The sequence below is a fragment of the Aquarana catesbeiana genome, linkage group LG01, assembly GCF_042186555.1.
Source record: "Aquarana catesbeiana isolate 2022-GZ linkage group LG01, ASM4218655v1, whole genome shotgun sequence".
In the NCBI taxonomy this organism is placed as follows: domain Eukaryota; kingdom Metazoa; phylum Chordata; class Amphibia; order Anura; family Ranidae; genus Aquarana; species Aquarana catesbeiana.
In genome coordinates, this window is record NC_133324.1 from 347,951,705 (window position 1) to 348,023,793 (window position 72,089).

Sequence of the window (72,089 nt, forward strand, 5' to 3'; positions counted from 1 at the left end):
AAGCCTGTACAGAGGTATGGGCAGAAAGCTGGAGGGAGCGTGCAGGAGCCTGAAATTGCACCTGCCATCCACTGATCGTGGGTGCAATGCTTTGTAGGATCCTAGATCAAAAAATAATATATTCACTTCATTTGTTCTGTAAATATATTTGCATTTATTATTTTTTCCTAAAAGGTGAACGTCCCCTTTAACCCTTTCTGTGTTCCAATTTTAAACTTAGGTGGCCAGCCCATTTTTGTAATTTTTCCATTGCTTTGTTATTTTTCCATTACAGCTTTCAGAGTTTGTAAAACACCCCTCACCCCATACATTTCCTGAAAGCACTCGACCTGTAGAATAAAAAGGTGCTACTGATTTTTAAGGCCCCGCAATATTTGCGCAAATGTTTATCAAAACAATATTTTCGCTAAAAGTACACTAAAATCATTATTAGCAGATACAAACACAGCAAATTTTACAAAATCCCTGCTAAATTCCTACTAAGTATATAGGCTTAACCTGTATTGAGTTAATAAATAACAAATATTTGTAAATTGTAAATTTCGCCTTTATTATGAAATGGTGAAAATTGAAGGTACGCAAAAATGTAAATAACCAGATTTCTCTAAACACCTGGAGGTTTTAATTTTTCACTTACAGCTTTCAGAGTTTGTAAAAGACCCCCCCCCCCCCCCCAACCATATATTTTCTGAAAGCACATGACCAGTAGAATAAAAAGAAGTTGCTACTGAGTTGCGCAAATGTTTATTAAATTGCTATTTTCACTGAAAAAACACTAAAATCCTTATTGGCAAACAAAACCACAACATAACTTACAAAATTTCTGCTAAATTCCTACTAAGGCCTCATTTAATGGGTATGTTAAATCGTATGCCCTTGTAGGGCTGTGTTTACCCCCACAGGGATGTACAGGTGTCTGTGCATCCCTGTCCAGGATGACCTATTCATGTCAGTTGGGATGCAGCAGCTGCAAGGACAGATCTGACATCTGTGAGGGTGTAGGTGCATGGCCCCTAACACAGTCACAGTGTGTGTTTAGGGACATACAACCACAAGGATGTTAAGCTGGGAGCAGTGGCTTTGTCCATGCAGCCGCTGTATCCCAATTGATATGGATAGGACTGCCTGCACATGAATGCATGAACACCTGTGCCTTCTCGTGCAGCCACTGTGTCCCAAATGACATCAATGGAACTGCCTCCATGGGGGTGCACGTAGGGTTGCCACCTCATCCCTTTAAACCCAAACACATATTACCCACACAGGTTCTGAGGCTAATTGAATGCAGGTAAGGCACCAAGTGATTTTAAGGAACACCTGTGCATCCCTGTGCAGCTAAACAATGCCCCATGTGAATGAGGCCTCAGGCTTTGACCTGCATTTCTGCCATCCACCAACCCCCCCCCCCCCCTTAAGCTGTAATAGGCAGCGGACATGGGGGGGGGGGGTTACATGCTGGGGCCGCGAATCTTCGCGCCCATGGCAAAGTTGACCTGACTTGCCATCTTCCAAATGCTACACATTTAATGGGAGAGCCCCACAAATGCTCCACAATTGCGTGTAATGCATGCGACTGAGGCGCATTTGTCACCAAAAATGGGGTTAAAACAGGGTGTGAGGAGGCATCGCATCTCTTCTACACTGCCTGTCAGTAGCCTCTGGTGCGTAACCTCAGGCTTCAGAGGTAAGGTATTTTTTTTATTTGTATTTTTTTTTTAACCAGGTAAAATGTATTGTTAATATTTTTTACATTTTTTTTGGGGGGGGGGGGGCTTTGGAGAGACATCAGACCTTTAATGTCCTTTTTTTTTAGACAGAAAGCAGTCCCTTCCCTTTTTCTGCAACCTGAGCTGCACTGTATTGAATCCCAAATGATAGACTCCTTTTCATTCACAAACTGAAGAATAGTAAACACGGCTTACTTTTCTTCAGTGATAAATTAATACAGAAGTAATCAGTACTGATTGCTGTTTGTATTCATTCAGGAAAGGAAGGGGACTGGTGAACACAAGGACTAGTACAGGGAAAATAAATAAATAAACACATTTGTTTAACTTGTAAATTTGTAGGCAGATTTTCGACAAATGTACTTAATGAATGTGGAGAATAATATTTGGTAAATGTGTCAGCAAATCATTTGTTTCTGTGCTCATGTCTCCAACACTTCACATATATTTTTTACAAATACAGTAATGCTACCAAATTGAAAAAGTTTTCTAACAGGTGATGCAGTTTATATTTGGTCCACAAGGTGGCATCACTATACATATCAAAAGAATGATAACTTCATAACAGATTTTAATGACATCCAGTGCAAATCAATTGAAGGCAGCAAGATGCTCAACAAGCAAAATCCTATTCATTTCAATGGCCCCTGTTCGCATCTGTGTGTTCTGTCACCTGTAGCAAAATGCCTGTTGCTCATAAAAGCACTTGAGCTACTTTTATGTACCATTCACACCTGCCGTTTCTGGAACGTATGACACAGCGAAAAAAAATGTGTGTTTTGGAAACCCGCTGCAAACGTGCATTGGGCTTGCGGAGCCAATCATTTTTAATGGCATCCCAAGCGCGGGTAGCAGATGTGTGGAAAAAATGGTGAAAGAGCAAGCCACACTTCACCCCAAAAAAGTTCTGGACCTCCACTTGCTCATTTTTTGCACATAGGGCAGCCCATTCAAGTGAAAGGGCTGCCCTAAGCGTGACAAGTGGAAACACGTGCAAATGTGCAAAAAGAAAAAAAAACGGGAGCGGGAACATGAGTTTTTGCTACTCAAACATGTGAATGCAGCCTTATGCCGTGTACAAACGACCGGTCTTTCCGTCGGACTGAACTCCGAAGGACTTTTTCTACGGAGTTTTGACGGAGTTCCAACGAAATGGACTTGCCTACAAATGATCCCACCAAAGTCCGATCGTTTTGAACGTGATGACATATGAAGGGACTAGAATAAGGAAGTTAATAGCCAGTAGCCAATAGCTGCCCTTGCGTCCTTTTTTGTCCATCGGACTAGCATACAGATGAACTGATTTTTTGATCGGACTCGAGTCTGTCGGAAAGATTTGAAACATGTTCTATTTCTAAAGTCTGACAGATTTTTCGACAGAAAAGGTCCGATGAAGCCCCCACACGATCGAATTGTCCGACGGATTCGTTCCGTTGGACTAGTTCGGTCGAAAAGTCCGGTCATGTGTACACGGCATTAGGCAGATTGGAGACAGCATGGAGCTTTTTTTGGCCCCATAGACTTTGATGGGAATGTCTGAAAACACGCAACATGAGCGTTTTGTGAGCATTTTGTTGTGCGTTATCAGGCCTAGCAGCATCTGAACGTTCACATTAAGCATTTACAGACTGGAAGATTTTCCCCCTTAATGACCAGGCTATTTTTTGAGATACGGCACTGCGTCGCTTTAACTGACAATTGCGCTGTCATGCGATGCTGTACCCAAACAAAATTGATGTCCTTTTTTTCCCACAAATAGAGCTTGTGGTTTTTATTTTTTGCGCAACAAACAAAAAAAGAGTGTCAATTTTGAAAAAAAAACAGTATTTTTTACTTTTTACTATAATAAATATCCAAAAAAATGTAAATAAACTAATTTCTTAATTAGTTTAGGTCAATATGTATTCTTCTTTATATTTTTGGTAAAAAAAAAAATCACATTAAGCGAATATTGATTGGTTTGCGCAAAAGTTATGACGGCTACAAAATAGGGGATAGATTTATGGCATTTTTTTTATTTTTTTTTACTAGTAATGGTGGCGATCTGCGATTTTTAGCAGATCGCCGCCATCACGGCGGACAGATCAGACACTATTTTGGGACCATTGACATTTATAAAGCGATCGGTGCTATAAAAATGCACTGATTACTGCGTAAATTTCACTAGCAAGGAAGGGGCTAACACTAGGGGGAGATCAAGGGGTTAAATGTGTTCCCTGGGAGGTGTTTCTAACTGTGGGGGGGATGGGACTGACTGGAGGAGGAGAGCGATCGCTGTTCCTAATCACTAGGAACAGCAGATCTCTTTCTCCTCCCCTGTCAGAAAGGGGATCTGTCTGTTTACATTGACGGATCCCCGTTCTGGCTCTCTTTTCCGCGATCGTGGGTGGCCGGCAGACATTGTGGCCACGCGCATCGCATCCCCACGCCTGCTATGGCTCTTAAAGGAGCTGACGTACCAGTACGGCGATTCACGGGAACGAGCCGACCTGCCGCAGTATAATGACGGCGGCTGGTCGGCAAGTGGTTAATGTTGCACTTTAAAGGACACTTGGTTTAGCATAACACAGTTTATTTTGATGTTTGTTTGTTTATTATATTTTGAATATTTTGATGCGCTGTAATTTGAAACAAAATTTGATTTTAACACAATAGCTGTTACATCCAGCAGCTGCCATTTTGGTCACAGAGCACAGGTATTTAATAGGTTAAAATATAACTGATTAAAGGGTCACTCCACCTAAAATGAGTATTTGATTTTTCATCTGGAGGCGAGGATCACAGGACAAATCACCCAGCTGCTTGGGGATTTCAGTGATGCTCCTGTGTCCCAAGCTGCTTTGTCTTGTGGCTTTCATAATAGGATTTTGTTCTCTGTTTTTTATAACTATATTATGGGAAGCTTGGGGGGACAAGTGATAAAGAGAGAAGCTGTGATCCTCTTGCCCCAGTGTTTGTCAAAAGATATAAAGTTTGGTATGTCAATCAATACACCAGTATCTAGTGGAAATTACAGTTTTTACTGGCCTTTATCTTCACTGACTTATTCTTAGTTTACTTGTCTCAAGTGAATTTTATGCTTTCATTTGAAGCAAACATTTACATTCACTAACTGTAAAGGTTGTGTCTTATTTGATTGATAAAGGTCTTCACCCAAAGTGCAATGTTATGATTGCCTGTGTATAGAATGGGCAATATTAGTGAACTGTTGACAGAAGGCTTGTGTGAACATTAAAAAAGTCTTTAGAAAAATGTCCCATAGAAAGTAGGGGTATAATCAGGGTGTTAGAAAGGTTTGGGGGCTTTTTTTTTCTTCCACTCCAGAAAAAAAATCTGCAATTGAAAGGTTGTTACTGGAGACGTATATTGGTGAGTGCTTTGAATTTCAAGACTTCAGTCCTAGAAGGTCATAGGATTATAAGCATAATTTGTGCTGTTCTGCAGTGTCTTATCCCTCATATCCGTGGAAAAAGACTTACAGGAAAAGGCTAACAAGGACCAAGGAGGATTGGTCCACCTGGCTCTATCCTCCCCCCACCTGGCTGCGCCCCCTCTCCTGTCCACCTGGCTCCATCCTCTCCCCATCTGACTGCACCTCCCTGTCACGAATTTGCACGCCCACAGCTACTAACTAACCACGATGTGCGTTTCGTGACCGGGGTATATGAGGAACTAAGGGAATAAGGGGGAACTTATACCGAGCATGTAAGACTGGCTGTGGTACTTTCACAGCCTGCACTACATTTGGCCACCACTAGAGGGAGACTCCACTCTAATCCAGCTAGCTGACCACACACACAGGCAGATACAAATCTTACATACAATCTGGTGCACTCTAAGGGTTGAGGAACAGTCTAGCAATTACTACACACTTCTAGGATTCCTCCAGCTATCCTACAAGCTTGAACCCCGGTGTTAATCACTCCTCCCACTGTCCCCCACACCCACACACCAGACACACAATAAACGATAGTCTGCCACCACCCAACAGTTTGTCCGCAGACTGGTCTGCTGAGCCACCACACACACAGATCTCTGTCTGGAAGATCTGTTAGCTTACAATCTGCATGCAATCTGCCAACGCACAGTGCAATTGCATACCGATTGGCACATAACTTAAACCGAGTACTTAGGCACTAAAATACAACAACTTCTCCAGAGATATGAGTCCTAGCTTAGTACACAAAAGTCACTTATTAATTTTATCATTTAATATCCCGAAAGTGGGCAGTGCATAAAAGATATACAAAGAAAAAGGAGTTACGAAAAAAGATACAAAAAATGCAGAAAGACACACAATTTGGCAATTTGCTATGAAAATAAAAAGGGATAAAAAGAGAAATAAACTTTACCCAAGTCTATCTTGTAGAAGCATACTGGAACATATGGGAACTCCCCAGTTCCACTTCACTTCATCCTCTCCCCATCTGACTGCACCTCCCTCTCCTGTCCACCTGGCTTCATCCTCTCCCCATCTGACTGCACCTCCCTCTCCTGTCCACCTGGCTTCATCCTCTCCCCATCTGACTGCACCTCCCTCTCCTGTCCACCTGGCTTCATCCTCTCCCCATCTGACTGCACCTCCCTCTCCTGTCCACCTGGCTTCATCCTCTCCCCATCTGACAGCACCCCCTCTCCTGTCAACCTGGCTCCTTCCCTCCACCTGGCTGCACCCCCTCTCCAGTCCACCTGGCTCCATCCTACCACCACCTGGCTGCACCCCCTCTCCTGCCAACCTGGCTCCTTTCCTCCACCTGGTTGCACCTCCCTCTCCTGTCCACCTGGCTCTATCCTCCCCCCACCTGGCTGCACCTCCCTCTCCTGTCCACCTGGCTCTATCCTCCCCCCATCTGGCTGCACCTCCCTCTCCTGTCCACCTGGCTCCTTCCCTCTACCTGGCTGCACCTTCCTCTCCTGTCCACCTGGCTCCATCCTCTCCCCACCTGGCTGCATCTCCCTCTCCTGTCCACCTGGTTCCATCCTCCCCCTACCTGGCTGCACCTCCCTCTCCTGTCCACCTGGTTCCAACCTCCCCCCACCTGGCTGCACACCCCTCTCCTGTCCACCTGGCTCCATCCTCTGTCCACCTGGCTTCACTCTTCTCTCCTGTCCACCTGGCACCATTCCTCCACCTGGCTGCACCTCCCTCTCCTGTCCACCTGGCTCCATCCTCTCCCCACCTGGCTGTACCTCCCTCTCCTGTCTACCTGGCTCCATCCTCCCCCCACCTGGCTACACCCCCCTCGCCTGTCAACCTGGATCCTTCCCTCTACCTGGCTGCACCTCCCCCTTCTGTCCACTATGCTCCATCCTCCCCCCACCTGGCTGCACCCCCTCTCCTGTCCACCTGGCTCCATCCTCCCCCACCTGGCTGCAGCCCCCTCTTGTCCACCTGGCTGTACCTCCCTCTCCTGTCCACCTGGCTCCATCCTACCCCTACCTGGCTGCACCCCCCTCTCCTGTCAACCTGGCTCCTTCCCTCCACCTGGTTGCACCTCCCTCTCCTGTCCACCTGGCTCTATCCTCCCCCCACCTTGCTGCACCTCCCTCTCCTGTCCACCTTGCTCCATCCTCTCCCCACCTGGCTGCACCTCCCCCTTCTGTCCACCTGGCTCCATCCTCTCCCCACCTGGCTGCACCCCCTCTCCTGTCCACCTGGCTCCTTCCCTCCACCTGGCTGCACCTCCCTCTCCTGTCCACCTGGCTGCACCTACCTCTCCTTTCCACCTGGCTCCATCCTCTCCCCATCTGGCTGCACCCCCCTCTCCTGCCCACCTGGCCTCCACCTGACTGCACCTCCCTCTCCTGTCCACCTGGCTTCATCCTCCCCCCACTTGGCTGCACCTTCCTCTCCTGTCCACCTTGCTCCATCCTCCCCCCACCTGGCTGCACACCCCTCTCCTGTTCACCTGGCTCCATCCTCCTTCCACCTGGCTGCACTCTTCTCTCCTGTTCACCTGGCTCCATTCCTCCACCTGGCTGCACCTCCCTCTCCTGTCCACCTGGCTCCATCCTCTCCCCACCTGGCTGTACCTCCCTCTCCTATCCACCTGGCTCCATCCTACCCCCACCTGGCTGTACCCCCCTCTCCTGTCAACCTGGATCCTTCCCTCCACCTGGCTGCACCTCCCTCTCCTGTCCACCTGGCTCCATCTTCCCCCCACCTGGCTGCACCCTCCTTTTCTGTCCACCTGGCTCCTTCCCTCCACCTGGCTGCACCTCCCTCTCCTGTCCACCTTGCTTCATCCTCTCCCCACCTGGCTGTACCTACCTCTCCTGTCCACCTGGCTCCATCCTACCCCCACCTGGCTGCACCCCCCTCTCCTGTCAACCTGGCTCCTTCCCTCCACCTGGTTGCACCTCCCTCTCCTGTCCACCTGGCTCTATCCTCCCCCCACCTTGCTGCACCTCCCTCTCCTGTCCACCTTGCTCCATCCTCTCCCCACCTGGCTGCACCTCCCTCTCCTGTCCACCTGGCTCCATCCTCCCCCCACCTGGCTGCACATTCCCCTCCTGTCCACCTGGCTCCTTCCCTCCACCTGGCTGCACCTCCCTCTCCTGTCCACCTGGCTCCATCCTCTCCCCACCTGGCTGTACCTCCCTCTCCTATCCACCTGGCTCCATCCTACCCCCACCTGGCTGTACCCCCCTCTCCTGTCAACCTGGATCCTTCCCTCCACCTGGCTGCACCTCCCTCTCCTGTCCACCTGGCTCCATCCTTCCCCCACCTGGCTGCACCCCCCTCTCCTGTCCACCTGGCTCCATCCTTCCCCCACCTGGCTCCATCCTCTGTCCACCTGGCTGCACTCTTCTCTCCTGTCCACCTGACTCCATTCCTCCACCTGGCTGCACCTCCCTCTCCTGTCCACCTGGCTCCTTCCCTCTACCTGGCTGCACCTCCCTCTCCTGTTCACTTTGCTCCATCCTCTCCCCACCTGGCTGCACCTCCCTCTCCTGTCCACCTGGTTCCTTCCCTCCATCTGGCTGCACCTCCCACTCCTGTCCACCTGGCTCCATCCTCTCCCCACCTGACTGCACTTCCCTCTCCTGTCCACCTGGCGCTATCCTCTCCCCACCTGGCTGCACCCCCCTCTCCTGTCCACCTGGCTCCTTACCTCCACCAGGCTGCACCTCCCTCTCCTGTCCACCTTGCTCTATCCTCTCCCCATCTGGCTGCACCCCCTCTCCTGTCCACCTGGCTCCTTACCTCCACCTCCTGTCCACCTGGCTCCATCCTCCCCCCACCTGGCTGCACCCCCTCTCCTGTCCACCTGGCTCCATCCTCCCCCCACCTGGCTGCAGCCCCCTCTTGTCCACCTGGCTGTACCTCCCTCTCCTGTCCACCTGGCTCCATCCTACCCCTACCTGGCTGCACCCCCCTCTCGTGTCAACCTGGCTCCTTCCCTCCACCTGGTTGCACCTCCCTCTCCTGTCCACCTGGCTCTATCCTCCCCCCACCTTGCTGCACCTCCCTCTCCTGTCCACCTTGCTCCATCCTCTCCCCACCTGGGTGCACCTCCCTCTCCTGTCCACCTGGCTCCATCCTCCCCCCACCTGGCTGCACCCTCCTCTCCTGTCCACCTGGCTCCTTCCCTCCACCTGGCTGCACCTCCCTCTCCTGTCCACCTGGCTCCATCCTCTCCCCACCTGGCTGCACCTCCCTCTCCTGTCCACCTGGCTCCATCCTTCCCCCACCTGGCTGCACCCCCCTCTCCTGTCCACCTGGCTCCATTCTTCCCCCACCTGGCTGCACATCACTCTCCTGTCCACCTGGCTCCATCCTCTGTCCACCTGGCTGCACTCTTCTCTCCTGTCCACCTGGCTCTATTCCTTCACCTGGCTGCACCTCCCTCTCCTGTCCACCTGGCTCCTTCCCTCTACCTGGCTGCACCTCCCTCTCCTGTCCACCTGGCTCCTTCCCTCTACCTGGCTGCACCTCCCTCTCCTGTTCACTTTGCTCCATCCTCTCCCCACCTGGCTGCACCTCCCTCTCCTGTCCACCTGGCTCCTTCCCTCCATCTGGCTGCACCTCCCTCTCCTGTCCACCTGGCTCCATCCTCTCCCCACCTGGCTGCACTTCCCTCTCCTGTCCACCTGGCTCTATCCTCTCCCCACCTGGCTGCACCCCCCTCTCCTGTCCACCTGGCTCCTTACCTCCACCTGGCTGCACCTCCCTCTCCTGTCCACCTTGCTCTATCCTCTCCCCATCTGGCTGCACCTCCCTCTCCTGTCCACCTGGCTCCTTACCTCCACCTGGCTGCACCACCCTCTCCTGTCCACCTGGCTGCACCTCCTCTCCTGTCCACCTGGCTCCATCCTCCCCCCACCTGGCTGCACCCCCCTCTTGTCCACCTGGCTGTACCTCCCTCTCCTGTCCACCTGGCTCCATCCTCTCCCCACCTGGCTGCATCCTCTCCCCACCTGGCCGCACCCCCTCTCCTGTCCACCTGGCTCCTTCCCTCCACCTGGCTGCACCTCCCTCTCCTGTCCATCTGGCTGCACCTCCCTCTCCTGTCCACCTTGCTCCATCCTCCCCCCACCTGGCTGCACCCCCCTCTTGTCCACCTGGCTCCTTCCCTCCACATGGCTGTACCCCCCTCTCCTGTCCACCTGGCTCCATCCTCCCCCATTTGGCTGCACCCCCCTCTCCAGTCCACCTGGCTCCATCCCCCCCCCCCACCTGGCTGCACCCCCTCTCCTGTCCACCTGGCTCCATCCTCCACCCAAATGGGTGAACCCCCCCCCCCCTGTCCACCTGGCTCCTTCCCTCCACCTGGCTGTACCCCCCTCTACTGTCCACTCGACTCCATCCCTCCACCAGGAGTTCTGGTGCTAAAATTATTAAATTCATTTTGATTTTTTTTTTTTTTGGGGGGGGGGGGTGCAAGTAGCTGGTCTCGCCTAGGGCGCACAATAGTCTAGCACCGGCCCTGCCTACAAGGCTGGGAGGGAGGTGGTTAAACATAAAATGTACTTTACAACATAACTACACTACTGATAATAACTCATGTATAGATACTGTTAAGCCAATTCAGGAAAATTCCAACTTTGCTAATCACAGTAACTATAAAATACATTTTCAGTGAGTCATTGTGTACATGGACTAACTAAAAGTACTATGGACTAGACCTGATAATCAGTGCAATTCAAGCCATGAAATTTCCAAGCATATGCTTTAGCCACCAGTTTATGTCATAGTTACATAGTTTGGTTGGAAAATGACACAATTCCATCTAGTTCAACAAACAGAAACATATGTACTTCATTTGTATACATTTCTTAGTATCATACAGATCCTTCTCTATCTAAATCTACCAGCTATTACAGGTGTTGGTTGGCATTGGGAAGGGCAGCCATACAGCATGTCCGACAGGGCTGTGACAGCTGCACACTGGCTCTGCTCTCCTGCTCATTGCCTCCCTGCAGTGGTCTGCAATCACTTTGCAGGACAGACAATATCTATTTGGAAAAAACAGAGTAAATCACCGCGCTATATTAAATGCAAAACCACCTATTGACAAAATAAAAATAAATTGTGAAATAAACCCAATCTAATGTGACAAATAAATGATCAAATATATAAAGCAGCTGCTAAAATATGAGATACACACATAACAAAATTAGATAGAAGAGGAGCAGCGCTGTGAGAAATATTCCATGTGATGAACTATTACATAGGTAAAAAACAAAAAATTAGGATAAACTCCAAGTTCATAGGTTATATAAACAGCTGGACTGTCCTATTAAGAACCAATCTTGATGGTAAATACGGGCCGTGAATATGAAAATCAATGAGTCCTTCACCACACCAATGTGATAGTAAAATTGTGCGCTTACCAAATGGCAAGCTTAGAAGAGCTTGTGACCTTAACCCGGTCGGGGCCTTTCAAGGTGGAACCATCAAGGAGAGACACACCACTTGGTTTGAATTAGGCACACTGTTCTTCAGTTACCACTCTAAATGGAGATGTGACCCCAGGCTAGGGATAAACCTCCAAGGAGGTATACCGGAGAAAAACGGAAAGCAACATAGCGTAATCCTGCTTCCACTTTTAATAAAATCAAAAAGAAATGCACTTACATGTAAAAGGATAACAATAAAACATTAGAGCCGGCCGGCTAGAAAGCGAACGCCCGTCCTGTAGACTGTAGACGGTAAATGCAGCACGTCAGCACGTCAGCTGACGTGCTGACGTGCTGCATTTACCGTCTACAGTCTACAGGACGGGCGTTCGCTTTCTAGCCGGCCGGCTCTAATGTTTTATTGTTATCCTTTTACATGTAAGTGCATTTCTTTTTGATTTTATTAAAAGTGGAAGCAGGATTACGCTATGTTGCTTTCCGTTTTTCTCCGGTATACCTCCTTGGAGGTTTATCCCTAGCCTGGGGTCACATCTCCATTTAGAGTGGTAACTGAAGAACAGTGTGCCTAATTCAAACCAAGTGGTGTGTCTCTCCTTGATGGTTCCACCTTGAAAGGCCCCGACCGGGTTAAGGTCGCAAGCTCTTCTAAGCTTGCCATTTGGTAAGCGCACAATTTTACTATCACATTGGTGTGGTGAAGGACTCATTGATTTTCATATTCACGGCCCGTATTTACCATCAAGATTGGTTCTTAATAGGACAGTCCAGCTGTTTATATAACCTATGAACTTGGAGTTTATCCTAATTTTTTGTTTTTTACCTATGTAATAGTTCATCACATGGAATATTTCTCACAGCGCTGCTCCTCTTCTATCTAATATCTATTTGGGGAAATAGGGGAGCATTAAATTAACCTTTTAGACACCTTTCACACTGAGGCGTTTTTCAGGCGCTTTTGGGCTAAAAATAGCGCCTAAAAAATGGCTCCCCTGCTGTCTCAGTGTAAAAGCCCAAGGCAAGGCAAGAGGCAATGCGCTGGCAGGATGTTAAAAAAACTCCCGCAAGCAGCATCTTTGGAGAGGTGTATACACTGCTCCTAAAGTGCCCCTGCCCATTAAAAGCGTCGCTTTGCGAGTTGTTTTAACCCTTTTTCAGCAGCTAGCGGGGGTTAAAGTGTTTGAGGATTTGCATCATTTAATTTACAGAACATGCCCACAACTTTGAAGATGTATTTTTATTGTGAAGCAAACAACAAATATGACAAAATAACAGAAAGGGTCAACGTGCATAACTATTCACCCCTCTAAATACTTTGTAGAGCCACCTTTTGTGGCTATCACAGCTCCATTCGCTTTGGATAAGTCTCTATGAGCTTGCCACATCTTACCACTGGGATTTTTGCCCATTCCTCCTTGCAAAACTGCTCCAGCTCCTTCAAGCTGGATGGTTTGCGCTTGTGAACAGCAATCTTTAAGTCTGACCACAGATTTTCTATTGGATTGAGGTCTGGGCTTTGACTAGGCCATTCCAAAACATTTACATGTTTCCCTTTAAAGCACTTAATTGTTGCTTTAGCAGTGTGTTTGAGGTCATTGTCCTGCTGGAAAGTGAACCTCCGTCCTAGCCTCAAATCACACACAGACCCCTGATATCTCACCAAAGGCCCCCAAAAAATATTGAAAAATGAAAAAGTGTAAAAAAAATCAAATAAAAAACTTACACCACTCTCCCCTGCCCTACCAACACTGTCCACTGCCCCAAACCCCTCCCCCCAAAAAGCACTGTGAATTTTTTTTAAAACAGAATAAATTGTAAAAAAAAAACAATTATTAAAAATAAAAATACAGTGCTTCCCCAGAAGCACTGTGAAAAAATATTGCAAAAGTGATTTAAAAAATACTGTGCAGTGGGGGGGGTTCCTGGCGCGAAGCACCACCTCCCTGAAATGAGTTTTTGCAGACTGGGATGTCTGGGAATGTGATCTCTTATATTAAAAAAATGGAACAAAATGGTGTCTAATAATATTTTTTGTATGTACACACAAGTATTGTGCTTTTCATTTCCCTTTTTAAACTGAATGTGTTGTTTTACAAGGTGATTGTTTACATATACTTTAAAAGTAAAATGGCCGCCTCTTGTCTACATTGACGTGTTCCAGCGATGGCTGCATTACATTTCTCAGTGCAGGTTTCCATTCCTGATGGTGTGGAGTGGGTGATATCTGTCTATTGAGTGCTTTGAAATGGCCACTTGTACTCTTCGTTGAAAGCCTGTGATAAGGTGACAACACAGGACCAGAGCGTTGTCACCCTGTAACAGGAAGTATTGGCACGATAACCAGGTGTCACGTTTATTAAAACTGAGGATTTAAAAATATTTCAGTTGACTTTACATACGGTGTTATCATATTAACTGTTATACAGTGTTACATACACCTAGTGGAATAATTGTAATAGGCCAGCAGCAGGGACTCCACTGAGCTCGGCATGTTCTCATACAATAGTGAGCACACACATAAGCCTCCCTACGTTAGCTGATATCGGCAACGTTGAGCGCCAGTACGCATGCCCACTACTCCACTTCCTCAGTGCACATGCGCGTCTAAGCTGCAGCTGCGGCGCTCGTCGATGACGTGTGGAAGAAGATGGCGGCGCTCAGGGTGGAAGCGGCATGTCGGCTTGTATTGGGTCAAAGAGTACGAGGAGTGTGGAGGCTGACTGAAGCGACAGAGAGACATGTGAGGATGGTGGTTACACATGGTTCAAGAAATAAATGGCGTGAATTACGGCTTGCTGTATTACACGATCGTTCCTCGTATACAGACATCACATGGAGGTCACACAGATCAGCTGGCTGTCATGTTATCTGTTGTACTTCAGGTTTACAAGGATGAGCTCAGAAAGGAAAGGTTTTGCCTGGATTGATCAGATGGGGATTCTTGTGCCCCTGGGTTCATTGTATCTCCCTGTATCTGAGGGATGCCATTCCTGATCTACTCAACATGCTAGTGTACTGGCTGCTTCTGGCTTCAAATCTTTCTAAATCATTAAAGCGCTTCTAAAGCCTCAAGCCTTTTTCTTTTCCCTTTACCATTTCAATACCGGACACTTTCACCCCTTCCTGCCCTGGACAATTTTTAGCTTTCAGAGCTGTTGCACTTTGAATGACAATTGAGCAGTCATGTAACACTGTACCCAAACTACATTTTTATCATTTTCTTCCCACAATAGAGCTTTCTTTTGGTGGTATTTGATCACCTCTGCGGTTTTTATTTTTTGCTAAACAAACTAAAAAAGCCATTTTTGAAAAAAAAAGTTTTTCTTCATTTCTATTATCAAATTTGTTTTTCTCCTTCACTGACTGGCACTGATATGTAGAATTGATGGGCACTGATATGCAGGACTGATGAGCACTAATAGATGGCACTGATGGGGCAGCACTGATTTTGCATGTACTGACAGGTGTTAGTGATGGACACTGGCACTTTGGGCACTGATTTGCACTGTGGTGGGCACTGATTGGCACTTTATTGGGCACTGGCAGCGATTGACAGCTTATGGGTACATTTGATGGGGGCTGTGCTGATTATCAGCACAGACACCCCCCCCCCCTCTGACAGGGAGGGCCACCGATCGGCTCTCCCGGTCAGCGCGAGCCAAGGAATGCTGTTTACCGACACTTGCTGGTTCTCCACATGTTCAGCTGTGATTGGTCACATGATAAGCCTCTGTCAGAGGCTTCTTATCACGATCGGAAATGCGGCATGTGAAACTGACACGCCGCGCTGCGCGCCGGCATGTTATCCTTCTGGACATCATATGACGCCCAGTCAGGATCACAGAACCACTTCCCAGCCCTCATTCTGTTATAGGCCGGTCGGGAAGTGGTTAAACTTCTGATAAGTTCTGAGACGGGAGATAAATGCAGCTGAAAATTTGTGTCATGGGAGGTTGCTATAAATAGATTAGCAGAGAGCTTGTCTGGTCACAGCACAGCTCTGAAAGTGTCTTTGTTCTTCTGCCTATTGGGGGGGGGGTGCCTTTCCTCCAATCAGCTGTCTCCCAGTGTAAGTCAAGACTACATTACCAGTGCTGAATGGGGAAGTGACAATTCCAACATCATGTAACAATTCTAAAGAATATATAAAGCCGTAGACAGCAGATATACATGTAAAACTTATGTAGGGAGATTTGTTTAATCTCTGTGTATCATCTGAGGCTGTTCACTTCACTGGGTATTTGTGAGGGTTTACATCCACTTTAGGAGCTCATTTAAAGCTGAACTCTGGGAAGAAATGTTGTTTTTTTTATATATATATATATATATATATACACACACACACATACACACATACAGGTGTTCCCATACCTTTAAATTATTTCTCTGAGTTTTAGTGCACAGTCCCCTTGGAAGTCAGAAATCCAGCCTTATTTATTCTGTGAGGAGATATCTGTTCCCCTTCATATCCTTTTCATAAGACTGGTGGCTGCTGTTCCCTCTACCCCCTGGCCACCGGTCTTGTACATTCCTCCCTTTAGTTCTTACTAAAGCAAGCTCTTGATAAAGTGAGTGGACACCATAGTTTCGGACTCCTGGTCTGATCCGCCCACTGTACAGCATAGGTCAGGAGTCTGATTCATCCCAAACACATAATCATCTCCTACTTGCCCATAGTTCCACCCATTCATATTGTGGGTAAATCAGACCGGGAGTCTGAAACTATCTGGTGTGCCCACTGCATCAGGAGCCCATGTGTTTGCTGAGAACTAGTCTCAATGGGTGGCAATGTAGGTGTATATGGAGGAATGCTGACATGCGTGTGAGCATTCCTTCATGGATTGCTTTGCTGAGCAGTGAAAAGGACTGTCGCATTTACAAACGAGACCTAAAAGTGGCGCATTCCAATTCGTTAATTCATCGCTTAGTGGCCCACCAGATTTCAGCATGCTTATTCCTCACACACCAAAATTCTGACACAAAACTGAAGTTATGTTACAGAACGCTAGCCTTACCTGTAGGTACAGTAAATATGCACTGTTTAGGATATTCTCGCACAGTATATGTCGCCAGTGACATCACAGGCGCATGCATTTCGAAGGGACAGCATACTCTTGCCATACATTCAGAGCACAGGAGTGATGTCATTTCCCCAGCCATTAATACAGCCAGAGTGATGTCATTGCGGCTCTGGCCATTCATACAGCCAGAGCCTGGGAACCTGAAAGGAAGACTGGGTGAAGATGGAAGTGCTGTGCTAGAGAGCTCCATGTGCAGTTAAGTCTGTCGTAATGTGCTAGTATGTGGGGCGGTTTACTATCACTGTAATGAGATTTACCACTGCTGATGAAACGCCAAATAGAACTAAGAGCCCTTGCACACTGGGGCGGTTTGCAGGCGCTATTGCGCTAATAATAGCGCCTGCAAACCGCCCCGAAAGTGCCGCTGCTTTCATTCCAGTGTGAAAGCCCCGAGGGCTTGCACACTGGAGCGATGCGCTGGCAGGACGGTAAAAAAAGTCCTGCCAGCAGCATCTTCGGAGCGGTGAAGGAGCGGTGTGTATACCGCTCCTTTACCGCTCCTGCCCATTGAAATCAATGGGACGGCGCGGCTATACCGCCGGCAAAGCGCCTCCGCAGAGGCGCTTTGCGGTGGTATTAAACCCTTTCTCGGCCGCTAGCGGGGGGTAAAACCGCCCCGCTAGCGGCCGCATACCAACGGTAAAACGCCGCTAATAATAGCGGCGCTTTACCGCCGACGCCGCCCCAGTGTGCAAGGGCTCTTACTGTTGGGCTACATTGGTATGGGTGTTTTGTCCCAGTGTGAATAGCAGAGAGAGGAATCTTCTGGTTCCTGCTGCTGTTTTTGACACCCATGAGCAGTTAGCTCCGGCCGCTGAGCCTGTATACTGTAGGTTGCCAGTACTAGTAGCTAGTCATTACCTGGAATGATCTCTGCTGGATGCACTGTGTTTGCTTCCAGCAGTGATTATCCCAAGAAATCGCAGACTGTGGAAACAGCCACAAATTACTGAGGCCGCTGCAAACCTAAGTTTAAGTCATTAAAGTGTACAGGCTCAGTGGCCCCAGCTAGGGGCTCCCGGGTGTCAAAAACAGCAGCTGGAATCAGCAGAGCCCTACTGCTGCCATTCCCATTGGGGCAAGATGTCTGTGTAAATGTAGCCTAATAAGATATCCCAAGACCTGCTCATATGAAAGCCGCCCAGCTATCTGGGTGCAAAGCCCAAGGAGCCCGTTCCCACTCTGTGTAAACAGACAGCTGTGAAAGAAGGAACCAGCACTCCAATGAGGTCACAAAAGTCTGATTAGTCAGATTTAATGATGGACAGAACACACAGTGATAGGACTGCTTGGATCGCTCGCAGTTGCTGAATGCTTGTTCCATGCAAAAAAAGAACACAAAAAACTGCCATTCAGAAGGCAGCAGCATTCTTTCCTGAATGCCTAGAAGTCATGGTACATATGGAGGTTTTCTCCTCTAATGACAATGATGTAAGTTGAAATGTCAGGGAATTGTAATCTTGATTTCCATAGGGGAGCATCATTTGTTGTGCTAGATGTATAAATTATTGTGCTGAGGATTGTTTAGGATCTTTTAATATCCAATTTGTCAGACATGTCTTCATTAAGCACTTACAAAATAAATTATGATGTGAGCTGTATTGGGGCAATATACATTCAAACTAATTTGGGTTTTCTTTTAGTATCACAGATGTCCAGGTTCATTCCGTTTCCACAGGGCTCTGGCCCCAAGGACATGCCGGTTTCTTGTCTTTAATGTTCGCTGTCAGAGTACAGTGACTGCAGCTGCCAACCAGGTGAGCTTTTTATGGTATCCATTGTGAAAAATATATCATCTAGGTGTTCTGAGAAACTTGTAAAAAAGGTATATCACTCAGGTTACTATATTTAGAGATGAGGGTTTAGCCAATACTATGATCAGTATAACCTAATTGTTTGTATAATACCTTGTCTGGAGTTTATTTATGTTTGCTTTTATATATATATTTGACACGGGTCACTCCAGCATAGGACTTATGTAAACATGTGTTTGTATAGATTTATGTGCTCTTTTGACACCTGTTGTCATTTCATAAAAGAGGTTTATATTGTAAATATATGTATTTGACTGTATTTTTATCAGATTAGTTTTGTCATAGTGTTTGTTTTCTTGTGGTATATTAATTTAGTGTATTTTTTCTGCACGCTTGGTGGTCCATGTTCTCTCGTGTATTACTAAAACTGTATATAGGCAACGTCTTAAAAAACCTTTGCAGTTGTACAGTGTAGAGTTCAGCCTGAGCAAACAGTCCCTGATCGACTGTTTACCCCGCTGCTGCTGGCCAGTATTTAAAAGCTCTGAACTTGGAAGTACTATGTCCTGTGTTCAGTCACTGCAGAGAAGATCTCCAATCTCCCACCCTTCACCATACTGAGAGAATTTTCACTGATCCTGGGCTAAAAGAAAAGTCGGGTGAGCCCAGGAACCTTGGTGCCCAGGTCACTTCTGCATTAAAGCGGTACTAAACTTGCAGTACCTCCACGCAGCAATGCAACGGGTTGCAAGCTCCCTTGCTGGCGCTGACGATTTCTCCCAGTATTTTCCTGGGTTTATTTTTGGCCTTCTAAATTGGCTGTCCCACAATGATGTAACTCCCACGTGTGTGTGTGTGTGTGCGCACAGAAATGTATTCATCCCAGCAAGAAAGTATGCCAAAACTGTACACTGAGCTGCACAAATGCAGCTCAGTATGCAGTATAAGGAAGTTTTCTAGCAGGTTAATATGTAATAAAAAGCCATTCTGTTACCAAATTTGTTTTTGTTAAGTGAAATTCTACTCTAAAGAGCAGAATCAACTGTTAAATTTCTTGTGCTCTTTATTCTTTAACTTGGACAGATCTATTTTGCTTTGACCCAGTTTTTGTGAAACAACTACTCATTTCTTGATAACTGTGTTTACAGTACATAATATCCATAGAACACCATTTTGTGTAGATTCTCAATTTTATTTTTATTATACAGTACTATTCTTAAACTGCTTCTTTCAGGATGAAAGTTTTTAACAGAATAACAATCCTATTACAGTAGGAAAGATCTGCCTTTATCCATTGCTTGTCTGTTTTGCATGCTAGAGAAGCTGGAATAGCCATGTAAATGAAAGTACATCTGAGAAATATGGAAGCTGCTGCTACTGAAAATGCTAGTAGTTTGGCTGTGTCTGGCCTTAGTCCTATGGGTCACTGGGTTAGAAAAAACAAAAAATAAAAGACAGCAAGTTAAAATTGGGGAGAAATCAGAATTCCTTATCTTTATACTTGTTCAGGGTCAATACCTCATAATGTACTGAGGCCAAAAAATCAGCATGACAGATGAGTTTCTATCATTTCAGAGGTAGAATCAGCAATGGCAGTCCACATTTTGACAGGTTTCCTTCAAGGCTACATTCGCATGGGTGACCTGCCTCAGTGGAAATGGCAGCGGCAGCTGTTTTGTCACCTGTGAGCAGCCAGCTCCACCTGCTGAGCGCTATACACTTCAGTGACAGGTCGGCAGTGGCTGCAGCTATTTGTGGCCCTTCGCACAGCCAGAGATTAGCTGCAGTAATCACTGCTGAATGCACACAGTGATTACTAACGATGTCATTCTCAACAGGGCTAGTCCCCCTACAAATATAAGCTAAACATAAAGGGTGATGATGCAAAGTATACAACCTGTTTGTGGTTAATACTTTGTCAATGTCCACTACTGCTTTTGTTGTTCTAGGTTCTAAGTGCCCCGCCTGTCCCAGAGGCACCATTATCACATTCCGCTGTTATCCCTGAAGATGTGTTGCCTCCCCCGGTCTCCGAATTTGCCCCCACAGTTGTAGAGACAGTTGGTCACGTGGAACAGAGTTTGGCTGAATTGGGACTTGGAGGTTACAGTCCAGTTGGCCTTGTACAAAACTTTCTTGAATTTTTACATATGGATATTGGTATCCCCTGGTGGGGAGCTATTGTGACAGGTAAGACCTTTATTATATTCATCTAACAGTAATGGGAATTGTTTCTTTATGTTTCTATTTGTTTAACATATTTATCTTCTACAGGAACAATACTTGCACGTATTATGGTTTTTCCACTAATAGTCAAAGGACAGAGAGAAGCTGCCAAACTTAATAATCATATGCCCCAGATTAGCAAATTGACAACGCGGATGAATGAAGCCAAGCAGGCGGGAAACAAATTCGAATGTAAGTTTGTAGCATTTGCTGATGTTTATATTTCTTCACAAGAATACAGGATCACCATTGCCTTGTGGGAGAAATATTATTTCCTAGATCTTTCTTGCTGTCATCTGTCACTGTGCACTTATGCTTTGGTGGATCTTTATGCCGCCTTCAACAAATTGTCTGAAGCAAGAGCGTGTCTTTTACATCACATATTGAACAAAAAGTGTGGGGTATAATATTTTGAGCACAGTGACTTTACATATAATTTCCGGGCTTGTTATAGCTATAGGAGGATCAGCGATTGGATGCTTGCTGGTCTCCTGGGGTCACCGAAAGTGATCATTAGAAAGTTAACAGTTGGCTTGTGGAGTGTATGTAAACCCAAGCACAAACAATTTTGACCCCCACCCCCATTTGCATGCATATGAATGTAAACGCACTCCTTGGGAGGTGACTAAGTACAAAAATGTTGCTACCGATACACCTACATATCGCTGCACATGCCAGAGTGACAGTAAAAATTCTAGGGCCATTGTTCATGGTTAACTCTAAACTGACGGCCTGTGGGGTTTTTACAGGATCTCCTATGAAAAATATAGCGTGCTGAAATTCATCATAATTTTTTGCCCATGTGCAAATTTCAAGTGGTTGTAAAGGCTAAAGGTTTTTTTTACCTTAATACACTGTCTGCCTTAAGGTAAAAAAGCTTTTAGGTGCTCTCCCCCCCCCCCCCCCCCCCCGTCTCACATAAGCTGTGACCAAGATCTCTTTCCATCCTTACTGGACTCCTGCTGCTGTCAAACAAATTCAGTGCCAAGCTGCACTGTGTGAGTCATTAGATACCCCCTGCTGCTAGGAGGCATACTTGGCAGGGGTAAGGGACCAGGAGTGCTGGAAGGGCACACAAGAAGAAGGAGGATCAGGGCTGCTCTACGCAAAACCATGGCCAAGAGCAGTAAGTATAACATGTTTTTTATTAAAAAAAAAAAAATAATAATAATAATCCCTCAACAATCATTTTTAAAGCTTGACATGTTGGGTATCTATTTACTCCTAAATAATCTAATCTTTTATATTTTACAAAAAAATAAAATGGTTAATATATTGTGTTTTTGTGCCCTAAAATTTAAGTAGAACTATAGGCAAAACTATATTTCTTTTTGGATAGAGTAAGGGAGGGATATAACCCCTGTCAGATTTTTTTCCACCATTGCGGAGATTTCCTATAATTTCCTGTCCCATAGCCAAACGGGAAGTGAGGGGAAATCCCTGGAAATGAGGGAATTTCTTGGGGACCCCAAGGTCCCCATTGGAAGATTTCCCCTCTATTACTTTTTTGGGGACAACCCAAAATTTGGGATTTTCTTTCAATGATAATGGTATATAGGGTGAATCTCCCTAACAGGGACACAGACAATACAAATTGACAAGCATTCTAATCCTTTTCCACTCTATCCAAAACTAAGAAAAAAAGTTTTGCCTTTAGTTATACTTTACCTTTAATGTATGCATGCACCCTTGGTGTAGACAATAAGCAACTGTGTCTACACGCATTGTGTAGACATGAAAAGAAAAATTGACAGTTACTTACCGGTAACTGTTTTTCTAGGATATCTTCCAGGACGGCACACCTGAGATGAGAGGCTCCTCCCTACAGGAAACACAATCAATCGACAGCTGTTTTAAGTCCCCACCCTTCCCCTTGATCCTCAGTTTGTAGAGAAGTAACTCCTGAACCTGGTTCACAAGGGAAATCATTCCTTATAGGTACTCACCTTCTAGTGTTCTACCATTTTCCCTCCTCCAACGGGCGGAAGTAGGCCTGCCGTCCTGGAAGATATCCTAGAAAAACAGTTACCGGTAAGTAACTGTCAATTTTCTCTTAGTCATCTTCCAGGACAGCACACCTGAGAGGATAATCAAGTACCTCAGGCCTACCTTAGGGTGGGACCACTGCAAGACCCTCTTGGCGGCCCTTGGTTCTGCAGTGAGTTTTACCTCCACTCCATATGCTTGATGAAGGTATTATAGCTGGATCATGTGGCTGGTCTGCAGGTGTACTCCACCAGGGTCCCTGCCTTCTCCGCTTCGGATGCAGGACCTAGGTGGAGTGGGCTCTTAAAGATGGAATCAGAAAACATGTTAAACTTGTAGGTTAGCAATGTTGCCTGTCTCACACATCTAACAACCATGGCCTATTGTGCCTGTAGGTGCTACTTAGAACCCCTAAAGATTAATCAGAGACCTGTGTTGTAAGACAAGGACACTCATTGATCACTAAGAGGGCCTGTCTTAACACTACCCTGTTCAGGGAATTAAAACTGCAAAAAAAAAGGTGGGCCCCTAACAGACAACCTTTTTCATTTTTATCTTTACATCAGCAAAGACTAAAGGGAAGCCTACTTAAGGGTAATAGATTAACCGAGGCTTGATCCCTGGGTTTAAGGCATGCCCACTCTGTGGCTTTACTCACGCCTGAGTGCCTACTTCAGGAGAATAAAGTTCATAGCAGGAGTATAACACTTATACTGCTACATCTAGTTCTGCTAGAAGGGTGAGATGAAGGCCATGCACCGAGCCATAACCTATTCGGTCGGGTATACATCTTTATACTTCATCTTCAGGTCATAATACTCCTCTGAACAGAACTTCCCAAGTTCTTACTAAGCAGGGTGATTCTTTATCGCCTTCCTCCAGTGACCCATAACTCTACTGGGCTTCAACCCTAGGAAATGGTTCCAGCATTCCTGAATGTAAGGGGCTGAGGCTTTCTGACATGAGACGTCTGCAGCCAGAACTCCAGGCCCCTCCACGGAAAAGAGGGCTGAAATACAAAAGGTGATACATGCATTATTAATATCACAAATTAAAAAAAGATCAAAGATTGTGGACCCAGCACAATAGATTTAGACAGAAAGGACACAAGCATAGACAATAATGTGTATATGAGTGTGGCTAGCTAAACCAACATATCAAATATGGGAGAGACCCAAATCTGAACTTCAATGTAGACAAACAGTCCTCACAGTCTGGTTTTCTGATGTGCAGCCAATATGTAAAAACATTAAGACACACGCAAACCCTCAGCCTTGGTTCACACTGGGACGACTTGTCAGGCGACCTAGTCACCTGACAAGTAGCGTCCTGTTCTGTGCAATGGAACCATTCTAATTGTCGCAATGCAAGTCGCTCCGACTTAGAAAAAGGTTCCTGTACGACTTTGGGAACGACTTGCATTGACTTCTATACAGAAGTCGTTTCACAAGTCGCCGCTGAGTCGTGTCCTGGGTCGCCTGAGGCAGTCGCGCTGTAAGTCGTGCTGCCTCAGTGTGAACCGACCCTAAATGCTGCGTGTTTCTGAAGTGCAGCTACCTAGGTCATAACTGATATAAATACATAAAGGATGGGAGTCCTGTTTACGGTGGAGTTTTACTGATGTACAGCAAAACAGGGCCATAAATATAAGACAGAAAGACCCAAACTTCTATGTTGCGTATTTCTGATGAACCACCAAATACAGTTATAAGATCAATATGGCACACAAGACAATATCTTTTCTGTTATGCAGTTCTGTAGTGCAGTCACATAAAGGACCCAAGCAACCTGCAGCATTGTGTTTTTCTGAAGTGCAGTAAGGTAAGGGAATCTGAAACAGAAAGCACCAACAAGCTTCAATGTTGAGTGTTTCTGCTGTGCAGCCACATAAAACAGACAGCCTTCCTAGCTGCGATCTTTCTGGTGTATTGCAAAGTAAGGCAATAACTCCATGATGTCTATTCTTGTTGTGTAGCAAAACCTCAACCAGAAGGGACAGATAAAACTTAGGGCTCCCACACCTGTGCGACCCAACCTGCAACCGCAAAAATGCAAGAGAAAAGTCATACACTATGGCTTCCAATGGGAACCATTCGTGTCTGTGCAACTCCAGGTCGCAGCGCCACCAAGCAGACCCTGCTTTCTGGATCCACAGACCTCAAGATTACACAGGTCGCAGGTAACTTGCAATTTTCAGGTTGAACAAGCGAGGGGTCCCCAATGCTGTATCTCCCTGGAGGCGTGCAGCCAACAACCCCCTGCTGTGTATCCTTAAGAAGCAGCAAGGTAGAACAACAGAAAAGACACCCCTCACTGCTGTGCCTTTCTGATATGCAGCCGATAAGGCAGTAAATATAGAACATACAGGACACAAACAATCTTCAATCTTTGTGTATGTCTGATGTGTAGTACTATACCAATACTGAGCAGAGACGCCACCACCCTCAATGTGTCTCCCTGCTGAGGCAGCAAAAACAAATCAGAAAAGGACAGACAACCTCACTGCTGTGTCCCTTCTGATATACAGCCAATAAAGCAGTAAATGTAAGACATAAAAGGACAGACAACCTTCAATCTTGTATATATCTGATGTGCAACAATATAACAATCTGAATAGAGATAGCACATCCATATTGAAGGGATTTGGCATGCGACTCAACATGTCAAATCGCATGCCTAATATCGGCAGCCTTTGCCGTTAATAGCACAGTCAGCCCGACGCCACTTTGCAGGGCTGCACCGATTACCAAAGGCAGTTACCAGTACTACCCCTGGCACAGGTTCAATTTGTATTTCCCAACAATTCAGGACCATCAATCTTCACTACTGCCTTGCTAATAAGCAACCAATAAGGCAGTAATACAGGACACAAAAAACCCCAGACAGAACTCAATTTTGAGTATGTCTGATGTGCAGCAATTTAACAAATATGAGCAGAGGTGTCACAAGACTCAATGATGTGCATTTCCGCCATGCGTCACAAGACCAGAAAGTACAGACCACCTTCCCTGTTGTATTTTTCTGATCTGTAGTCAAATAAGGCAGTACCTTTAGGATATAACAGACAACAACCAAGCTTCAGTGCAGTGCATTTCTGATGTACAGCAATATTCCCCTTATGAGCAGAAATGACACACATCTCAATGTGTATTTCTGCTGTGCCACAAAACATCCCAGCAAGGACAAACCTTCACTACTGAGGTCTACTGGTGTGCAACCAAGGAGGAGACATGGTGTATCCCTTTATGAAATAACCAAACAAAGCAATTTGATCCCTAGGCATAGCCTGGGCTGTAGATACTAACACTTCACCCCCAGTGAAGGAACAAATCCTAAAATGGTTAGACACCTTACTATAGTAGCTGTTGTCCTACCTTACCTCCGTAGACTGAGCAAACGCTGGCCAGCTCACACACAGGTGGGGCTGATCAGAAACTAAAGTCTCAATGAGCCCAGCCCTAGAGACCAATTTAGGACATGCCTCTAGAAAAGGTGGTCACCAATTTAGCCTGGAGGAAAATAGCCACCTGTAGGCCTTAAACAAGCAATCATGTATCTATCTAGCTCTTGCATATGTTTGCACAGAAAATCCTTAATTAAAGGATATAGGAAGCGATTTATGGTAAATCGCCTTTAGATCTGTCACTGAGTTGACTGTAGCCCAAACCAACAAAAAGGTTTTTCTTACCTCCTGCACTTTAATATAACCACAATGTAAAGGTGGAGTGGGAGGTTGGAGCTTATGACTTCAGATTCCTAGAAGCTGGGCTAATAGGGCCATATAACCTAGTGCACCTGCTGACCAGGAGAGCTTACTCCTGAATCCTTCAACCATTGCACAATCCATAAATTGTTCAGTGGTATACCTGGCCTGTAAGGAACTCTTTGTATCTACCAGGTCCCCCCCCCCCCTTCGCTCTATTCATCCCTACTAATGCCCCACAACCGGACATGTAGGGAAAGGCTGGCAACCTACTGTTGTGATAACCACAGTGTCTCTGCTGTAAGAGGGAGCTGTGGCTGGTGGTTTTAGCAGTAGCTCTGGGCTATTTTGTTATGCAGACCCCAGGTCCTGCACGGTACCACTCAGTAAATACAGGGGGAAGGGGAAGAAATGCCTTACCTACCTCTTTCCCATCTGAGTTGGTTTAGGCACACTCGCTCCTCTGCAACACTTGTCCACCATACAGCATCTCTGATGTAAGAGGGAGCTGTAGCTGGTGTTTTTAGCAGAAGCTTCTGGGCTATTTGAATACAGACCCCAGGGGAGATTATCTCAAATGCCCAGAAACCATCTGGCTGGGATTGGGGATTTTGCAGCTAAATTCCCAAGGTAAAGGAAAGTACTCACTGTTGTCATCTTCCCCTTTTGCCACAGCCACCGGGCTTGCTTTTCCATCCTTATGGTCCACACGCAAGGAGGATAGCCGCCAAAGTGCCCCCCCAACTGCTGTTCCCATAGGGAGCTGCAAGGTTAGGCTGTGTCCTGCCAGTCAGTATATACACCTGGGGGGGCAATGCCGTACGTTCCTCATTCCATTCTGAGGTGGTTTAGGCAGACATCCACCGTAGTGAACTGGTGCCTCCTCGAAAGGAGGATTGGGCGCCTGCTCCTGCTGACTCTCAGCCTTCCCTCCTGGGTAAGAACGCGGGTCGTTCAGGTGGCGCCCTCCCTAGCAGCCCACACGAGCTACCAGGGGCCCAGGAGTCGGGGGCCCTGGAAAGAACTGACAGCCAGCACCCCTGTCTGAACGGACGCCCGGACAGGTAAGGGGGGGAGACAGGAAAAAGGCCCCTGAAGTTCTGGGGACACCACTGTACCCAGGGGCCTTCAGCTCGCAGGGGGGCTCTTCCAGTTTCTGCTGCCCCCCCTGAGGAAAGGATAGGGGAACCCCCCAGGAAGGATAAATATATCCGGCCAGACCCAGAGGCCCATCAGGTACTAACCAGGCCCGACCCTGCTTAGCCTCCAAGATCATACGAGATTGGGCAGGCGGCGCCCTCTTTCACTTTCAGGGTGATGTGGCCGTAGGCCTTCCCAGGCATTTGGTCCGGCTCCCAGGGGGGGACCACCAGCCCCAGGCTTCGGGTCATTTGGAAAAAAACAAACAGTTTTGCTGTGTACGGAGAAACACAATCAAAAACTGAGGATCAAGGGGAAGGGTGGGGACTTAAAACAGCTGTCGATTGATTGTGTTTCCTGTAGGGAGGAGCCTCTCATCTCAAGTGTGCCGTCCTGGAAGATGACTAAGAGAAAAAAAATTATAATAAATTTTCCATACTGCGCTCCTATATACAAAAAAAAATGTATGGGAATACAATAGTAAAGTCCATAAACTGCCACCAGATGTCTCCAGTCAAGTGAAGGTGAAATACTGCTTATTGAATGTAAAGAAAAAATGTGCCTTCTTCCACCGATTATTAGGCAAACATCCTACTCACCAAACAAACATGACACCCGTTACAGGTAGTCATATAAAGCATGGGTAACAAAGAAATGTGTCCTCCGATGGAAACGTTGAGGTTCATAAATAATAAGGAGAAAAAACTCCTCATGTGGTAGCTTGTAACTGTTATTTATAAAAAGTATCCACTTACAGTTCAGTAAAACTTGATATGCCCATAAAAACCAATCGGGCATGCCCATCGCGTTCCACCTGCGCTCCACACGGATGGTGGAAGTGACGTGTCACGCACTAACCGAACCAATGCGTTTCGTCATCAGGGGTCATGAGGAGTTCTTTTCTCCTTTTTTATGAACCTCACCTTCGTTGGCGGATCATCGTTTTTGGGCCGTTTCCATTGGAGGACACATTTCTTTGTTACCCATGCTTTATATGAGTACCTGTAATGGGTGTCATGTTTTGTTTGGTGATAGGATGTTTGCCTAGTAATCCTATGGAAGAATGCACATTTTTTTCTTCACATTCAATAAGAAGTATTTCACCTTCACTTGACTGGAGACATCTGGTGGCAGTGTATGGACTTTATTATTGTATTGTATTATTGCAAATTATTGTATTTGCACTCAATTTTGTATATATCTATATTTATTTTGGTCCAGAGTGCGCAGGCCATAACCCATTTTTTACCATTGTGTAGACATGGTCTATCGTTGTCACTATCGGTAAGCCAGTCCAGAACAATGGCATGCAGTCATGATGTGATTGAATGCATGTAAATAGGAAGTGGTGGGAGGGGATCAGCAGCACTGAGATGCAAAAAAAAACTTGAAAAGAATATCTTTTAAAAAAAGCAACAGTTTGATACACAGTGCTTTAAAATACGAAATGTCTTCCAGTTGGGATTTAGATCTACTTTGGGGCCTAATGTCACTTTCTTCTTCTGCCACTTTAGTTTCCAAGGCATATTCGGACCTTACATTATATCAGAAGAAACATAACGTCAATCCACTCCGTGGCTTTCTGGTGCCCCTTGTGCAGGTGCGAGGACTGTATGGTAACCATTTGCTAACTGTAATGTAGTTTTTCAGCTTTTTGGTGTAATTGTCAGCTTTACTGTAAAGCTGTAGTACCGGAAGAGCACAATTTTTTTTATTTATTTTTTTCCCCCCTAGAGGAAAGGAGACCAAATGTTATTCCAATGCATATCAGTTGTGGGATATGGGGCCCTTCTCTTACTCAACTCTTTGGAAAGATGATATGCTGCCCAATATATAGCCCCAACATCAGCAGGGCTTTAATATTAAAATTAATATTAAAATTAGTATTAAGATATATTTTTAACCCTCTTTTATGACATGTCTCTCCCTGACCCCACTACTTAGTGTTTTCCCATCCCGTTTTGGACCAGCCAGTAACCTATGGCTATGCCTGCCATTGGTCCCTAGTGCATAAGGCTTGTTTATCTTTCTATGCTATTATAATCTGATTTCTGGTGAAGCACATCAGAATTTACACAGGGTCTCCAGAGGTATTGAAACACACACTGTACAGTGATTAATATAATTTGGGTGACCAATTTTATGATATTTAAAAAGAAAATATCAGAATAGACCTATGAAAGCTGACACCTTTTCTTGTCCACCCTTTACTAATTAGATTTATTAATTTTTAAGATTGTTTTTGACCCCTGAGTGATCCATATCACAGTTTAATACATTGCTGTATATTAAGACCGTGTTTTCGCTCAGCACATACACTATATTACCAAAAGTATTGGGCCGCCTGCCTTTACATGCACGTGAACTTTAATGGCATCCCAGTCTTAGTTCGTAGGGTTCAATATTGAGTTGGCCCACCCTTTACAGCTATAACAGCTTCAACTCTCTTGGGAAGGCCGTCCACAAGGTACAGGAGTGTGTCTATATGAATGTTTGACCATTCTTCAAGAAGCATATTGGTGAGGTCAGACATTGATATAGACAAAAAGACCTGGCTTGCAGTCTCCGCTCTAATTCAGCCTAAAGGTGTTCTATCAGGTTGAGGTGCAGACCAGTCAAGTTCCTCAACCCCAAACTCGCTCATCCGTGTCTTTATGGATTTTGCTATGTGCACTGGCCCAAATCATTTGGTGGAGGGGATTACGGTGTGGGGTTGTTTTTCAGGGGTTGAGTTTGGCCCCTTAGTTCCAGTGAAAGGAACTCTTAAGGCATCAGCATACCAAGACATTTTGGACAATTTCATGCTCCCAACTTTGTGGGAACAGTTTGGGGATAGCCCCTTCCTGTTCCAACATGACTGCGCACCAGTGCACAAACAAGGTCCATGAAAACATGGATGAGTGAGTTTGGGGTGAAGGAACTTGACTGGCCTGCACAGAGTCCTGACCTTAAACCAATAGAACACCTTTGGCAGCGTAGACTGCGAGCCAGGCCTTGTCGTCCACATCAGTGCCTGACCTCACAAATGCACTTCTGAAATAATGGTCAAACATTCCCATAGACACAAAAAAGTGTAAGAGCCTCTGCGCTACTAGAAAGTGAAGAATAATAAGGCTGCATAATATACTGCAAAATCTATGGTGTGCTAAAAAGTGGAAAAATATTGTATTGCTGCAAAATCTAATAATGTACACATAACCACCACAAAATAAACAAGGAAGTGATTTCACGCAAAACACTAAAAACAATACCACTTCATAATATGTGCAAAACATATAATAGGTCACTAATGTGAAATTCTTCGTGAGGGATCCAAATGATCCCCAGGGAGTAATAAAATAAAGACCGTGACTAAAATGATGATGGGGTTAATAATAACATGTGAAGATAAACATAAATGTGCAAAAGGCAACAACAAAAGTTCATAAAAACGAAAAAAGTGAGGTGGATCAATTAAGCATCAGTGAGTCCGCACCACTGATGGATGTAGTTCATGAATATTCTTGAATGACTGAAGTAAGTGATGTGGGAAGACATAGATGGTCTTGGTGTAGAAATATGCTCACAATGCCCTTACCTCAAAGGACTTCGATAAAGGCCTTAATAGTGAAATACTGGATGGCAGTAGGGATGACTGTAGTGGATGTTGCTGGATGACAGTGAATAACATCAGGTGGATGGATGTCCGTTGTGGAGCCGCATCAGGCTTGCACCAGGATCCAAATGGCCATGTCGAATAGAGAGAAGGAAAAGAGAGGGGCCTCCAATAGTGTGGTAAAACGATTTATTTAGATAAAAAGCACCGTAAAAAGCATTGCATGGGATGTATCACAGTGCAAACGGCGTACCGGCGTCACCTAGTACGAGACTTCCGGTCCGCGATAAAAACAACCGGGTCAAAGGGTATTGACTACCGGATGCGTCGCCTAACAAAAATCCTACGTGTTACGTCACGTGACCTTGTGACTTCAAGTCACGAGGTCACGTGACGTAACGCATAGGATTTTTGTTAGGCGACGCATCCGGTAGTCAATACCCTTTGACCCGGTTGTTTTTATTGCGGACCGGAAGTCTCGTAATAGGTGACGCCGGTACGCCGTTTGCACTGTGGTCACGTGACGTAACGCGTAGGATTTTTGTTAGGCGATGCATCCGGTAGTCAATACCCTTTGACCCGGTTGTTTTTATCGCGGACCGGAAGTCTCGTACTAGGTGGCGCCGGTACGCCGTTTGCACTGTGATACATCCCATGCAATGCTTTTTACGGTGCTTTTTATCTAAATAAATCGTTTTACCACACTATTGGAGGCCCCTCTCTTTTCCTTCTCTCTATTCGACATGGCCATTCGGATCCTGGTGCAAGCCTGATGCGGCTCCACAACGAACATCCATCCACCTGATGTTATCCACTGTCATCCAGCAGCATCCACTACAGTCATCCCTACTGCCATCCAGCATTTCACTATTAAGGCCTTTATCGAAGTCCTTTGAGGTAAGGGCATGTGAGCATATTTCTACACCAAGACCATCTATGTCTTCCCACATGACTTACTTTAGTCATTCAAGAATATTCATGAACTACATCCATCAGTGGTGCGGACTCACTGATGCTTAATTGATCCACCTCACTTTTTTTCGTTTTTATGAACTTTTGTTGTTGCCTTTTGCACATTTATGTTTATTTTCACATGTTATTATTAACCCCATCATCATTTTAGTCACTGTCTTTATTTTATTATTCCCTGGGGATCATTTGGATCCCTCACGAAGAATTTCACATTAGTGACCTATTATATGTTTTGCACATATTATGAAGTGGTATTGTTTTTAGTGTTCTGCGCGAAATCACTTCCTTGTTTATTCCCATAGACACACTCCTAAACCTTGTGGACAGCCTTCCCAGGAGAGTTGAAGCTGTTATAGCTGCAAAGGGTGGGCCAACGCAATATGGAACCCAACGGACTAATACACCCTTAAAGTTCATTTGCGTGTAAAGGCAGGCGTCCAATACTTTTGGTATAGTGTATTTGGAAAAGTGCACCATCTCACTAAAAACTGATAATGGAGAGGGAGGGGGACAGGCAGAGTGTAAAGAGAGCTAGTTATAGACTACAGGGAAAATCAGAGCAGAAGCTGCTCATGGGCCACGAGGAACATGAATTTTAGGGTAGCGGGAGTAAAATAGAGGAAACGGTGTGTCAAATGGTTTTGGGCAGATGGGGTTTTCATAAAGGTGAAGGAGTGAAAACTGATCATGGCATAGAGTGGAGCAAAAGAGGGAAACAGCACCTGATTAGAGAAAGGGAAGAGGATTGTGGTGGAGGTGGGTCTTGTATGAGCTGTCATTTTTGCCTTCTATGAGAGGAATGGCAAATCCTACCCTGTTTCTTACACCCTTTTCAGTGCTCGCACCTTCTGCCATAGTACCCTACAAAACAAAGGGGTGATCTGCTCTTCATTATACTTTACCAGGTTTCGCACACTGCTTGCTGCAGGAGAGAGCTCCTTCGTTAGATAAGAGCCAGTGGTGACTTTAACATGTCGCATGACTGGGCTCTCTTTCTGACTTTTTAAAACCACTTTCATTCATGTTAATTCCTATCTAACTTTGCTGGCTTCAGACTCCAGAAGCAGTCACAACACAATGCACATTTGTAAAACCCATCCCTGTGCTTTTATGTGTGGAGTGGAACTTCTTTTTTTTTTAAGATTGTGTCTATGGAACAACAAGTGAAGGGAAATCTCCACACCAGGACAGAGAGAGCAAAAAATACAGATGGGTTTTAACCATCACCTGCTCTATTCAAAAGTGGATTTTTCTATAGACAATATTTGGGAACGTTTGGAAATCCTTTTGGGCATTTTCGCAGTAAAACCTACAGTATAAAGCAAGCGCTATTTGGTTGTTCACCTCCTGTATGCATTCCAGTGTCATTCTTTTTCATAGACAGATGTAAAAGTCATATTTTTGTTTTTTTCCTGTCTTTCCTAGGCTCCAATATTTATCTCATTCTTTGTGGCACTGAGACAGATGGCTTACCTTCCAGTGCCCAGCATGCAGACTGGTGGCCTGTGGTGGTTTGCAGACTTGTCCTTAGGTGACCCTTACTATGTACTACCACTGGTCGTGACATGCAGCATGTGGGCTGTTCTAGAGGTAACTTTTCAAGCTTGTTTTGTTTTTTTTTGTTTTTCCTCCATTTCTCTTTAGTCTTCAGTGTTCTCTGCTGTTATCCTCAGCTTTGCACATTTTGCATGCATGTTCCTTTTCAGGACTTATGAAAGTTGTGTTGTTTTTTTTTTTTTTTTTTCTAGCTGGGAGCAGAGTCTGGTGTAAATAATCCCAACCTCAGGGTCATGAAGACTGTTTTCCGTATAATGCCACTGATCATTTTGCCCCTGACCATTAATTTCCCTACAGTAAGTATTGCCTTAACTTTGTCATTCTTATTCAATTATTCTTTTGTTATCATTTGTCATAAAGTTGGTGTTGACTCCTGGACAGCCTCATGGATAGTGATTCTCCAGAGTGACCTGTTTTTTTTTCTTTTTGGATTTTAAGTCTTTGCAACAGCAAGTTTATAAATTCTGAGAATGTATCCATATACCTTATTGCTGGTTGTTTTCTTCAACATAAGTTTTTTTTTTTTTTTTATCATTGACCCCTGCATCATTAAAGGACAGATAATTGGTCACTGGTTCGAATCCCAACCACGACACTACCTGCCTGGAGTTTGCATGTTCTCCCTGTGCCTGCGTGGGTTTCCTCCGGGTACTCCGGTTTCCTCCCACACTCCAAAGACATGCTGGTAGGTTAATTGGCTTCTGTCCAAAAATTGGCCCTAGTATGTGAATGTTAGGGACCTTGGATTATGGGCTCCTTGAGGGTAGGGACCGATGTGAGTGTGTGATATGTGTGGAGCGCTGCGTAAAAATTGACACAGCGCTATATGGGTACCTTAAATACAAATAGGCATAATTGTAGACACGCACCCACACTCGCTCAGTTTGAACTCAATGGACTGGTGTCTTTATTCAACCTTACTAACTATGTAAGTCGGTGGGAGAGACCAATGAGGCTAGTGTTTGCACACTAGAGGGGGTAGAGTTGATCACTCCAGAAGTGTTGGTTTTGCAAGACAATTCAGTGAAGGATCTTTCTATGATGAAGCCGTGTAAAGCAGCGCGGGCAGCAGGAAAGGTAAGTATGTTTTTTCAGGGAAAGCTTTTTAATAACTTGTTAAAGCAACAGTCACTTTATGCTTTAATTTGTTGTATTGATATGGCATAGTTATCGTTTCTGCACCTTATATTTCAGGCCGTGTTCACATATTGGGTGACTTCAAACTTCTTCTCTATAGCCCAAGTGGCTTTTTTGAGGATACCAGCTGTTCGTGAAAAACTGAAAATTCCACAACATGTCAAGCATGACCAATCAGTACTACCAAAACAGGAGGGCTTCGTAAAGAGTTTGCAATCTGGTATTTTTGGCATTTTGTTTTGTATTTGAGAGAACATACTGTTTTTTATCATGTGAATGCTGCTTTTTACATACTCCTATTTGTGTACAATAAGATGGAACCATCCAGGGCAGCCATGTTGTTTCAATGTATTCATTCTACTGGAAAACAACTGGAGCAAAAGTTTAGGTCTTAATGGTTACACTGGGGCAGTACTGGCAGTTTTTACATGCAAATTAAAAAAAGTCTTTTGTAGTCCTGGAGATTATCATATGAATGAATTATAGCTGATTCAATAAGTGTGTTTCCTTTCCAGGCAAATTTACAATGATGTGTGTGATACATATTTCAGAAAGGTTGCTGAAGCTTTGGGGAAAAGAGTGATGGAAGATATAATGAAATGCAATGGATATTAAGTTGACTGTAAAGGAATCATGGCTATTGTTGCCTTTTCACGTTATTCAGTGAGACATGTACAAGAGGGAATCCTAATCACCCCTTTTTGCCTCTCATAAAAATTCAGTTGAAGTATGTATAACAAATGCCCCACACTTTTACACCCAGCATTGAATTCAGACTGCCTGATGTGAGGTGTTGTTTGGCCAGTATAAGCCCGGGTTCACACCTATGCGAATTAGAGGTGCGTTTCCGCTGTGCGTCTTTGGCTGTGTTTCAGGGCCGAATTCAGGCATAGAATCGGTCCTGATTCGTCCCTGAAACGGTGAACAGGGACGCACAGCGCTCCTGTGCGGTCCGCAGCGCATTATAGTGTGAACCCGGGCTTAGTGTCAGCCATCAACAGCCAAACAGTAGCTGGGGGGGCATAAAGTACACCTGTCAACTGCTAGGATAAATTCACCGTTTATGAGGAAAAATGAGGGCTGTATACAGGGTTAAATATTCTGTGTTCTGTTATTCCAGTGACGGCTACAGGTGTGAGCTACTGCTTAAGATGTACGATGTGTGCCAGAAAAGTGAAACAAATTAAACTGGGGCTATTGCCGACACTGGAGTACAGGGGGGGTGGGGTCCAAAAGAAGAGCCGAAAGAGTGGAATGAGCAACAGAGGGACAGTATAGGAGAAGAGTTGGTGGGTATAGGCGAAGTAGTTGCAGCAGGAGGAATTTTTATAGGATGGCAGCAGGGCATAAGCAATGCGATTTCAGAGGGCATGAGGCAAAAGACAAGCGTTTTTTGCATGTGCAAGAACCATGTCACTCATTATTCTGGTAACGCACTTCTCTGGAGCATGTACTGTTACCATATACTAAGTATCTAATACAGAGCTATTTTAACACCTGGTGCAAAGCCACCATAAACTGTAGCTATATTCTTCACAGACAGGGGAAAGCAGAAGAGAAACATACATTGACAAGTATCAATAGGACAGGAACAGGAGGTAAAGTATTGGATGACCACACACTACCACAACAAACACTTTTTTCGTGGAGCTGTGTTGATGTTTTTATCTATGGATCGTTACAGTAAAGCTTCTGGGTCATCTACATGGTAGTGTGCAATCATCCAATTCTTTACTTTACTTTAAGTTTTTTCTCAGCTGCGAACTGGACCAGCACCTTCCTCTGGTGAGGATTAGAGGACAAGTACACGGTGGACCGACCTGGAGGGGTGTAATATCTATTTTGAACTGTAAGGGCAGGAACGAGATTGAGGTCATTCAGACAATGGGGGAGCCAGCAAACTCAAAGACTGAGTGCTCTTTGTCTGTCCCCTTTGCCCTATTGATAAAGCAGCCCAACAGCACTAAGAAAAAATGGGGCAGATTGACAGAGCACATTGTGGACTGTTACAACCCAGGTCAGAAAATGAAGATCCCTCTTTATAAACCCTAAAGAATTGTTAATTGGGTATGTCCAGAGAGCATGGCACAAAAAAGTGCATGTTCCCGTGCAGTGTGTTTTTGACAGTTGATTTATTTGCATGAGCTGCATAATGCACCAGACCGCATGAAAAGTCATGTTTGCAGTACTTTTAAAAACGCATTGCACCAAACCACGTGTTACTGCAGTACCATGCGATTTGGTGCCCTCAAATGCACTGCGTTTTCAATCTGCATTTTGGGTGCCGGTAACCATACATTGGCACCCACATGCAAATTGTAAAGGCAATGCGTTCACCTGCGGTGTGGGAAACGTGCACAGAACATGCTTTCCCTGAACTTCGTTCTGGTGTGAACCAGCCCCAGAAGTGTTTGCAATGGCAAAACTTTATTTTTAGAGTTAAATAGTGTAGGAAAAGTTGTTGTGTTTTTGTTTTTTTGCTATCTTTGTCCCAACTGCAGATATTCAACCTCACTATTTGTCCTTGTGACTATATTGTCTCCAGTACAGAAAGTGATATGAAATCCAAAATGTTTAGGTTATAAATGATGGGAACAAGTGGTGAGCTTCCAATGGGAACAGCTATTCTGGTAACAGTCAAAGGGTGGATTTCCCCTCATTTTGTAGTGATTTCCTCACACTGTTTTTTATCTTTAGGACAAGTGAGAGGAAAATCACCCAACAGGACACAGGTAGCATTAAAAAGTGGACAGAGGTTTTAACACATTCCCCACTCACCCACCAAAACCTAAAAAAAAAAAGAAGAGGTTTTGGCTTTACATACATAAAAACAAAGCACCAGAGCACTGAATCAACACTATTGAACAATTAAAATCAAAATTCTTATATAGGCAAAGGTAAACAAGCGTAGAGGTAGTGGGGAAACTAACAACTGGAGGCTTCAGGAACTGAACTTATCTGTGAGCCAAATGGTGGAAAGCTGGACCCGACTGAAGACATTAATGCCGACCTCCCTCAATGCACTCTAAAGCAAACACCTTGACTGTGGGAACAGTGGGTGGGTAGATGTGTTTCGGGGCCCTACCCCTTTTTAAAGAGACCTTTTCAAATAATTGTGTAGCATGTGCACCGTATTTTGTTGAAGATTATATGACTGCAATTGGTACTTTTGCTAGGTTACTTTACTACAGAATGCTTATCAATGTATTGCTCTGCAGGTTGGAAAAATGCAAAACTGGCTCAGCAGTTGGAAGAGAGAGAAAACAAAATAAAACACCACCTGGAAATAGCAGCAAAAGGTTAGTAATTCTACAGTTCCTATGTGTATCAAAAAAAAGTGTTTTGATCTTTTCCCTTTTATTTATTTTATTTTTATTGTGTAAAACACATTTCAGTTTTGCACATTGTTAAAGTGGTTTTAAAGGCACAAGGTTTTTTACCTTCATGCATTCTATGCATGAAGGTAAAAAAACCTTCTGTGTGCAGCAGCCCCCTTTAATACTTACCTGAGCCTCCTTTCAATCCAGCAATGTCCAGTAGAGCCTTGCCTCTCCGGGGACTCGCACTCCTAATTGGCTTTTGGCAGCAGCTGGAGCCATTGGCTCTCGCTGCTGTCAATCACAGCCAGTGAGCCAATCAGGAGACGGAGGGGGCAGGGCCAGGCTCCATGTTTGAATGCACACACAGAACAGCTGCTCAGCTCGGGTGCCCCCATAGCAAGCTGCTTACTGTGGGGGCACTCAGCAGGAGGGAGGGGCCATTACACAGAGCAGATAAGTATAACATGTTTGTTATTTTTTTTAAATAAAAATAAGACTTTAATATCACTTTTTAAAGGTTTGTCATTTGATTTGTGGATTCCAGTACTTTCTGTTGTATAATTTCTTACATAAGGTGCAATGTTTCCAATAAATTTGCAGACCCAGAAACCTGTAGCAAGAGCATATAGAGCTGTAATTGCTGACCTCTCCTAAAAATGCAAGTTGCCTGGTTGTCATGATTATCCAGTGGCCTCAATACTTTGCGGCTTCAAGCAAGTATTCAGATCTGTAGTGCTGGATTCACTCTAATCAATAACTTCCTAATCTGCTAGGGAAACCACTAACTGGTCCAAGTCAGTGAACAGAAAGTATTGAAGCCACAGACCATCATGGCGCTTGTATTTTTAGACAGAAGACAGATGTGGTTTTCTTTTAATGAAGCATTATCAGTGCTGGATGTCAGTATTTGTTATTGCACAACTCTTGGACTCTTATTTTCAGTTACCTACATTCCTCATTTGTCTAAAAGCCACACCTCTATACAGCACAATATTGCACACAGCAGTATGTTGAAATCTGTGTGTAGCTTTTGTCTTACTATTGATTACTTTCCTTTTAGAATAAAAAGTACTTTTTTTCTTCCAATAAGGAAACTAAGCAGTAGTAAAAAATAAAACAAAAGTGACATTTCAGCAAGCTTGTTGAAGTACCATCACATGCCCCATCAATGCCTGTCTGCAACTCGGACTGTAGCATTGCCTTTCAAGATGGATCAGCACTGCACAGCTCTCTCAAGGCTAATTAGAATATGTTGCCAGTCACATTATAAGGGTGTGTGGGGACAGGGTGGTCCCCAGGGAATGGAGACATGGGTCTGCTTACTACCTGAAGTAAAGAGGTTGGCACTGGCTTTGTAAAACTATGGGGGCGGAAACCAGATCCATCAGAGGAAGAGCTAACTTCATTGACCGACAATTTGAATGGAATGCTCCTACACAGAAGCAGGGCAAGTTTTTAGGTACTGAGTTAGGACTATACACGTACTGTTTTACTAACTAAAAACTGTGCTGCCCAATTTCAGCTTTAGCAAACACGTGTTCACCATTTAACTTGCACAAAAGAAGTGTTCCATATTGGATTCAGTAAGTGAGTTTAACTTCCTGTATATACAAATATAACTTCTGTGTGCATTTGTTTTTGCATTTGCAAAAGACTACAATACGGACATGAACTCTCTGTAGAAGCTGTGGTCAGCCTCACAGCTGCTTTAAGCATTTGTTTTCTAACCTGAGCATCATTGTTTAGCATACACTATATTACCAAAAGTATTGGGACGCCTGCCTTTACACGCACATGAACTATAATGGGGTCTTAGTCCGTAGTGTTCAATACCGCGTTGGCTCACCCTTTGCAGCTATAACAGCTTCAACTCTTCTGGGAAGGCTGTCCACAAGGTTTTAGGAGTGTGTCTATGGGAATGTTTGACCATTCTCCCACATACCCATAGTGGATGGATGGGAATATGATGAGCCGGTGACACTCCTAACGTACTTGAATCCATACCAGGAAGTGAGATGGTAATGTTAACCATATCATTTGCTTGTTCAATCCACAGCATTCATAAATAATGGAACATTATCTGTTAATACTAAACAGTTTGGAAGTTGCACCTGTACTCGCAACGGCACCTTTGTATGGTTATACAGCCAGGATATACCATTTGCTGATGACGGCCTGAAAAGGCAACAGGGAATATCTGCCATTTATAGGCTACCTTCATACGAACATTATTCTGGCACAGCCTGACAGTCCTTAGGATTTGTTCCACGTTAGAAGTTAAGTGAACACTTAAGCAATCATTAGTGAATCCTTACATCCCCAGGACTTTTTTGCTCAGATACACTAGCTAGGATGGGCCTCCTATAACCCCTGTGAAACCATTTAAAGATTTGTTTCATACTGCCACCTACCATACCTAAAATGGCCTTTGATCTGTGACCGTACTATAACGGCGATACCCCTTTTAGCTAGCTACAGTCTCCAGGTTTCCCCGGGGGACCACATCTGCATAGTCACCCCCTATACTCTATATACCCCCTTTTTTCATATTGATTACTTTTTACTATTGGCGATTAGCCATAGGGGATCTCTATGCATATGTGGGTCACCATAGGCGCCTGCACTGCATGTGTTATCTGTTTGTTATTTTGTGTGTATTGTCAGTCTGCGTTAGTTTGTCCATTACATTGATGCACCACTTGTATGCCATACACCTAGTGTATCATTTTATGGTCGGTCTCAGTGGACTTATGTTGTTTAACTTCCACTGGGAGCTAATATACAAATATTTTTAATAGCTGTATGGCTTTGTTTAATAAAGTTTGATATTGATTTTTTATACATCTTTCTCTCTTTATTGCCCCTTCTGGCCAAAAGTAGCTATCTTTTTTTTCCCGGGGATATCCACACTGGTGATTTTCCCCAGAGATATTCTTTAATTACGTTTCATTTTGGCTACGGCTAGAGCCTCTTAATTAGAGGAGTGGCAGCGAATGATCAAACATTACTTCATCATTAAGAGATTTACTCTGTGGTCATGTCTTTGTTGTAATATATGTTGGATGAGAAGGCCTGGCTTGCAGTCTCAGCTCCAATTCATCCCAAAGGTGTTCTATCGGGTTGAGGTCAGTACTCTGTGCAGTCCGGTCAAGTTTCTCCACCCCAAACTCGCTCATCCATGTCTTTCTGGATCTTGCTTTGTGCACTGGTCCAAATCATTTGGTGGAGGGGACATTATGGTCTTGGGTTGTTTTAAGGGGTTGGGCTTGGCCTCTTAGTTCCAGTGAAGTTCGCAACATTGTGGGAACAGTTTGGGGATGGCCCCTTCCTGTTCCAATATGACTGCGCACCAGTGCACAAAGCAAGATCCAAAAAAACATGGATGAGCGAGTTTGGGGTGGAGGAACTTGACTGGGCTGCACAGAGTCCTGACCTCAGCCCAATAGAACACCTTTGGGATGAATGCATAATTGTGCACTCTGAGATGCGGGTGGAGTTCCGTGCAGCCAGCGCCTGATTTTGATTTCAACTAGTTGCCTGCACGAAACGCCTGTGCATCTTAGGTGGCTGAAGACTGCCCTTTGCACAGGCATACAGAGCAGTAGGTCTGTGTAAATGAGGCCTTGCAATGAATTTCTGGAGGCAGAATCATTTACTTTTTGACCTGAAGCTTTTTGCACACTATATAGCTGCTCTAAGCACAATCAATATACCATAGGCCAAATAATGACATTTTCATGTGTTAGTCACAGGTGTTTAGTGACAGCTTCTGCTTATCTTACAGGTCCATTGAGACAGACATTTTCCCAGAATCCATTGCATCAGAGAGAGAAAACACCAGATTCCCCAAAGAAACCAAAAGACAAACCTTGGCAGGACACAATTGGATAGAAATGAAATCCCGCTTCCAGCTCATGAACTGATCAATCTCCAATAACCTCATCCATTACAATACTCACCAAAAAAGCTTAATTGGGATGAAATAACCAGGAAGAGAGGTGGATTATCTTTTGGTACAAATTGTATTTATTTAAATGATAATACTTATCTTACCTTTCAGAAACAGTGTGCTAAATCTAGTTCTTGGATCTAAAGATTCAACGTGTGTGTTTTTTTTTCTTTTTCAAACCAGTATAAGTAAAGGATATGTGTCCCGAAGCATATTCACGCTGGTAGCAGTCTCTATGGCCAAATCATTCAGTAAGAGAGGTAGTGTGGTGTGGTTTTTCTATACTACCACTTTCACAAACACTACAAAATGCAAAGACGTTCTGTTTAAAATACCACAGCTCTTGCTATAACAAAATAAAATCATATTTTTTTGTTTTTACCTTCTGGCTATTTCTGCTGTGTGTGCACATTTGAATGTACATGTGGATTTGGGTGTGTGTGTGTGACCATCCCACCCCCATGCGTCCTCTGCAGAAAGCTAAATGTGGCCTACCAAGAACACAGTGGTGGGAGGTAAGGACTACATAATGGTTCTCATTCACCCTCAACAACCAGTTAGATTGAATCCAGCCTCGCACCACTTAAAGCAGAACTACACTGCATCTAAGCACCACAAACCAAAAACACTATTTTAGTTCGTTTTTAACATTCAAAACAAACTCGCCCAGCCATCCATGTCTCCATGATTTATTTTGCGTTTCTGGCTGTGGCCATCTTGACTAAGGGCAGATGATTCATGTAGCATTTACTTCCTGGGTCCGATCTGCTCTTAGCTCAGGCATGTGTGCAGGAGAGTGTGCTTAGCTGAGAAAACCCCTGCTCCCCTCCTGAAGACTCCTAGGATGTATGACGACATTTGCCTAGGCACCAGGAAGTAACCAAGAAATGTAAAAAGAGAACCAAGCGCTTAAAAAAAGTAAATATGCTCTACACCAGTGTTTCTCAACTCCAGTCCTCAAGGCGCACCAACAGGTCATGTTTTCAGGATTTCCCTCAGATGGAACAGCTGTGGTAATTACTAAGGCAGTGAAACTGATCAAATCACCTGTGCAAAATAATGGTAAGCCTGAAAACATGACCTGTTGGGGTGCCTTGAGGACTGGAGTTGAGAAACACTGCTCTACACTCACTGGCCACTTTATTCGGTACACTTTGCTAGTACTGGGTTGGACCCCTTTTGCCTTCAGAACTGCCTTAATTCTTCATGGCATAGATTCAGCAAGGTGTTGGAAACTTTCCTCAGAGTTTTTGGTCTGCAGTTGCTGCAGATTTTTGGCTGCACATCCATGATGCGAATCTCCCGTTCCACCACATCCCAAAGGTGCTCTATTGGATTGAGATCTGGTGACTGTGGAGGCCATTGGCGTACAGTGAACTCATTGTCATGTTCAAGAAACCAGTGGTGAGATGATTTGAGCTTTGTGACATCATGGTGCATTATTCTGCTGGAAGTAGCCATCAGAAGATGGGTACACTAGTCCTATAGGGATGGACATGGTCGGCAACAATACACAGGTAGGCCGTGGCATTTAAACAAAGCTCAGTTAGTATCAAGGGCCCAAAGTGTGCCAAGAAAATATCCCCCACACCATTACACCACCAGCTTGAACTGTTGATACAAGGCAGGATGGATTCATGCTTTCATGAGACTCGTCAGACCTGGCAACTTTTTCCAATCTTCTATCATCCAATTTTGGTGAGCCTTTGTGAATTGTAGCCTCAGTTTTCTGTTCTTAGCTGACAGGAGTGGCACCCAGTGTGATCTTCTACTACTGTAACCCATCTGCTTCAAGGTTCAATGTGTTGTGTGTTCAGAGATGGTATTCTGCATACCTTGGTTGTAACGAGTGGTTATTTGAGTTACTGTTGCCTTTCTAACATCTTGAACCAGTCCGCCATTCTCTGACATCAACAAAGCGTTTTCAAGCCACACAACTGCCACTCACTGTTTATTTTCTCTTTATGGACCATTCTCTGTAAACCCTAGAGACGGTTGTGTGTGTGAAAATTCCAGTAGATCAGCAGTTTTTGAAATACTCAGACCAGCCGTCTGGCACCAACAACCATGTCACGTTCAAATTCACTTAAATCCCCTTTCTTCTCCATTCTGATGCTCGGTTCGAACTTCAGAAAGTCGTCTTCACCATGTCTAGATGCCTAAATGCATTGAGTTGCTGCTATGTGATTGGCTAATTAGCAATTTGTGTTACCAAGGAATTTAACGGGTGTACCTAAAAAATTGCCCGGTGAGTGTACTTTCTTATTTATTTACTAATGCTAACAGCATAAGGATTACAAATAGTCTGCTAATTGAGAAACTGAAGTTCCTCTTTAAACCTGAATTATCCGTTTTGGATGGATGAAGAGATCAACATTTCAGAAGATTTGACATGCAACTAGATCAGCCTAAATTGTACAGCGATGTCTTGCGTCTTAGAGGTGAAAGTCTCTGTGTTTTGTCTGTTCACTGTGCTCTTCTAACTAGGTTTTTATAACCTTTTCAAGCAGAGAGAAATACAGTGCATTTGTAAAGTATTCAGACCCCCTTTACTGTTTTTAATGTTATGTTGCAGCCCGATACTGCAGTTGTTTAAATTCATTTATTTTCTAATTAATCTACACTCAGTGCCTCATAATGACAAAGTGAAAACAGATTTTAAGAAATGTCTGTGAATGTATTAAAAAGGAAAAACTGAAATATTACATTGGGATAAGTTTAAAACAAGTTGCAACAACACATGAAATTAAGCTTGGGTGCCTCCCATTTCTATTTGTTGCTGAGATGTTTGTACACCTTGATTGGAGTCCACCTGTGGTAAATTAAATTGATTGAACATGATTTGGAAAGGCACACACACCTCTATAAAAGGCCTCACAGCTGACAATGCATAACCAGTTGTTTGGTACAACCAGGACTCTTCCAAGAGCTGGTCGCCTGGCTAACATGAGCAAATGGGGGGGGGGGGGGGAGGCCTTAGTAAGAGAGGTGACCAAGAAGCCAATAGTCACTTTGAGCTTTAGAAATCCTGTATGGAGATGGGAAAAAGTTCCAGAAGGACAACTGTCACTGCAGGCCGATCTGGGCTTTATGGCAAAGTGGCTAGACTGAATCCTCTCCTCAGTACAAAACACATGAAAACCCAATGGAGTTTGTAAAAAAGCAGCTGAAGAACTCGGACTGTAAAGAACAAGATTCTCTGGTTGATGAAACCAAGGATGAACTGTTTGGCCTTAATTCTAAACATTGTCTGGAGGAAGCCAGGTATTGCTCATCAGCTGCCTAATACCATCCCAACTGTGAAACATGGTGGAGGCAGCATCATTCTGTGGGGTTGTTTTTCAGCAGCAGAGACTGGGGAGACTGCTCAGGGTTGGGAGCTGAATGGAGCAAAGTGCAGAGATATCCTCAATGAAAACCTATTCCACAGTGCTCAGGCCTCAGACTGGGACGAAGGTTCATCTTCCAACATGACAACAATCCTAAGCAGTACAACACAGGAGTGGCTTAGGGACAACTCTGAATGTCCTAGAGTGGCCCAGTCGGAGCACTGACTTGAACCCTATTGAACATCTCTGGAGAGACCTGAAAATAGCTGTCCACCGACGCTCCCCATCCAACCTGACTGAGCTTAGGAGGATTTGCAAAGAAGAATGGCAGAAAATTCCCCAAGACAGGTGTGCAAAGCTTGTTGTGTCATACCCCCAAAAGACTCAAGGCTGTAATTGTTGGCAAAGGTGCTTCACCAAAGTACTGAGTAAAGGGTCTGAATACTTAAGTACATGTGATATCTCAGTTTTTTTTTCTTTTTAATAAATTCAGAAAAAATCTGAAATTTGAAAAAATTTCTAAAAATCTGTTTTCACTTTGTCATTAAGGGATACTTGGGGAAAAAAATATTTAACTGTAGTATCAGGCTTCGACATAACATTGAAAACAGTGAAGGGGTCTGAATACTTTAGGAATGCACTGTATATAAAAGCAAAATCATTAATAGATATTTTTCTGCCTTTATAAATACGTGTTTGTAATAATAGACATGACACTGCTAATAGAGGATATTACAGCTTGTAGAGTGCATGTACTTTGTACGGTGAGATCATATCAGCAGACATTCCTTCAGATAATGCTGGGGGCAAATTGCTATGAACAAAGAGAAACAAGATAGAAGCACAGCTGATTACTGCTATGAATGAATCACCCTAAAGATTTTTACTGCAGCTCCACCTGTTAGACCTAAATACCTTCATGTTTACTGCCCTACAGTTTTGCTGTCATACAGTTTATCATCATCACTTGGTATACTTTGCCACTTGTTCCATGTCTTTTAGAAGGTTATGAACTAAACCACTGCACAGACAGAAGCATACCTTTAGGTTGTTTGCTGTCCTTTGCACCATGTCAATGATTGGAGAATGATACATGGATAACTTTGGCTGAAAAAAATAAATTAAAAAAATTCCATTTTCATTTAACATCAGTTTCACTTGTTGCTTGTAATTGCTGTTCAGCCACTGTTATCATAAAGAAGCCTTTCCCTTACTGTTGATACAATTGTATCTTCTACAACTAATGTCTGCTTATTCTTAGTACAGTTCTTGGAATAAAAGATTAGTAGTCCAGATCCTTATATTGACCTTGGGTATATGTAAATATGTGAGATTATCTCTTTTTTTTTTATTCTAACCATTTGCTTGAGACTTGCTTTACTTTAGTTTAAAGCATAATCAGACCTACAGTTTTACTGTCCATACACACTGGGTGTAAAAAAAAAAAAGCCAGTTCTTTTGGCGGGAAAAAAACGCTCATTTAGATGTTTAGCTTATTTTTCTGCCAGAAAATGCAGGACGGGTATTTTTTCTGCTGAGCTTAAAGTATGCCTCTAAATGTCCTGGACACATAGGATAGCATTGAGCTGCTTCTACATGCAAAATGCTAAACTCCTCTCTAGAAGATACCATTTATTTAAGCCACAGTGCATCGACCCTAAATTGGCTAAATACTTTCCAAGTGCACCCAATCAAAATCTTGTTTTTAGATTTCGATTTTAGAACGACTTGACTTTACTAAGATGAAAATCACATTCACTGGTATAAATTTATCTGTTTGAGAGAAATTTTCCATCCTGCTCCTTCAAATTTTCCCATCACTGTCGTCAAAAGTGGATGTTGATTTTACCACACTAATACTTAGACAATTGAAGAAACTTTTTAAAATGAGAATTTTTTAACAAAATTCTAGTGTACGGCCAGCTTAACTGAATCAGACCTATAGCTCTGAAGAATTCTGGCTCCACAGGCATGTCAAAGCGCTGAAAAGAGATTGCTGTTTTCCCACGGAGAGGAAATGTCCTATTTTGCAGCTGCTAGCAGTAGACAGGCATTTGTAGTCGACTTTGGTTCAGTAAAAAAAAAAAAAGATATATGATCTTACACACCTATTTGTTTTGATGTACATGGAATGTGTTTAGCTAATTTAAACTGAAGGTTTAATTTGGGTTTTTAAGCTGAACTACTTATGCTCCGACAGTGCAAGGGTTAATTGCTTACTATATCTAAGGCAGGGGTCTCCAAAATTTTTCAACAAAGGGCCAGTTTACTGTCCTTCAGACTTTAGGGGGCCAAAAACGTGGCCAGTGGGAGTAAACAATGTATTAGGTTTGGTGGTCAGTGGGAATAAAAAAAAATTACGTAGAGCCGGTGGTCAGTAGGAGGAATAGTGCCCTGTCATTGGTATCAGTGGGAGGAATAGTGCCCTGTCATTGGTATCAGTGGGAGGAATAGTGCCCTGTCATTGGTATCAGTGGGAGGAATAGTGCCCTGTCATTGGTATCAGTGGGAGGAATAGTGCCCTGTCATTGGTATCAGTGGGAGGAATAGTGCCCTGTCATTGGTATCAGTGGAAGGAATAGTGCCCCATTATTGGTATCAGTGGGAGGAATAGTGCCCTGTCATTGGTATCAGTGGGAGGAATAGTGCCCTGTCATTGGTATCAGTGGGAGGACTAGTGCCCTGTTATTGGTATCAGTGGGAGGAATAGTGCACTATCATTGATATAATTGGGAGGAATAGTGCCCCATCTTTCGTGTCGGTGGAAGGAATACTGCCCTGTCACTGATATCAGTAAGAGAATTAGTGCCCCCTTGTTGGTATCAGTGGGAGGAATAGTGCACTATAATTGATATAATTGGGAGGAATATTGCCCCGCCATTGGTATCGGCGGGAGGAATAGTGCCCCATCATTGGTGTTAGTGGGAGGAATACTGCCCTCTCGCTGGTATCCGTGAGAGAATTAATGCCCCCTTGTTGGTATCAGTGGAAGGAATAGTGCGCTATCATTGGTGTCAGTGGGAGGAATAGTGTGCTATCCTTGATTGGGAGGAATAGTGCCCCGTCATTGGTATCAGTGGGAGGAATAGTGCCCTGTCATTGGTATCAGTGGGAGGACTAGTGCCCTGTTATTGGTATCAGTGGGAGGAATAGTGCACTATCATTGATATAATTGGGAGGAATAGTGCCCCATCTTTCGTGTCGGTGGAAGGAATACTGCCCTGTCACTGATATCAGTAAGAGAATTAGTGCCCCCTTGTTGGTATCAGTGGGAGGAATAGTGCCCCGTCATTGGTATCAGTGGGAGGAATATTGCCCGTCATTGGTATCAGTGGGAGGAATACTGCCCTGTGGCTGGTATCACTGAGAGAATTAGTGCCCCCTTTTGGTATTCTCTATGGCTATGGTATGGCTCTATCATTGGTATCAGTGGGAGGAATAGTCCCCCGTCATTGTATCAGTGGGAGGAATAGTGCCCCGTCATTGGTGTTAGTGGCAGGAATAGTGCCCTGTCATTGGTATCGGTGGGGGGAATGGTGCACGATCACTGGTATAACTGGGAGGAATAGTGCCCCGTCATTGGTATCGGTGGGAGGAATAGTGCCCCATCATTGGTATCAATGACAGAATTAGTGCCCCCTTGTTGGTGTCAGTGGGAGGATTAGTTCTCCAGGGGCCTGGTAAAGGGCAAGCAAAGGGCCGCATCTGGCCTGCGGGCTGTAGTTTGGAGACCATTGGTCTAGGCAGGGCTTTTTTTTTCTCAGAAAAGGTGCAGGAACTCTCCCTCCCCGGCCAACTTCCCCCCCCCAACCGCGCCCAAACTCCACCCCCAACCACGCCTTCCTTAGGGTAGAGAAGTACAGGGGCACAAAATAATGGTAATAAGTAGAAATCCCCCTTTCTGCACAAATCTCCCCCTTTCCCAGTTCTCCTCTCTGCACAAATCTTCCCCTTTCCCAGTTCTCCTCTCTGCACAAATCTTCCCCTTTCCCAGTTCTCCTCTCTGCACAAATCTTCCCCTTTCCCAGTTCTCCTCTCTGCACAAATCTTCCCCTTTCCCAGCTCTTCTCTCTGCACAAATCTCCCCCTTTCCCAGCTCTTCTCTCTGCACAAATCTCCCCCTTTCCCAGCTCTTCTCTCTACACAAATCTCCCCCTTTCCCAGCTCTTCTCTCTGCACAAATCTGCCCCTTTCCCAGCCCTTCTCTCTGCACAAATCTGCCCCTTTCCCAGCTCTCCTCTGCACAAATCTGCCCCTTTCCCAGCTCTCCTCTCTGCACAAATCTCACCCTTTCCCAGCTCTCCTCTCTGCACAAATCTCACCCTTTCCCAGCTCTCCTCTCTGCACAAATCTCACCCTTTCCCAGCTCTCCTCTCTGCACAAATCTCACCCTTTCCCTGCTCTCCTCTCTGCACAAATCTCCCCCATCCTGCTCTCCTGCTAAATTTGCCCCCAGCTCCCCTATCTGCATAAATCCCCCTCACCACACACTTTCCCAGTTCTCCCCTCTGCAAAATCCCCCCAGCTTCCCTCTCTGCTTTATTCCCTACCCCCCAGTTCTCCTCCCTACTAACCCCCCAGCACTCCTATCTGCTAAAATTTCCCTCCAGCACTCTTCATCTTCATTGCACAGATCAACCCCCCCCCCCCAACCAGTTCTCCTCTACAAATTCTCCAAACCCTCATTTTCACGTTCTCTCTGTCCATGTTCACTCTCCCAAAAGCTCTTCCCCTCCCCCCTTTCACAGCCCCTTTACCTCCTCCTCTGGAAAGCAGCCACTGCTGTATGGTGTGCGCTGGCTCTTTTCTTTCAAACTCGTCACAGTAACGTAACGATCTGAGAGCTCTGCCCATCGGAACTGTCAGAGTAGCTGTGGAGGCAGCAGGCGGGGATGGAAGCTGTATCTTGGATGGCCACAAGGAGCTGCAGTGATGTGACCCGACCCGATCGAGGGGTCACCATATCTGACGGAACACCGGACTCACATTGGCTAGCACAGAGAAGTGGGTAGAGGAAGTAAGTTTTGCAGAAAACTTTCTCTACCAGCTATTGTGTTACATGACATGTCAGAGCAGAGAGGGCCTCCATAGGTGCCGGAACTGCGTTCCACCGCGTTCCGGCAGAAAAAAAGCCCTGGGTCTAGGTAGGGGTTAGACGAATGGGCAGGATTACTTCCCCTATCCAGCTTGGTCCAAATGAACCATGTAAAGTGACAAATATTTTACTTTAAACAGTAATTGGCAGCCCTCTGAGTTGCAGCTCACTGAAATCTGCATTTTATTTTAATAAATGCACAGCGGTTATATGTTAAATCTCATTTCATTTTTCAGGCTATGAACATTTTCAGCAAGTAAAAATGCCTGTTGATTTTGCCAGAAATGCAGTGTCCTTGTCACTTTCTGTGAACTGAAAGCAAAATGTTATCTTTCTTCTTTAAACTATTTATTTCCCAAACCCCAAGTAAGGCTTGGTTCACACTAGTGCAGGCCTTATGTTCTGGGTTTGGGAATCGCATTGATACCCACAGCCAAATCGCACTGCTCTTCATTCTTAATGGCACCCTCACGCATCTCCACCAGCAACACGATTGTGGGTGCGATTTTAAAAAGGTGCGTGCTACTTTTTATGTGTGGCACATCGACCCATTTAAATGAATGGGCTGCCTGAGCAAACATGGAACGCACAGCCCGCACTAGTGTGAACCGAGCCTCATGGAGGTTGAAGAGAGAAAAACATATTTAAAGTCCAGCCTGGGTGCCGACCATGGCTCCCTCCATAGATACAGGAGAGTGAGTTTATCCACCCAGGGATAGGAAGCACTGTTATATGTAGGATTACTAGGTGAAAATAAAGAGATAAAAACAGAAAACGTGTGCATCCACTTTATCCAAGTATTGATAAGCTGTGAAATGTAAATTTAGTTGTTGGGTTTAGAGAAACTCCAAGGGGATGTGTTAAGGGGTTGAGAGATTTTATTCCAATTAAATATAGATTTGTTTTTAAAGCTTGATTTGGAAGGGAAATTATAATGATTTGGGATTAGTTACATTTCACTTTTTGTCCCAGGTTGTAACCTCAATGGGATCATTAAAATTCCACTAGTGGTAATGTCGTTTAATTTTAGCCAATCTGCCATAGATCTGTCATGGGCCTTTTAGCTTGTACCAACCAATCGCTGTTACTGGATAGCTTGGTCTGCATGTAAATGTGAAGAGTCCATCCACTGTAGATTCTGGTATCCAGCTGTCAGAGTTGAAGGAGGCTCTTTACTTTCGAAGAAGTGACTGCTCTGGGCTTCAACAAAATGGTGGCATCCAGCAAGAAGAAACAGGAGCAATGCTGGAGCCAATTTACAGCACACACTCATTGTGGTAGCATAATTATTAATGTGTAATTTATGTTCTTTTGTTAACCACTTGTCAACTGTATAACTTAGTTACATGGTCGCAGAGCGGCTCTCCTGTGCCAGAACACATACTAGATACGTGATCCGAACACTTCCGGGTAAGAGGTGCACACAGCTGTGATGTGATTTGACACTGCACAAGCCAATCAGTGGGTGCCGGTCAATGCATGTTCACTGGTGCTCACTGATCGGTGAGGAAAGACACTGAACGGAGCTCTTCTTATGTAAACAAGGCAGAGCTCTGTTCTGTCAGCAGGGGTGTGATGGATTTTCTGTTCCTGCACAGCAGGGAATAAAATCCATCACATCCCTTAGTAAAAACCGCACACGTAGTACACACAAACATTGGTTAGGCACACATTTAACCCTTTGATCGCCCTACATGTTTAACCCCTTCCCAGACAGTGTCATTAGTACAGTGCCAGTGCATATTTGTAGCACTAATCACTGGTTCCCAAATAGTGTCAGTTAATGTTAGATTTACCGCTGCAATATCGCAGTCCTGCTATAAGTCACTGATCACCGCCATTACTACTATAAAAAAGTATATATTCCATAGTTTGTAAATGCTATAACTTGCGCAAACCAATGAATATATGCTTGTTGGGAAATTTTTTTTTTTTCCAAAAATATGCAGCAGAATACAATTTGGCCTAAATTTATGAAGAAATTTGAAATTTTTAAAAAATAAATTTTTATTGCCAATGTTTTATAGCAGAAAGTAAAAAAATATATATTTTTTTTTCATTACGCAAAAAAATAAAATAGTGGTTAACAAATTCCCACGAAAAGAAAGCTCTATTTGTGGGGGGAAAAAATTACAAATTTCATTTGGGTACAGCATTGACCGCGCAATTAGCAGTTAAAGTAATGCAGTGCCGTATCGCAAAAAAATGGCCTGGTCAGGAAGGGGTGCAAATCTTCTGGATTAAAGAACATTAATTGTTATCAAACTGTTATGCGTAGCGTTCTGCATTAAAGAAGTATCAGACCCCTTTCACGCTGAGGCAGTTTTCAGGCGTTTTAGTGCTAGAAATAGCTCCTGTAAAGCGCCTGAAAACTGCCCCCATTCTCTGCAGTGTGTGCTTTCACACTGGGGCAGTGCGCTTGCGGGACGTTAGAAAAAGTCCTGCAAGCAGCATCTTTGGGGTGTGTTGGGAGCGCTATTAATAGGGCTCCCAAAATGCCCCTGCCCATTGAAATGAATGGGCAGCACTTTGAAAGCATGCAAAACGGGTCTTTTTTTTTTTTGTTTTGTTTTTTTATGGTCCCGTTGTAACGAGACCTTAAAAAATCTGCCCCGCTAGTGGCCGAAAAGCGCAGCAAAAACGACCGGCGCTTTAGCAGCGCCTCAGTGAAAGGGGTCTTAAACCCAAAAGCAAACATTTACTGTATTGGAGCTTACCAATTCTTATGTGATAGCTGCATTCGTTTTCCTTTTTATGCATTCTTTCTGCTATTTTCATCTGGTGATCCAACCAGTAAGTATATTGTTTTTCAAAAGAACAAAACAAGTTGTGGTTTTAATGACATCTAGTAGGTCTTTCTATGAATTTTAAACAAAAAATTTTGAAATAAAATTTGCTTATATTTTTACATACGTACTGTATGTCTGTTCCCTTTTTGTGCCATTAAAGTCCAATGAAATTAGAATTTTTGGACTTGGGTTCAATATATAGATACATATGTAGCACATAAGTGGCCTATAAAGTATATTTGATGACTTGAGTTTTTAACTAACCTCCCCCCAAGACTGACACTGCTGCTGTCTGTTGTGCCCCTTCTGCTCATTCATCTAGAGTGGGGGAACTCTAATACAGGTGGTGAGTTATTGGTCAGATCACCAGGTGAAAACGGAGGAGAAAAAAAGCCCACAAAAAAAGAAAACTAATGCAGCCACTATCGGTCTCCAACATAGATAAAATTCAGAATGTATGCAGTAAATGTGGGAATGATTGGCAAGTTTATGTGAGGATTGCTGTCTTTGACCAAAACATGTTTATTTCACCAAGAGCATTGTTTGTTCGATAAACAGCACTTTAATGGCTGCTGTTACACAATAATTAGGAGTTGTATTGTTTGCTTGTTTCTCAACCTTTGGTACACTCTGTTATTGCCAGACATTGTCCATTCAACACAAAAGGTAAACACTACGAGCCTTAACATGTCCAACAATGTCTCAAGAAATTGGTTCGAAAAATAATGGTTCTACTCTTTTTCTCACAATTATTTCTTCATTAAGTATGTCACTGCTAAGGTCAAAGAAGCTTTCCATAATACTAACACACTGCTTGCTGTTTTACTAGCTTTTTCAGTCACTTTGTAGAAAATGTCGTCCTAGCTCACTGCTATGATATTAAAGGAAACTACTCTGGGTATAGTTTGCAAAGGACTGTGGAAGGTGAGTCTAAAATGTTCATTACACTTAGACCCCTTTCACACTGGAGCGGTTTTCAGGCGGTATTGCGCTAAAAATACCGCCTGAAAACCGCCCCTAAACAGCCTCCGCTGTTTGTTCAGTGAGAAAGCCCGAGGGCTTTCACACTGAAGCGGTGCGCAGGCAGGGCGGTGAAAAAAGTCCTGCAAACCGCTTTTTTGGAGCGGGGAAGGAGCGGTGTATTCACCGCTCCTTCCCCGCTCCTGCCCATTGAAATCAATGGGACAGCGCGGCTATACCGCGGCAATACCGTGGCTATAGCCGCGCTGTACGAGGGATTTTAACCCTTTTTCAGCCGCCAGCGGGGGGTAAAACCGCACCGCTAGCGGCCGAATACCGCTGCAAGAACGACGGTACAGCAGCGCTAAAAATAGCGCTGTTGTACCGCCGACGCCCCCACCGCCCCAGTGTGAAAGGGGCCTTACAGTATGTCTATGCTGTGCTCTCTCAGATATGGCTGACTGATAATTAGCACCGAATCGCAGCAACACTGCGAGCCCATTGCTTCTGGTCCATACCAGGGGCACAGGGGCGATGCCCCCCCCCCCAAAGTTTTGCCAAATAAGCTAATCATAGATAGATTTATTTTTAAATAAATGATATGACTAACATTTTTAAAATCTTAAAGTTAAAAAATGTTAGTCATAGAATGATTTATTTTTAAATAAAAGATAATATATGTGTGTGTACTGTGCAGGGCACCGGACTAAAAGGTGTCTATTAGACCCATCAATTTTTGACAAGCACGTGGATTAGAGCCTGAGGCTCTAATTGGCCTGTTTTAGGTTGTCCTTGGGGCTCAGAGCACTTTGCCCCGAACCCTTGCACTTTTGATTTTAGCAAATTAATCTTCGCCATCGCGTCACTTCAGGTTTCCGGTTTCTCATCCCAGCCAATCAGGAGGCTAAAGATTTGGAACCCAGAAAAAAGGCTTGGTTAACATGGAAGCCACAGAGGAGAGCCGTGTCCATGGAGTGTGGACCTAGAGGGGTTTCTTTTTTTTTTTTTTTTTTTTTTGTGCCCCCCAAAAATTTTTTACCACCAGCTGCCACTGGTCCATACACTCTTCCTGTCTCTGCTATTTCATATAAGGAATAAGTTGTCACAGTCATTTTCAGTAACTAATTGCAAGAAAGTATCACTTTTTTCTTCTTTCGAGCATCCAGTTCCTGATGGGACAAAGTACATGTAGTTCTTTGTCCCATCTTACAGGTGTCCTGTAATGCTAGCCGTGATGTCAGACAGGGCGCCCACCCTTGCCACTCACAAGGAGAGGGCTGCGTTGGCAGTGAGCACCTGTCTCCAGCTCTCAACACTTGCCCAAGGAAAGCAGCGGCAAGAAGAAAGCAGATAGAGGTGATGCTGACATGCCTGCTGTCCCTCTGCATTCCTTGTGCCCTTGCTTGCCTCGGCAGGTGTTGGGAGCCAGAGACAGGTGCCCGCTAGCAAATCAGCCATCTCCTTGCTAGCTGTTGGGTGGCCATTAGCTGAGGGGAAGCCCTGTCTGACATCGCAGCTACAGAATCACTGAATGTCGGTCCTGGTTTTGAGAGAACAGTTTCTAAAGCAGGACAGCGTGGAGGTAAGTGTATTCAACTATTGAACACTTATCACCCACTGTCCTTTCCAGAGAAATTTCCTGGAGTTCTCATTTACTGCACATTCTTTGTTTTGTTAATGTGATGTTTTTAAAGTAGTGTTTTGGCCATAAATCGGCCCCTACATGATCCACTAAATATTCAGCGAAGAACAAAATCTAGAATAAAGCGTGAGCTAGTAATGAAATGCAAAATTTAGTTATCAGTTTAAAGGGGTTGTAAAGGTAAACATTTTTTTCACCTTAATGCATTCCCTGTTTTACTTACCTAACCCCTCGAAAGTCCCGCGCACGCTCCGGACATCCTCTTCGCTGCTCAGCCTGGCCGCTGATTGGCTACAGTGGATGGATTGAAAGCAGCGCAGCCATTGGCTTGTGCTGCAGTCAATCACATCCAATGACGCGGCACGCCGGGGGGCGGGGCCGTGTGATACAGTGAGCGGCTATAGCGGCCAGCTGTATCACGGAAGCGCGCCCGCAAGAACTAACCACCATGTGAGGGAGCTCGCATTAAGGTGTAGAGTCCTTGCGGGGAGGAGCTGAAACAGCTGCCGAGGGACCCCAGAAGACCAGGTTCGGGGCCACTCTGTGCAAAACGAGCTGCACAGTGAAGGTAAGTATAACATGTTTGTTTGTTTAAAAAAAAAAAAAATACCTTTACAACCCCTTTAAGGATTTCAAAATCACTCTTCTCATGAAAAGCTTAATATTCAGTACCTCAAAATGTGGTTAGAAGGTGCTTCATAAAAAGGACACAGTACATTTAATACCTGATAGAGTCTGTTGTAGATTTGTTCAGGTGAACTATGCCCTGACCAAGACTACCTTCAGTCAACCTTACAGAACTGTATCAAAGCATAAAGCTGGAAAAAAACAGAAAAGCATTTCTAAAGGTCTGTATTTTCATCAGTCTAAATTCAGACCAATTGTCTAAAAGTGGACAAATACATTTGCCATGCTGGTGAGCATACTGCATAGATCATGGCAAAAGTGCAGCATGAAATGCTGAAGGAGGAGGAAAAGGATCCCAGGAAATTTGGTATGTTGCATGAGACTGGTGATACAGGAAGCAGAAAGAGTCTCCCCCTAGAGTTAAAGCAGAGCTCCACCCACAAGGGAAAGTTCTGCTTTAAGCACTAATTCCCAACCACCGCCCCCCCCCCCCCCCCCGCCATCACATTTGCCATATCATTTTTTTGGCAGTGAACGGGTACCTAGGTTTGACAGGTACCCGCTCCCACTTCTCCTCTCCCCCTCTCTTCCTGCAATCTTCTGGGACACGTTGCAGGTCCCAGAAGACTGCCGGATCATTCAGCAGACACATCGCTACTCACGCATGCACAGTGCTCACACTCGACTCTGAAGCTGAAGCTGTCGCACCCGGGTGCCCACAGTTGACATGCTGGTGCAGAGGAGAGGGAGAGAAGTGGCGGTTCGGGTGATCACATTGCCACGGGTTGCACTGAGTTTCTAAAAGTGGGCCATGCCCAACTTTTGGTGCGGTTTGAGCCCATTCAAAATTAATGGAGTTATAATCCATCCGTCATTTTGGACTCATAGGTACGTGATAAATGAGAAAGTGCTCAAGCACCAGCATGAACACCTTTCCCAATCGCTACTCCTATAAATTCATATATAACATTACCATTATAGGTTTAGTTAAGTTAGGTCATGTGAGAAGTGAGTGCAAGTCTTTTATGTACCACATCTACTTTGTACCGGTATATTTTTTTTAGTCTTTGTGGCATTGGCTGCTAGAATTTTGGTATGATTATATTGCTTGTAAACAGTAAAATTAAAGTTTAATTTATTTATGGCTTGAAGCAACTAATACTATAAGTCAGGGGTCTCCAAACTGCGGCCTGAGGGCCAGATGTGGCCCTTTGCTAGCCTATATGCAGCCCTTGGGAAACAACTCCTTCCGCTGATATGAGGTACTATTCCTCTCACTGACACCAACATTGGGGCACTATATCTTCCACCGATACCAATGATACTATTCCTCCTACTAATAGGGGGAATACTCCTCCTATTGACCACCAACCCTGACGCCATATTTATTCTCACTGATGCTGGGCCCATGACATTTTCTGCCCCTGCTGGCCACAATCCGGCCCTCCTAAAGTCTGAAGGACAATAAAGTGGCCCTTTGTTTAAAAAATGTGGAAACTCCTGCTATAAGTCCCTCAGACCACTGTCCCACAATTCCAACTGAGTACATTTATATAACATTTTTGCCACTTTTTCTTTCTATATACTGTACTTGTACTGTATGTATATTTATCCTTCTAGCTACACTTATACACTATATACAGTGGGTATAGAAAAGAATTACCACCTCCCCCCCCCCTTTTTACAATAATCACATTTTGTTGCTTTGCAGTCTGAAATAAAGACAGACACAGTTTTTGTTTTATCCAGCTGCATTTACTATTGCAACTTATAACATCCAAATGAAAGACATAACACCAAAATGTCAGGAAAAAAAATGTATTCAAAAACAGAATCACTGAGTTAGAAAAAGGACCACTCCCTATGTCAGTATTTTGTTGAACCATCTTTGGCTTTAATTACAGCCTTTAGTCTGTTGGGATATGTCCCTACTAACTGCACATCTAGACTTTGTAATATTTGCCCACTCTTCTTTGCTCACATTCAGTTAAATTTGATGGTGACCATTTGTGGACTGCAGTCTTCAAGTCATTCCACTGATTTTCAATGGGGTTTAAGTCTGGGCTCTGAGTAGGCCTTGCAAGGACACCTTTTTCTCCTTCAACCACCGTGTGGTCATTTTTGATATTTGCAATTTTAGTCTCATTTTACCATAGCACCTTTTTCCATGTGGCCTCAGAATCTTCAAGGTGCGTTTAGGGTGGTCAGATAAGACTAAAATTGAAGTATTTGGCCTCAACACCAAACGATATGTCTGGTGGAAATCCAATACAGCTCACCATCCAAATAACACCATTCCTACAGTAAAGTATGGAGGTGATAATATTCTGTTGTGGGGGTGTTTCTCTGCAGCAGGGATTGGAGCACTTGTCAGGATAGAAGAAAAATGGATAGGGCAAAATACCGTCAAATTCTTGAGGAAAATCTGCTGCCCTTTGCCAGAAAGTTGTCAATGGGAAGGTTTACCTTCCAATATGACGATGACCCAAAGCACACAGTGAAAATGACCACACAGTTGAAGGAGAAAAAGGTGAATGTCCTAGCATGGCCTAGTCAAAGCCCAGACTTAAACCCCATTGAAAAATCTGTGGAAAGACTTGAACACTGCAGTCCACAAACAGTCACCATCAAATTCACCTGAACTTAAGCAGTTCTGCAAAGAAGAGTGGGCAAATATTGCAAAGTTAGTAGAGACATATCCTAACAGACTAAAATCTGTAATTAACCACTTGACCACTGGGCACTTAAACCCCCTTCCTAACCAGACCAATTTTCAGCTTTCGGTGCTCTCACACTTTGAATGACAATTACTCAGTCATGCAACACTATACCCATATGAAATTTTTGTCCTTTTTTCACACAAATAGAGCTTTCTTTTGGTGGTATTTAATAAAAAAAAAATGAAAATTCGGTAAAAAAAAAAAATCTGTGTTTCTGTTAAAATTTATTGGCCGAGTATTGGCACAGTGTTGCAGAGTATTGCACAGTGTTGCAGAGTATTGCAGATTATTGGCACTGAGAAGCGCTGTGGGCACTACACATCCAGCCCACAGCGCTGCTGCAATCTCTCCCCCTCGCACTGTACAGATCAGTACAGAAAGGGGAGGGAGGAACCAGCGTCATGATGTGACGCTGGTTTGTTTACAAGTGATCGCTCTGTCATTTGACGGAACGATCACGTGGTAAACGGCCGCTAACAGCGGCCGTTTACCGTGATCCGTGATGCGCCGGGTCCTGGCGACCCAGCGGTCACGAATGTTCCCGGGTGCGTGCCCCAGGGGGCGCGCTGGAGCAACATTCTGGGTAAGTCGAACGCGCTGTAGCCGTCTTTCGCCTATGGCCTGGTCGGCAAGTGGTTAAAGCAAAAGGTTGTCCAACAAAATACTGACATAAGGGGGGGGGGGGATCCTTTTTCCAACTCAGTGATTGTTTGACTCTGTTTTTGAATTTTTTTTTTTTTCAGACATGTTGATGTTATATCTTTCACTTTGAAGTTATAAGTTGCACTAGTAAATACAGCTGGCTAAAACAAAAACTGTGTCTGTCTAAATTACAGGATGCAAAGCAACAAAATGTTAAAGGGAGGTGATTCTTTTCTATACCCACTGTGTGTGTGTATATATATATATATATATATATATATATATATATATATATATACTGTTCAAAAAAGTACCCTTTGAAAACACGTCAGATCTGAATGGGGAAAAATTATCATGCTGGATATCTATACTGATATGGACTGGGTAATATGTTGGGAACCAAAGGATGCCAAAATTATCCACCTACGGAGGGCTGAATTCAGAGACACCCCAAAAATCAAAGTGAAAAAATTATGCAGCAGGCTAGTCCATTTTGCTGAAATTTCATTGCAGCAACTCAAAATGGTACTCAGTAGTTTGTATGGCCCCCATGTGCTTGGATGCATGCCTGACATTGTCAGGGCATGCTCCTAATGAGATGACGGATGGTGTCCTGGGGGTATTTCCTCCCAGATCTGGACCAGGGCATCACTGAGCTCCTGAACAGACTGAGCAACCTGGTGGCGTCGGATGGACCGAAACATAATGTCCCAGAGGTGTTCTATTGGATTTAGGTCGGGCAAGCGTGGGGGCCATTCAATGGTATCAATTCCTTCATCCTCCAGGAACTGGCTGCATACTCCAGCCACATGAGGCTGGGCATTGTCGTGCACCAGGAGGAACCCAGGACCCACTGCACCAGCGTAGGGTCTGACAATGGGCCCAAGGATTTCATCCCAATACCCAATGGCAGTCAGGGTGCCGTTGTCTAGCCTGAAGAGGTCTGCGCATCCCTCCATGGATATGCCTCCCCAGACCATCACTGACCCACAGTCAAGCTGAATGATGTTACAGGCAGCATAACGTTCTCCATGGCTTCTCCAGACCCTTTCACGTCTGTCACATGTGCTCAGGGTGAACCTGCTCTCATCTATGAAAAGCACAGGGCGCCAGTGGCACACCTGCCAATTCTGATGTTCAATGGCAAATGCCAATCGAGCTCCACGGTGCTGGGTAGTGAGCACAGGGCCCACTAGAGGACGTCTGGCCCTCAGGCCACCCTCCCGCAGTCTGTTTCTGATTGTTTGGTCATAGGCATTCACACCAGTGGCCTGCTGGATGTCATTTTGTAGGGCTCGGGCAGTGCTCATCCTGTTCCTCCTTGCACAAAGGAGCAGATACTGGTCCTGCTGATGGGTTAATGACCTTCTATTGTTCTGTCCAGCTCACCTAGAGTAGCTGCCTGTCTCCTGGAATCTCCTCCATGGTCTTGAGAGCTGGGAGACACAGCAAACCTTCTAGCAATGGCATGTATTGATGTACAATCCTGGAGGAGTTGGACTGCCTGTGCAACCTCTATTGCATCCAGGTATCACCTCATGCCACCAGTAGGGACACTGACCCTAACCAAATGCAAAACCTAGTGAAAAATGGTCACAAAAGATGAGTATTTTCGGGAGTGTTGAATTAAGCGCTTTGTAGGTTGATCATTTTCATTTCATGTTGCATTCTTTCGTTCCTAACACATTACCCAGTCCATATCAGTATAGATATCCAGCATGATATTTTCCCTATTGAGATTTGATGTGTTTTCAAAGCGTTCCATTATTTTTTTTGAGCAGTGGATTTAAGTTTTTAATACTATTTAATTATGGTGTGCTTGTGTTTTAAAAGACATCAAGAATATCATTTGGAAATTTTAAAACATGTTGAATGTTTGAAAACAATTGAGCTAAATGACTGATCATACTTACTAAGCATATCCTTACATACTAAGCATGTCTGTATGGTCACGGCCAGGGCCGATTATGGGTGGGTGAGGGGGGTGCACCGCACCCAGGCGCTGCAGAGGGGGGGCGCCAAAGTGACAGAGTGCTTCCCTCCCTCCTCCTCGTGTGTGTGTCTGAAATGCCCAGTGTGTCGGCATTATCAGTGGGGACAGCAGCAGTCATTGCTTTTAACTACATACACTGCCCAGCGGTGTATGTACAGTAGTTAGAACTCTGATCCTGGTGTCTGCCTTCCCCTTCTCCTGAAGTGTCCTGCACTCGCTGTGTGATCTCTGCTTCACATCCCCCCCGCCCCCTCCCATCAGCAGTGCCATGTGCTGGGAGAATCGGGAGGCAGAGCACACTGCAGGAAGGTGAGCTGAGCTATGGGGGAAGTCTGGTTAGGTAAGCTGCAAAGTTTCTGCTAGCAGGATTTATTTTGTAGAGAAGGGTCCTACTAGGTGACAAGGAGAATTGGAAAAGACAGCCGGTGTATGTGGGGAGGGGGGAGGTTAATCTTAGTCAGCAGGAAACCCCCCAGAGGTGACAGACATTTCCCAAACTGACACAACGCCCTATCTATATCCCCCCAATCACTCTGTCAAGATAATGTGAACTTAAAGAGAAGTAAAGGATTACTTTCTTTTGCAAATTTATACTTACCTGGGTGCGATGCTGCATCTGTCCTCCGGTGCCTCTACACTGAGAACCGAACGATTAAACACCGCCGATGGCTCGGTTCTCACAGCTTCCCGAGCAGAGAGCTGCTCACTGTCAGTCACAGGGAGGGGCAGGGAGCGGCTGTCTCAGGCTCTCAGCAGCTCGCTGAGAGCCTGAGACAGGTGTCAGTCCAGGCACCTGGCGGATCCAGACTTTATTGTCAGAATGACGCGGTGCCTGGACTGATTTCTGTGACGCAGCAGAGAGCGGACTTCAGACTGCGCTCTACTGGAAACGGGTCTTGACTTCTCCTTTAATTTATGACCATCCAATTTAACCCTGTGTTAACCAAACTCAGTACAACCCAAAACTCACTGCCTAGCTAAACACTCTCAATATATATATATTAACATAACATATAATAACTTAATCACTTTCCACTGCCTGTATGCATATACAGTGGGGACAGAAAGTATTCAGACCCCCTTAAATTTTTCACTCTTTGTTATATTGCAGACATTTGCTAAAATCATTTAAGTTCATTTTTTTCCTCATTAATGCACACACAGCACCCCATATTGACAGAAAAACACAGAATTGTTGACATTTTTGCAAATTTATTAAAAAAGAAAAACTGAAATATCACATGGTCCTAAGTATTCAGACCCTTTGCTGTGACACTCATATATTTAACTCAGGTGCTGTCCATTTCTTCTGATCATCCTTGAGATGGTTCTACACCTTCATTTGAGTCCAGCTGTGTTTGATTATACTGATTGGACTTGATTAGGAAAGCCACACACCTGTCTATATAAGACCTTACAGCTCACAGTGCATGTCAGAGCAAATGAGAATCATGAGGTCAAAGGAACTGCCTGAAGAGCTCTAAGACAGAATTGTGGCAAGGCACAGATCTGGCCAAGGTTACAAAAAAATTCTGCTGCACTTAAGGTTCCTAAGAGCACAGTGGCCTCCATAATCCTTAAATTGAAGACGTTTGGGATGACCAGAACCCATCCTAGAGCTAGCCATCCAGCCAAACTGAGCTATCGGGGGAGAAGAGCCCTGGTGAGAGAGGTAAAGAAGAACCCAAAGATCACTGTGGCTGAGCTCCAGAGTTGCATTCGGGAGATGGGAGAAAGTTGTAGAAAGTCAACCATCACTGCAGCCCTCCACCAGTTGGGGCTTTATGGCAGAGTGCCCCGACAGAAGCCTCTCCTCAGTGCAAGACACATGAAAGCCAGCATGGAGTTTGCTTAAAAACACCTGAAGGACTCCAATATGGTGATAAATAAGATTCTCTGGTCTGATGAGACCAAGATAGAACTTTTTGGCCTTAATTCTAAGTGGTATGTGTGGAGAAAAACAGGCACTGCTCATCACCTGTCCAATACAGTCCCAACAGTGAAGCATGGTGGTGGCAGCATCATGCTGTGGGGGTGTTTTCCAGCTGCAGGGACCGGACGACTGGTTGCAATCGAGCAAAAGATGAATGCGGCCAAGTACAGGGATATCCTGGAGGAAAACCTTCTCCAGAGTGCTCAGGACCTCAGACTGGGCCGAAGGTTTACCTTCCAACAAGACAATGACCGTAAGAACACGGCTAAAATAACGAAGGAGTGGCTTCACAACAACTCCGTGACTGTTCTTGAATGGCCCAGCCAGAGCCCTGACTTAAACCCAATTGAGCATCTCTGGAGAGACCTAAAAATGGCTGTCTACCAACATTTACCATCCAACCTGACAGAACTGGAGAGGATCTGCATGGAGGAATGGCAGAGGATCCCCAAATCCAGGTGTGAAAAACTTGTTGCATCTTTCCCAAAAAGACTCATGGCTGTATTAGATCAAAAGGGTGCTTCTACTAAATACTGAGCAAAGGGTCTGAATACTTAGGACCATGTGATATTTCCGTTTTTTCTTTTTTAATAAATCTGCAAAAATGTCAACAATTCTGTGTTTTTCTGTCAATATGGGGTGCTGAGTGTACATTAATGAGGAAAAAAAAATGAACTTAAATGAGTTTAGCAAATGGCTGCAATATAACAAAGAGTGGAAAATTTAAGGGGATCGGAATACTTTCTGTCCCCACTGTATATGCGTCCTAAATGTAAACATTTCTGTGCTTCCAGGATGATTACCAGCGAGAGCCGGGAACAGTCCCAGTGCATTCTCTACCTTCCAATTATCACTCCCTATTCACCCCTCAGATACAGACACTAAAAGAAATATCTCCCCAACTAACAGACATCCCCCCACAACTGCCTTCATACCATCTGCACTTCTCTCCTGCATGCAGTCATCCCCTCCACACTCCTCTCCTGTACATACCGCCCACTGTCATACCCTCCACAGTCCTCTCCTCTACATACCGCCCACTGTCATACCCTCCACAGTCCTCTCCTCTACATACCGCCCACTGTCATACCCTCCACACTCCTCTCCTCTACATACCGCCCACTGTCATACCCTCCACACTCCTCTCCTCTACATACCGCCCACTGTTATACCCTCCACTCTCCTCTCCTCTACATACCGCCCACTGTCATACCCTCCACAGTCCTCTCCTGTACATACCACCCACTGTCATACCCTCCACAGTCCTCTTCTCTACATACTTCCCACTGTCATACCCTCCACACTCCTCTCCTCTACAAACCGCCCACTGTCATACCCTCCACAGTCCTCTCCTGTACATACTGCCCACTGTCATACCCTCCACACTCCTCTCCTCTACATACCGCCCACTGTCATACCCTCCACAGTCCTCTCCTGTACATACCGCCCACTGTCATACCCTCCACACTTCTCTCCTCTACATACTGCCCACTGTCATACCCTTCACACTCCTATCCTCTACATACCGCCCTCTGTCATACCCTCCAGGAGAGGAGTGTGGAGGGTATAACAGGGGGCAATATGTACAGGAGAGGTGTGTAGAACGTATGACAGTGGGAGGTATGTACAGGAGAGGAGTGTGGAGGGTATGACGGCAGCCATCTTTAAACCTTGGGGGCCCATAATCTCCTATTGCCCGGGGGCCCCATAAGTTGTCCTGGGCGGCGCTGTAACAAAGGCCTGCCTCCTAGACCGGATCCTGTAATAGACGGAACACTGATCCAATGCAGTGAAATTGAATCAGTGTGATGTGTATCATAGGAGCCACGAGCTGGTCTAGGAGGCAGGACTTTATTACAGAAGCCACCCGGGAGATTCAAATCCAAGCTCCTTGACAGTAGGAAATCATTGCCGCTCTGTGTGATCCAGGGCCACTGGTAGGCTGCATTTAGTGGGCACTGGCAGGCTGCATTTGATGGGCACAGGTAGGCTGCTTTTGGTGGGCACTGATAAGACTGCATTTGATGGGCACTAATAAGGCTGCATTTGGTGGGCACTGGCAGGCTGCATTTGGTGGGAACTGGCAGGCTGCATTTGGTGGGAACTGGCAGGCTGCAATTGGTGTGCACTGGCGGGCTGCAATTGGTGAGCACTGGCAGGCTGCAATTGGTGAGCACTGGCAGGCTGCAATTGGTGAGCACTGGCAGGCTGCATTTGATGGGCACTGGCAGGCTGAATTTGATGGGCACTGGCAGGCTGCAATTGGTGTGCACTGGCAGGCTGCAATTGGTGAGCACTGGCAGGCTGCAGTTGGTGAGCACTGGCAGGCTGCAATTGGTGTGCACTGGCAGGCTGCATTTGGTGTGCACTGGTAGGCTGCAAATGATGGGCACTGGTAGGCTGCAATTGGTGGGCACTGATGAGGCTGCAATTCGTGGGCACTGGTAGGCTGCATTTGATGCATTGATCTCTTGTATCATTTTCGCAGTCTCTGACTGTCTCTTGTATCCTGTCCACAGTCTGTGATCATCTCTTGTATTATGTCTGCAGTCTCTGACCATCTCCTGTAGTAAGTTTGCAGTCTCTGACCATCTCTTGTATCATGTCTGCAGTCTCTGACCATCTCTTGTATTATGTCTGCAGTCTCTGAACATCTCCTGTATTATGTCTGCAGTCTCTGAACATCTCCTGTAGTATGTCTGCAGTCTCCGACCATCTCCTGTAGTATGTCTGCAGTCTCTGACCATCTCTTGTAGTGTGTCTTCAGTCTCTGACCATCTCTTCTATCATGTTTGCTGTCTCTGGACCATCTCTTGTATCATGTCTTTAGTCTCTTACCATCTCTTGTGTCATGTCTGCAGTCTCTGACCATCTCTTGTGTCATGTCTGCAGTCTTTGACCATCTCTTGTGTCATGTCTGCAGTCTCTGACCATCTCTTGTATCATGTCTGCAGTCTCTGACCATCTCTTGTATCATGTTTGCAGTCTCTGACCATCTCTTGTATCATGTTTGCAGTCTCTGACAATCTCTAGTTGATACAAGTACATATCTTCAATCTCTGACCGTCTCTTGTATCATGTCGTCAGTCTCTGACCATCTCCTGTATTATGTCTGCAGTATGTCTGTGGGCTCTTTTTAACAGAAGCCCTCTCTCTGTCCTCTACATGTCCCATTAGAATACTCTCTTCCTGTATTTTGTTTATTGTTAAGAGATCGTGGGAAGATTCCAGAGTAACGAAGACTCTTTAGGGGAGCATTTCTGTGTTTGAATCATTGCCATAGAAACGTTTTTAAAGGGGAGTTTGTGAGAAGTCCACGCCCATGTGGGGCACCAAAAATATTTCTGCACCCAGGCGCCTGTGACCCTAGGATCGGCCCTGGTCACAGCTACCTTTTCAGTAAACAAAATCTAATACTGCCCAATGAGTTAAACACATGGAATTGCTTTTCAGTCAAGTACTGTAGCTCTGTGTACTACTATTTCTTTTTACTGTTTCTTGTTAGTTGTTCTAGTTTTGGAAGATAAACCTCTGTCAATTTTATCACCGCTGGGAAAATGGTTCCTTATTTCCTGTACAGCATTGGGACAGGAAGTTCTGGGTTATCTCTATTGGGACAGGAAGTGACGGACTATCTCTTCAATGCAGGTGGAGGGGGAAACTCTCTACAGGTTGTTATCTGAGTCTTCACTTCTATTTCCATCTTATTTCTTGTTCATGCAACACCCTGTGTATCAGGGCATGACAGGTTGATTAGGGCAGGAAGGGAGGGGAAATTTATTTATATGATTTCTACCTGCGTCAGCTTGCAACTTCTTGTAGGCAAGCCATATGTCTGCAAAAAGTGTCTGGTGTAGATAGAGTAGCTCTGTGTTTCTTTGGGAAGATGTCAGAGTGGCAATTCTGCTGCTGGTGATGCCTTGTCAGTGGAAAGGTCACAGAGGAGCAACTGACAATTTCCTCAAACAGCATTGCTCCCTCACTGGCCAAAACACTACAGATCTTTCTATACTACAAACCTCCTTTGAATCACAACTTCTCTAATCAGTGTCGCTCCCCCATTGGTTGAAACACTTTATCTGGGTACACGCTCTCAGCTATTTTTATTCAACCAGAGGACTGAACGAGAAAAAACCTGACAGATCGCCGCACCAACACAAGCGATGTTGGTGCTACGATCTCCCTCAGTGTGCGTTTGTATTCTGATAGGGGGATTGGCTGCGAGCGCTGACTGGCTGCTGGTCATATGCTGGTTGTGAGGCCAGCATCTTTCAGACAGTCAGCTGTACACACAGGCCAAATGTCGGCTGGTTCCTGCTGAGCCAGAAGATATTCGGATCGTGTGTACCCAGCTTTAGACTCTCTCCACACTAGTGCAATTTCTCTTTTGTCTGTGACAATGGAAATCACATGATTCTTTAGGATGCCCATTCACATCAATGCAACATGGTGCAGTGCATTTTTTGAAAAGGTGCTGCTTTTGGTGTGCAGTACAGTGCATTTTAGAGCCCAGAGGTTTCAATAGCAGCACATAAAAAATGCAAGTACATGTGTTTTTGGCAGGCTTCTGTGTTTAACAACCAGTTTCCCCCTCCTACAAAAAAAAATAAAAAATATCCAGTAAGCGGCAGTTGTCTGGACGAAAATGACTTGTTCATGTCGAGGTCAGAGTAGAATGGGCAGACTTGTTTGAGATGATAGGCAACAGTAACTCAAATAACCACCCATTACAACCAAGGTATGCAGAATAAAAAAATTCCCCCTGAGGAAGATACGTAATTTCCCGGTATTAACACGCATTGGGGAGGGGACGGAGTGTGAGACAGCAGAGAGTCTCAGCTAGGGTGGCCACGTGTCCCGGATTGCCCGGGATTGTCCCTTATTTTAGATATTTGTCCCGTGTCCCGGGTACCTTCATTCCGGGACAATACAGTGTCCCGGAATGAAAAAAAAACACACCGCCGCCGATTCTGTCTCCGAGTCTGACTGCCACCCTTATTATATCAGTATACACAAGTGCCTTAACTGGTTGCTAGGCTAGGGCCGCCCGCCCCGCGTCTAGCAACCAGTGACGTCAGCTGGCACCGTCAGTCACGTGGGACTGGAGTCAGTGCAGTGGGCACTGGGCACCCGCACGGCACGGCGGCGACGGTGCACTCGTCTAGACTCACTCTACGGCTGAGCAGCGCGCCTCTGAGAGAGAGAGCAGTCGCCAGCCTGCCAGTGTCAGTGAGTCGGAGTCCACTTACTAGCCTGCCCTGTGCGCACTGCCCAGCCCCAGTCAGTGGTGGACAGTGCCTCCCGGAGCCGCCGAGCCGACTACAGCTACTCCAGCAGCCGAACATTGATTGCCACTACTGCCAGCCAGCAAGCGCAACCCTCCGAGTTGCCCGTCCTGAGAGAGTGAGTCGTCCATCCTCCTGATTGATCCGAGTCCTCCCTCCGGCTCCCTCCCGCCCACGAGGTCCGCCCGCCAGGCGCCAGAGTACTTCAGGTTAGTGTAACTTCCACACTACCTAGTGAGCAATGCACACACACTCCCTCTCAAATCTGCTGCTGTCCCCAGACCCCCACCCCCCTCAGTTCTGCTGCTGTCCCCCACACAGCCACACTCCCTCTCAGTTCTGCTGCTGTCCCCCACCCCCCTCAGATCTGCTGCTGTCTCCCACACTCCCTCTCAGTTCTGCTGCTCTCCCCCTCCATCTTTCCTCCATGTCCCCCTCCGTTCTTCCTCTGTGTCCCCCTCTGTTCTTCCTCCGTGTCCCCCTCCATTCTGCTGCTGTCCCCCTCCATTCTTCCTCCGTGTCCCCCTCCGTTCTTCCTCTGTGTCCCCCTCCGTTCTTCCTTTGTGTCCCCCTCCGTTCTTCCTTTGTGTCCCCCTCCGTTCTTCCTCTGTGTCCCCCTCCGTTCTTCCTCTGTGTCCCCCTCCGTTCTTCCTCTGTGTCCCCCTCCGTTCTTCCTCCGTGTCCCCCTCCGTTCTTCCTCCGTGTCCCCCTCCGTTCTGCTGCTGTCCCCCTCCATTCTTCCTCCGTGTCCCCCTCCGTTCTTCCTCCGTGTCCCCCTCCGTTCTTCCTCCGTGTCCCCCTCCGTTCTGCTGCTGTCCCCCTCCATTCTTCCTCCGTGTCCCCCTCCGTTATTCCTCCGTGTCCCCCTCCGTTCTTCCTCCGTGTCCCCCTCCGTTCTTCCTCCGTGTACCCCTCCGTTCTTCCTCCGTGTCCCCCTCCGTTCTGCTGCTGTCCCCCTCCATTCTTCCTCCGTGTCCCCCTCCGTTCTTCCTCCGTGTCCCCCTCCGTTCTTCCTCCGTGTCCCCCTCCGTTCTTCCTCCGTGTCCCCCTCCGTTCTGCTGCTGTCCCCCTCCGTTCTTCCTCTGTGTCCCCCTCCATTCTGCTGCTGTCCCCCTCCATTCTGCTGTCCCCCTCCGTTTTGCTGCTGTCCCCCTCTGTCCTGCTACATAGTTACATAGTTACATACATAGTTACATAGTAGGTGAGGTTGAAAAAAGACACAAGTCCATCAAGTCCAACCTATGTGTGTGATTATGTGTCAGTATTACATTGTATATCCCTGTATGTTGCGGTCATTCAGGTGATTATCTAATAGTTTCTTGAAGCTATCAATGCTCCCCGCTGAGACCACCGCCTGTGGAAGGGAATTCCACATCCTTGCCACTCTTACAGTAAAGAACCCTCTACGTAGTTTAAGGATAAACCTCTTTTCTTCTAATTGTAATGAGTGGCCACAAGTCTTATTAAACTCTCTTCTGCGAAAAAGTTTTATCCCTATTGTGGGGTCACCAGTACAGTATTTGTAAATTGAAATCTGCTTTCCCCCTCCATTCTTCCTCCGTGTCCCCCTCCGTTCTGCTGCTGTCCCCCTCCGTCCTGCTGTCCCCCTCCGTTCTGCCTCCGTGTCCCCCTCCATCCTGCTGTCCCCCCAAAAATTGGCAAAAAAAAGGTATCAAAAACCATCCTTTTTGGGCGGCGCGGGGGGGGGTGTCCCTGAATGGCAGTTTGAAAATGTGGTCACCCTAGTCTCAGCAAAGGAGAGGACACAACAATACAGCGCTGATACTATATTTTTTCTGGCTTGTATAGGATGGTGCACTTCAGCACCTATGAAATGCGAGTACCCCATTATATGGGAGATTGTTATCTTTTAATACAACTTTTAAAACAATATTACACTATCAAGTTCCCTCTGTTTTTTTATATGGATACATGTGCAAGCAACCAGCCAAGGATCTGAATGCTGATTACTCAGCTGATTGTATCCTATGTCTCTTAACATTGGTATGCTCTTACTGCTGCTACTCCAGCTAGAATCGCATTACTGAAAACTGTCTCCTATGTCTCTTAACTTTGGTATGCTCTTTTGCTTAAGCATCTGTAGATTGTCCACATTGCTGTTGTTTTTTTGTCCCCCTATGCCTTTCCTTTAAATTATGGCCTCCTTATCTTTATTAGCTATTCACCTATAAGTCTATTTCTGAAGTGAGAATTTCTCTTGGCCTAGCCAGCTTTGTTTTATTACCTCCCTGATTAGCAATTAAGCACCCTACTCCCATTGCTAGCAGTATATAACTAAGCATCTCTTGGGAAAGGCACGTTTGCCCAGAGGTGGCACCTTTCCCCAGAGGTGGCATGTTTGCAGATGTTCTTTCTCAAAGTGGGGGTAGTTCTCTAAATGGGAGCACTTCTGACTCTGAACATCAGCGAATGCACAAAGTGAAGGAACACAAGAAAACACCTTGAAACATACTATACAGTTGAACTTGTTTACACTTTCAGCTCTTCCTCCCCCTTCTACAATGCAATGTCTACCACTACTTCTGACAGCTGTGTCTTCTATCCTTAAACTATCTCTCCTGCACCCCTCTTCTCCACCCCACACCTTATATATATTTATCACCCTCACTTCTGTCCTCTCCATATTACTGCACTCACCAACTCTGGCTAATTCTAAATCCACACACCCAATACTCCAAACCACTGGGGCATGTCCACTCATATAAATCACACTCCCACATTACCTCCCTCACCCTTCTGCTTCTCCTATCTTCCGGTGATGTTTCCCCAAACCCTGGGCCTCCTTCATCTAACTGTACTCAACATGCCCATTATCGCACACCCTCTGGCTGCAGCCGCAATGCACATAATCTAGTTCCTATTTCTCTTCTTCCCAAGACCAGACTCCCTTTCTCTTGCGCCCTTTGGAATGCTCGCTCTATCTGTAACAAACTCAAATTCCCTCCACGATCTCTTTATTGTTAACTCATTTAATCTACTTGCCATTACGGAGACCTGGCTCCACGAATTCGACACTGCGTCTTCTGCTGCTCTATCCCACGGTGG

At 45.1% G+C, this 72,089-nt stretch overlaps 1 protein-coding gene across 1 annotated transcript; it reads left to right on the forward strand.

Annotated features, from left to right (window-relative positions):
- The first annotated feature begins 14,172 nt into the window (after positions 1-14,172).
- On the forward strand, positions 14,173-42,389 carry OXA1L (OXA1L mitochondrial inner membrane insertase). The gene is made up of 10 exons (XM_073632237.1): positions 14,173-14,328; positions 18,313-18,426; positions 20,373-20,613; positions 20,698-20,841; positions 28,993-29,078; positions 33,471-33,635; positions 33,794-33,898; positions 34,797-34,959; positions 37,958-38,038; positions 41,844-42,389. The coding sequence occupies exons 1-10, from the start codon at positions 14,236-14,238 to the stop codon at positions 41,948-41,950; spliced, it is 1,299 nt and encodes a 432-aa protein (XP_073488338.1). The 5' UTR covers positions 14,173-14,235; the 3' UTR covers positions 41,951-42,389.
- The last annotated feature ends 29,700 nt before the right edge of the window (positions 42,390-72,089 follow it).

Coding starts and splice junctions, on each gene's coding strand:
- OXA1L (XM_073632237.1), top strand. CDS start 14,236: ATGGCGGCGCTCAGGGTGGAAGCGGCATGTCGGCTTGTATTGGGTCAA. Junction 20,842..28,992: donor GGCGGGAAACAAATTCGAAT/GTAAGTTTGTAG, acceptor CTGCCACTTTAG/TTTCCAAGGCATATTCGGAC. Junction 33,899..34,796: donor TGACCATTAATTTCCCTACA/GTAAGTATTGCC, acceptor CTTATATTTCAG/GCCGTGTTCACATATTGGGT.